The sequence below is a fragment of the Sebastes fasciatus genome, chromosome 13 (genome assembly GCF_043250625.1).
Source record: "Sebastes fasciatus isolate fSebFas1 chromosome 13, fSebFas1.pri, whole genome shotgun sequence".
Classification (NCBI taxonomy): domain Eukaryota; kingdom Metazoa; phylum Chordata; class Actinopteri; order Perciformes; family Sebastidae; genus Sebastes; species Sebastes fasciatus.
Genome location: NC_133807.1, coordinates 18,097,378 through 18,155,796, shown reverse-complemented (window position 1 = coordinate 18,155,796; position 58,419 = coordinate 18,097,378). Strand labels below are relative to the sequence as shown.

The 58,419-nt window shown below is 43.8% G+C and overlaps 2 protein-coding genes across 6 annotated transcripts in view; both read left to right on the top strand.

Annotated features, from left to right (window-relative positions):
- Positions 1 to 2,902, top strand: part of med25 (mediator complex subunit 25) — a 21,240-nt gene extending 18,338 nt beyond the window's left edge. For all 5 annotated transcript variants that reach the window (XM_074655922.1, XM_074655920.1, XM_074655919.1 and 2 more), the window contains 3 exons: positions 513 to 683; positions 804 to 924; positions 2,308 to 2,902. In XM_074655922.1, coding sequence (XP_074512023.1) covers positions 513 to 683; positions 804 to 924; positions 2,308 to 2,411 — 396 coding nt within the window. In that variant the 3' untranslated portion in view covers positions 2,412 to 2,902. The remainder of the gene's footprint in view (positions 1 to 512; positions 684 to 803; positions 925 to 2,307) is intronic.
- Positions 2,903 to 33,147: 30,245 nt separating this feature from the next.
- On the top strand, positions 33,148 to 39,059 carry lrrc4ba (leucine rich repeat containing 4Ba). Its single transcript, XM_074655923.1, has 2 exons — positions 33,148 to 33,541; positions 36,961 to 39,059. Exons 1-2 carry the CDS (start codon positions 33,296 to 33,298, stop codon positions 38,917 to 38,919), a joined length of 2,205 nt encoding a protein of 734 aa, XP_074512024.1. The 5' UTR covers positions 33,148 to 33,295; the 3' UTR covers positions 38,920 to 39,059.
- The last annotated feature ends 19,360 nt before the right edge of the window (positions 39,060 to 58,419 follow it).

Genomic DNA, 58,419 nt, shown 5'->3' with positions numbered 1-58,419 from the left:
AGCATGTGTCGACTACCCGTCCCTATTGAATGTTCCTCTTGTAGCATATCTCATTTATAACATGCATGCCTTCGTTTGTATATTTTATTGAATAGGAACTCTTGCATTGTGCATGAAGTGACGAGCACAAAACCAACAGCACAGATAGACCTGTTCCAAACATGATGGTTCACTTCCACCCTGTATAACTGTTCCTGTTTATACTCCAAGGCTGCATTGATGTCATCTAAAACATCTTAGACAATAGCTTCACTAATACCAGCCTTAAGGTGGTAAACACTCCTGTATTCCATATAAAACCAACAAAGAATTATTTTCAACATATGCAAGTCGACTTGTGACAATCACTTCTAAAAATGCCCTGACAGGACGTAACCACTTACTCAAATTTTTGACCAGTAACCAAAATCTACAGGAAATTTTAATCTTGGTATCTGTATGTTCTATTTTTCTGTTTTTTAGAAGTAGGTCATAATTGGTTTTCTTATACGACATCTTAAACTTTCCTTCAGATGACGATGAGAGCAGCCGGACCAGCCAACCAACAGCCGCCGGTCAGCGGCGCTCCACCCAATCAGGTCGCACAAAGCGGACAAGCGCAGCCCCAGGGTCCCATACTCCGCCTCTCAAACCCTGGAGCCAATCCACAGCTTCGTAGTCTTCTCCTCAGCCAACAGCAGCCAGTAAGAGTGCAACAAATGGCTGAGTGAATCAGCCTGTAGTAAATGTCTCATACAGTAACTTCTGGGAGTGTGAGATTGTGTAGAGGTTAACGTGGCTCTTCTGTCTCTGTGTCTTTGCAGCAGGGTGGAGTGTCTCACATGTCAGGCATGATGTCCCACCAGGGTTTAGGGCAGCAGTTGGTCCATCCGGCACCAGGAGGGGGGGCTCAAATGCAGGGCCAGTGGAGGCAACCCTTGGGAGGTCAGCAAGCACCCCCCACAGAGGTGGAAAGAGTTCAGAAACATGTGACTCAAGTTGACCAAACTTTTAGAATATAGGTCTGAAAATTCACTCTTTGAAGGGTGATATCCAAAAGAATAAAAAAAAAATTCAAAAACTCATGTTGATAAAAATTGAGTTTCTTAGTCAGACATCCAAAGATAAATGTAGAAAGGCCTTAAAGAGCAATTTTAGTTCTTTTTATCCCATTTACTACCAATTCATGCCAATTTTACATACATACATTACATTTTTATTTTTTACACATTTTTACAAAACAATGTTTTTTTCTTCTAATTTCACATGCAGCCATCTGTATCTAACAAAACTTGCAGACATGCTTGAGTTAGATATTCCATCCCAGTGTGCATGCTGCCCAAATTTCTTTATATATTACTTCATTTTTGTGCACATTGATTGAAAAAAATCACAAAACTTCTGGTGCATTTATATATTGATTTGAAGCTCCAACTTTGAAGATCTCCATTGTTAAAAGATCAATGTCCTTTTGGTGGCCAGACTATGGTCCTGCAGCATGGTCCTGTGCGCTGAGGATGACTTACAGCCAGTGAGAGAGGCCCCTTGTCAGTCATTGGTTGCCATTTGTGTTTTGACAGGTGATTCGCACTGCATTTCCTCAAAAGACAATTCAAATACTGTATTCTAAATCTTTTTCACCTCGCTCTTTGAACACAGACGCTTTGCAGTTCACCTCTGCCCCGACACTACCAGTGGTATCATTCGATTGTAATGCATGTTCATTTGTGTTTATTATGAGCAATATGTGTGAATAATTACTTCAAAGAAAGAAACAGCCATGTTCACACTATGCTCGTCTAGATTTGCTCTTCATTTGTTGCTCAGGTTTGATTTTCTGACAAAATAGAACAGGAATACATCATTGTTGACTTAGAAGTCCCGGGTGTCTGAGCTTTGAGGCAACACATTTATGCACGATGTAAACATTTCAAATCACTGTACGGTACACAACAGTAAAGTACCTTGGTGTTTACCTATGTCAATCAAATCTCAAGTGCCTCTAAGTTGACCTCCCTAACAAAATGAATGGAAACAGATGGCTGCATGGGAGAAAAAAAACACGCTTGAAAATGTGTGGTATGATAGTAATATAAATATAGTTTCCAGATATAGGGGCAAAGCATGACTAAACTGCAATTCAAATCCAGAATTCATCGTGCTTACTGTGTGTTTAATTAAGGATAACACTTAAACGTACTCAAAACTATAAAACATTCTCTATGGAAAGTATCAATTCTGAAAAAAATAAAGAGAATCCATAATTTAAATCTTTAAATCTCTTCCTCTCTCTTCACCCCCTCCCAAACATCCCAAACTTGTGTGCAGGTCAGATGCTGATGTCTGGAGGTCAGAGAGGTGCTGTACCCCAGCCCGGGATGACCAGTGTCTCCAGTGTCATGGAGGACGAACTTCTCATGGACCTTATCTGAGCGTTGTGGAGTCAGAAACAGGATTTTTAGTTGAATCTCATCAGCCATTTGCCAGTTTGGACACATGTATCCGCTCTGTTGCTTTATTGCTACAAATGTTCAACATAATTAAGGAACAAATCATGAGTAGTTTCGGGGGGGTTTTCTACGGGACTGAGCAGCTGAAGTTAATTAGGGGCAGACAATGCAAGCATTAGTTTTTCATGTAAATGGTCAAACCGACAGCACGCTAATCCTTCATGCTACTCACCGGATGAAGCCAAACCAGTGGAAACAGTCAATTATGTTATGCTTCTGGACTCTACTTTTCTATAAGTTTTTTTTTTTTTTTTTTTAGAATTTTATCATTGTAACCAAATAGTGTTATTTTTCCTTTTTAATTGAAATTTTTATCTTTTTTTGTTAGGTTTCTTTTTTATTATTATTATTATTATTATTGATAAAGATGTTTTATTAGGATAAAATAAAATGATGGAGTATTGAGCACTGAAGAAGTTGTCTTCATTGTGAAGAGGTTTTGCTGTTGCACTTGTGCTTGTGACGGCCAGCCAGAGTCTCCACCGTCCTGCCTCCCCCTGTGTGAATGCAGCTTGGACCCTTAAGGTGAGAGAGAGAGAGACTGAAATAGACTCAGTAATAGATAGTTCAGTGTCTTTTTCTGCCAAATAGTGTCACAGTGTTAATTTTAACTACTCCAATATGTCGTGGAACCATAGAGAGTCCCCTCGTGCCAAGTAGTCCTACCAGATGGCATCAGTTGGCCATGTTTCCCTTGGCATAACGTACAATCAGGCTGACCGCATGCGCACATGGCAAACACTCCATATATATGCCCACAGTCTGCTTTCGGAACGTGCTCTTGCATGCACACACACACACGATGCATGCGAGTTAAATCCCGCACACCAGCAAACACTATCCTGTCATGTACCTGATGATGACTGATGGGTGCTGAAGCTGTATAGCCGAGCCGGCTGAGGAGAGTGACACGGGTGAACTTTGCTCAACCTCACACGTATGTTCGTGACACGTTCACGTATCGGTTTGTGCATTTTTTTTTTTTTTACACTTTGGACACTGTGTACACACACATGCACATTCACCAACAGGAAGTGATGTCAGTCCCTGTCACCTGGGAGACAGAGACGGTTGCTAAGATACCGTGACAGTGGGTTCTTGTTTCTGAGCTTTTCCTCAGCCCCGCTTTCACATGGACTCACACAGATAGACACTAGTCCCTCAGTGGCTGGTGTTCATCCCTCCCATCCCTTAATCACTGGCCGGCCCTCGGAGCCCCGGCTTAGCTTCACTTTATCTTCCTCTCTCTCACTCTCACTCTCTCCATCTCCATCTATCTGCCTCTATCTCACTATCGAGCTATTAGCGCCTGTCTGAGCTCATAAGTTTTTCAGTATCTCTTTTAATAAAAGCAAAAATGTTCACAGGTCCATTGATGAACTGTAGTGGTAAATAAAATGGTGACTAAAGTGACCTCAAATCATGATGGTCGTTCAGCAAACATCCTCCATAATAATTTTTGGAAAATCAATACTTAGCGAATTACATTATAAGAACAGCATTGTTTTTTATGCTTTTCCCTTTAAACCTTCCTAGCCTCATAAAAGCTTCATCAATTTGATGCTTTTTATTTGCTCTAAAAAAAATTCTGGTTCCAGTTGGGTCTATTATATTTCCCCACCAAGGCTCATGATGTTAGTATGTCACCATGGTGATTCTGTAGGTGTGTGCGCAGTATGTCCACATTTTGTTTTGTTTCTTACAGAAACTTAATGAAGTAACCTTTTGTTCTTTCAGAGAACCATGACCTGATTAGGTTCGATTTTCTCAAACATAATAGAAATCCTTCATCTATTGAAATACTAAGTTCAATAAAACATGAAAAGTTAAGAAATAAACAGCAGAGGACTTAATGTGTGGTTTAAGTGTCAACCTCTGACACTGCTGCCATTTCTGATCAGCATTGGACGCATGGAGAAATATGTACGTGTGATTAATTTCACAAAAAAAGATAACTTGGAGCTGTTGCTTAAAATCATATAATTATTTATATAAATATTGTATTAATTCTGAAAAGAGAATCCTGATTTTGAGATTGAAATTGGCTCATCGGGATTTGAGTCACAGTGGCTGGTGGAAGGTTAGGGAATTGTCCACCATCTTCTCCTGGGGGATCCAGAGGAGTTCCCAGACCAGGCTGAATGTGTAGTTAGGGTGAACTGGGAATGTCTGGCTGGTCCCAGTTCAGGAGGGCCTCACCGCTCGTTTCCAGAGGGAGTTTTCCTTCATTCTTGGGGAAGCTGGAGAAATTGAAACTGAGTGGGCAATGTTCAAAGCCTCCATTGTGGAGGCAGCTGTCTACATGAGCTTTGTGGACTTGGAGATCGTGTCCCCTGGGGTGTCATGTGGGGGTTGCTGTGGGAATACGGGGATGCAGGGCTGTTGATATGAGCCATCAAAGCCATCTGGGCCTTATACACCCAGAGAGAGCTCCTAAGTATGTTCTCTGTGGGTAGGTACATGAGGTACAGTATTCTCTCACACATATCAGTCCTTTATTTCAAAGTTATAGTAGAAGAGCATCATTCTATTGTTAAGAATGAAAAAACTGTTGAGCTTTAAGTGTTTTTTTTTTCTGTGAGGAGAAAAAAAAGTTCATAATTTTGGGTCAAATGAGAAACAATAGCTAAAAGTAGCCTACTGGTAAGGGATACATGGTTGAAATTGCTGTGGAGAAACTGTTGAAACAGTTAAATAAAAGTAATGGATAAATAGTTTAAATAGCTAACGTTAAATGTATCAGATGACTGTGAGTGTGAATGGTTGTCTGTCTCTACGTGTCAGCTCTGTGATAGTCTAGCGACCTGTCCAGGGTGTACCCCGCCTTCACCCAATGTCAGCTGGGATCGGCTCCAGCGACCCTGAATAGGATAATCGGTTACAGATAATGGATGGATTGATGGATAAATGTATCGGATAAATGGTTGAAAAAGTTAGCTTTAAGTAAGAGACAGTTAAAAAAAAAAAGTAATAGTTAAATGTTAAGCAGAGATAGCTAAGGATAAACAGTTGAAGTGGTTAGCTAGAAGTCATTGAGGAAATGTCCAGCGACATCTCCCACTCCAAGTGGTAGTATTATAAATGCAATTGACCAAACAGAACTAAACATCAGTTCAACTGTATAAAAACATTATTGCCTTATGTAATTAACAGATTAACAAGTTTAAAATCAATTGAAATGAACAGATTTGGAACATGAAGGGGTACCGACAGGGCTGTGGAGGTCAGCCTACTCAGACGAAACAAAGGTTGGGAACAACTGGCGACAAAGTGTTGGTTTAAAATATGTGATTAGGACACAGAGATGGAATCAAACAGATGTAAAATAAGCAGGTATGACAAAATAACTCCTGTCATGCATTAAACATCTCAATATAAAGCTTCTGAGTATGGAAATGACTCATTGATTTATGACATTTGCATTAAAAATGTGATTAAATACTTTAAGTGCACTTAACCTTGCCCATTAGATCCATGAATCCTTACATATGACCAACGTCTAGGCTGTTTGACTGCTCTTTACTGCAGAGTGCTTTGGGTCTGAGCAACAGTGGCCTAAAATAAAAACGCTCCGGCTACGTGTTGGTCGTGTGGCATTTTGGTTATTGTCCCTTCCTGTTGTCGCCATGAGGAAAGAGGCAGTGGACCAGGTTGAGGGCCGGTTAGGGGAGGCCATGGGCTAGAGATGACGATTATACAGCCTGGTGGCAGAAGTGCTGCTCAGCATAATGGGGTTTATAGGCCTGGAGGCAGAGTTTGCTTTACGCCCTGCCGGAGGAGGTGTCGACAGGAGCGAGCGATGGAGGAGCAGGAGAGACAGTCTTATTATTAAGCCTCACCACACAGAGAGTGAATGTGTTGTGATGGTAGAGGTGCTAGATGAGTTTAGCCTGCACATGGAGAGATTAAGAGGAGGGTGCGGGTCAGAGGAGCATATAACACCTAAAATTGGATTTGTCTTCAGGGGCCGATGGTTGAGGTCCACTTGGCTTGGGTGTGGGAAGATCAATGGTACTATTGGGCCTAATGGATGCGGTTGCCAGATAGGGCTGTTTCTGATAAGGGAGGAGTATTGGCTTTAGTGGTGGAGATACAAGCTTGGTTAAGTCTGTGTTTAAAAGAGCTTCTTTCTCTGTGGGTGAAAACACAGTGTTTCAGGGTGTACACAGGCATAAGCGTTAGAGCGTTCAACCCTTGCTTGCTAGTCACGACAGCCCGAGTGTTCAATTTGGTATCACACAGGTTGGAATCTCTGCAGCCGGTGGCGTGCTGTTTCACCATCAGATACGGATCAGGGCTCAGTTAGGGCCTCGGAGGCTGTGGAGAGTTCAGTCTTGAGATATCGTGTGAGGAAGGAGGGGGGAGATGCAGAAACGGCAGGAGGAGAAAGGCAGGCGGCGTGTTCTCAACACCACCGGCGTTTCTGCCCCACTTCCTCTCGCCACGCCGTTCCAGCACAGCACGGCGATGGCAGAGGTTTCACCCCAGCGCAGCAACTGCCGCCGAGGCCCCAGGACCTGGACATAACCCAGGGCAAATAGAGCGCCTGCACGTCTCTCAACCAATATGCCAGCACAGCATAACACACAGCAACACAAGGCAGAGCACAGGAGGAGAGAGCAGCCTCATCCACCGGGCAGAGGCAGAAATACTAGATGGCAAGCTTTCTGTCTTCATATGAGGCACATTAATCCTCACAGTGGCTCCCATCTTTATTCATTCATCGGCCTGTGGTGTCCACTCAATCAGTCAGTTAAAGGCTGGCCTGGTGGAGCGAGCCCTGCACACCCACCACGGTGAGGGAGGAGGGGTGGGGAGGGGAGGTTATACTCCACACCATATAGCCTGAGCAGACACTGCAGTACAGAGATACAAACAGAGTGGGTTGGGGAGGAAGAGGAGGAAATGTGAGGGGGCTCTTTTAAATAATGAGGCAAGGGGGGAGGAGAAAGGGAGAGACAGGGCGAGATGAGACAACTGGAGGTGAAAAGAGAGCAGCCTTGTATCAAGAGTGAGCGAGATTGAGAGGTTCAAAGTAAAGGAGGGAGAGAACAGTCAATATCAAGAGCGAGCGATAGGGAGAGATCCAGGACGACGACAACACCTCCACAGACTACAGAGGTATGTATGTGTGAGAGAGGGAGGGAGGGAGGGATGTGGTGGTGGAGAGTGTGTGAGAGTTAGAGAGAGGGAGGGATATCCACTGCACTGTTGTGTGACTGGAAATTTAATAGAGAGAGAGAGGGAGGGAGGCAGGAAGGCAGCAGGGGAGGGGAGGGGAGAGGAGAGAGAGAGAGAGAGAGGGAGGAAGGAGCGACGCAATGCAAAAGCACTGAGCGAGAGCTCGTTGTTGTTGGAATTACAGAGGACTGGGACAGGCTGTGGACGCTGCTAGACCCTCACTGCAGAGCGTGGGGCTGTGGGGGGGGGGGGTCAAGTGAGCGAGAACATATTGTGCATAAAGTGGAAAAGGGCGGCCAAGGCCATGCGGAGTGTGCAGTGTGCAATGTTTAATAAGAGAGATACAGGTTGGCCACCCTGTTGCTGCATCCAGACTGAATAAGCAGGGGTCAGTCATTACCTGCTTCCACATCTAAATTGTGTGTGTGTGTGTGTGTGTGTGTGTGTGTGTGTGTGTGCGTGTGCGTGTGCGTGTGCGTGTGCGTATATGTGTGTGTGATAGAGCAGAGCTGGAAGGAAGACACGTGTGTGAGGAGTGTGTGTGAGAACACGTGCCTGTGATGGAGAGCTGGCGTTGAGGAGCAAGGATGTGAGAAAGAGCGATCCTCTGAGTCTCGATATAGAACGTTATCAATCCAGCACTAATCACCCGTCTGAACACCCCCCCCCCAACACCTCCCTCCCTCTTTCCTTCTGCTATCTGATGGACACTCAACCACCCACCCACTCTCTCACATACGTCCTCACGTTAATATCTTGCTGAGATGATTGACAACTCAACCCTGATCACACCTGTAACCTTAACCTGACCTTAAACCTCACCTCACTCCCCCTTCAATTATGCACCCCCCCACTCCTCCTCCTCTTATCCCATGCAGCCTCTATACTAAACTGCCCTCACTTGAGATCAATCACGTAATTTCTCTTTTAAAGGAGAATTTGTAAAACAAACACACAACCTGTCCTCTCTCCTTTACCTTCCTCTCTCTCCCTCCATCTCAGCATGTCAATCAATACACCTGTATAGGCACTGTACTGTATATAGCCCACCGTATATATGTGATGGGGAACTGCAATGGCAGGCAGGACTCCAGTCCAATGAGGCAGTGCTGTACAGGTGGGGCTCAGCACTGTGTGTGCTTGAGCGTTGCCAAGGGAACCGGCCAAGCAGCAAATGTTCCCTGTAACAAGCTGTAAACACCACCATCATCATATTATAGAGATTATATGACCATATGGACACACGTGTGCCTATGGGATTTGAAATACAAAATAAACTGAAGATGACAAAATGAGAAGTTAAATATTAAAATGCAAACACTGTAGAGGGGGTGAAGTGTGGGTTCATTATAGTAGCAATAACAATAATGGAAATAATTATATAAGATGTCATTTTTATTTGGGGTATTAATATTTAAGCCTTTTGCCATGGGCTGTCTGCATGGGGTCTTGTGTGCAACGTGCAAGGTGATATGTCTGCAGATTATATTCATATTTTTGAATAAGAAAATAAATATTGCATTATAAATAAAGTTGCGTATTCAATGCCCCAGCATGCAGCAGAAGCAGTGTAACGTCCCCTCGCCGTCGGCCAGTGGTTTCATCCACCTGAAGATTTCTGAGACAATTCTCATTACCAGCGGTGGCAGCGCAGCACTTGGAAAGGGTGAATCAATCTGAGAGAGAGAGAGGAGAAACAGTGAGAGAGAGAGAGAGAGAGAGAGAGAGAGGGAGAGGGAGAGAGGAGAAGAAGACAGCGTCGGCGGCGGCTCTGCAGTGGAATAACGCTGTTTATTTGAGGAGAAGGTGAGAGAGAGATCTCGGAGTAGCGAGTTGAGCGGAGACGCGTTCCAGAACTTGACCGCAGCATCCTAAAAATAAAATAAAGGTGAGTCTCTCATCACTCTCGAATGTTTCTGTTCGATGACATCCAACGCATTCGAGATGCAGATTCTAGAGCTCTGATTCTCGAATTCTGTCTGGCGCGTGTTGGAGTGTGTGCGCGCTCGCATCCAGGACAGTTTTGTGCGCATCTGCTCCAACACGCGCAACAAACGCAAACTAACGCGCTGGAATGGAAATCCGCATTCATGACCTGATATGATGTGTGAACTGTCCTCGTGTGTATTCCTGTGTACAGGCCTCCTCCTCTGCATGGCTCATATCCAGGAATTACATACATGTATGACGAAGACAGAGCGAGAGAGAGAGCGCATTGGGCAAATAAATTATCTGATTTTGATGCATAACTTTTCTTAAAGCTTCTTTTTTTTGTTTATTTTTTCATCTTTTTGTTTGTCAACACAAGTTAATCTAACCTTGGAAATAAAAAGAGGAGCATCATCCACTGTGTAGCGCATGCAAGCTGTTGACAGGGCTTAATATTTGATCCGGTTAACGCGCAGCTTTCACTCAAATATACTCCCATTAAACCGCCCTAATCGGACCCGTATGCGGTGTTAATTTGTGTGTTTGGGGGTTCAGTTACCCTTTGCTGGACCCCCCCTCTGATGACCCCAGATTTGGAGGAAAAATGCGCAGGCACCTTGCGGCTTATGCGCGGTGGGTTAAGCTCTGAGTCAGAGCCTGGGGGCCCCTCCGGCTGAGAACAAGGAGCAGATAGATTAGGACTGATGAATGAAGATCTACTGCCTCTATCTGCGACACAATGATACGGTTATGAGAGGATTTGAATGCTAATGTGCAGTGTTTGAGAGAAAGAGCCGAGCAGGCTGCATGGGACTGGCGGGAGGAGATTGCTGGCAGTGTGTGTGTGTGTGTGTGTGTGTGTGCTGTGGACCAGCTGGATGATCTCCTGAGTTTTATGATAGAGAGAATAAGTTATTAATGGGGTGTTGGAAGGTGAAGTGGGGCACTGGGGCAGGATTAGACAAGAGAGGGGTGGGAGGTAGTGTTGAGCTGTGTGTAGGAGGGATGGGTTTTTTTTGGGTGCACCGAGAGACCCCAAAGACACTGCAAGTTATTGCAGATTTGTATATGTGAGGATGGAAGAAGATGAAGAATTTAAATTCTGGAGGAGTGCTGTATAGGGCATTTTTGTTCGACACATCACTGTCAGATGGCTGGTGTCATTTAAAATATTTTGTCATCCCCACAGGCCGATTAATCACTTCTGTTTTTTGCAGCTTGCATTTTATGTCCATGTGATTTGTATTCATGCACCCGTATTACATTTAACGCTTTACCTGTAAACTTTCTACACCATCATAGCTCAACCCTGGAGTGAATGACCATGATACATACCATTTATGAGCCCTCACATCATATTCTTTCCATTAGATCCAAATGGGCCTACAGAAGTAAAACTTTAAGAGGATGGCAAGTTTTTATGTTGCCTGTAAAGAAACAGTATGTGTTTTATCCATGTGAGCTTGACGTTCAATAGTGAGGAAGTGAGGCTTCTCTCCCAGCTGATCATGGATTGTATGTAACAGCACCAGTCACTGCAAGGCCCGGGCTTCATGAGAGGCTTGTCACATGATATCACATTTAAAGGCAAGGTCTATCCAGCTCAGGGCAGCACTTCAAAATATCAAGACGTCTCGCTGCTGCAAAAGCGAGGCCAAAATGTCAGTGGAATTTGTTCGTCTTGAACTTTGTCGCTGCCCTCCTCCCACTGCCCGACCAAAGCGTTACCTAAGCCAAAATGAATTCGGGTTACTAAAAGGCAGCCATTTATGAGAATGTGGCAAAAACAAGAAAATGGTCTATTCAGCGTTTGTGATGTGTTTTTATTATGGATGGAGGGATGTAAATTCCTTCAAGCCTCATTCTCTGGAAATTCAGGGACAGGCTGTACTGAATTAGTAAAGGCCTGGAAGTAGAGGGAAAATATCGCACACCTTAGGTCAAATCTCCTTTTAAGTCCTGAAGGATCAAAGTCACGACACCCCTTGACCTAATATGCATGTTATTAAAATTGAACAATGTCATGATTCACAAGGAAAGGTTAACACAGATTAGTTAATGGGATGCTGGTGGAATGTTTTATTCAGTTTATTCCCCCTTTAAGGATTCTGGACCTGCAACAGGCTCCACCTTTAGACTGTTCCACTGGTGGCTTCAAGAGAAAGAGGAAAGACATTTTGACAGATTTTTATAAATTCTAATATGTAAGAAAGCTGAACTCATACAGCTTCCTTTCAACAATTCGTACAGCAGCAGATCCACGTTTTATTCTAGCTAGCTATTCAAGCTCCTGTAGAAAAAAGAAACAAAGAAAGGAAATCCTTTTTGCCCAATATGACGACTTAAAAAAAATAGCAAAGAAAATGTGCAACCATCTTTACTAATTTTACCTGTCAACCGTTAATTTGAACACATAGGCACGTGTCCCACAAAACCGAGAGCCGACTCCTTCCTGCGTCGCAAATTAAGCACCGGCTGAGCGATTCCAGTCATTTGAGGAATCAGGCCAGGCTGCTCTTTAATTTCCGAGGCACACCACTTATGCATGGCCGATGAGCTTGATGAAAACAAGCAAGCAGGTTAACAGGGACATGGTAAATTACACCTGCACACCTGGCCTAGAGGGAAGGTGTGACTTTGAGATAATGCTCAGGCCCCCACTGCTCCAGCGCTGTTGGAATTGTGGAGCCATTGCGGATTATTTCCAGAGGAGATGAGAAAAAGTCAAAACAAACACACACGAGGGGGGGAAAGGGCACGAGAGGAGTCCAGCATATAAACCATTACCCCCTAAAATATCGCCCAATGTCAACGTTTTGTGCATCAAATGAAGCTAAAATGCTTTCAATCTGGTTAGCGTGTAGTTTGTCTTTCCTCGTCCCCTTACTGTACCTAAAAGGACAAAGGACTGCATTAATTCTGAGGGACGTCTCTGCTGCTACATTAGAATGCAAAGAGAGTAACTGTTGCCCTAAATTTGGTGTCTGTGTGAGCGTGCGTTTGTGCGTGCTTGTGTGTTTATGCACATACACTCATTTCTGTGTATGGGAGAGAGACAGAGATTATAGATGACACTGAAACTGCTCTAATCAGGGCAAGCTGGTCGCTGATCTCTTCACAGGGCGAGGGTGTCGTTGATTGATGGCTGCACGACTTGCTGATGTACACAGGTTGAAGGGTGAAGGGAGAGTCGCTGATCAGCCATGAGAGGCTGAAAATTGTGGGAACAACCTCCGGCTGTCCCTTAATAATGCAGCACGACGAGCCCCCATCTGAGACGCTGGGATCATATCACACATGTCCCCGCCGGTCGCCACGTGCTTGCGCCATGCCTGAACCCGGGGACGGAGATCTGAGATTCTGTTTTTGCGCATGATATGGCACAATTTGAATCTCAGTAACCAGGGGGCTGGGAGTGCATTAGCACTGACCCATCCACAGCCGCAATGCTAAGCTGCCTATGATGGCGGGGTGGATATAATCAGCCGTGATTGGTTTGATTGAGTCTCCGTCGAGGCCTGGGTGCTGACCCTTTGGGGATCATGATGACTGTCCGAGCATTAATTATTGAATAATAGTTGGAAGAATGGCAATGGTTAATGACACAAATGAATGCTATAATCCATTGAAATGACATAATTAGAAATGGTGAGATTTCCCCAGAGGAATATATTCTCATCATGACCTAAAGTGGAGAGGGATGCCTGAAAAATGGCCTGAGGCGATACCTTTCCCCTCCCTCTTCATGAGTTTGTGAATGCTCCATGGGAGAGTTGTGTGGCGGTGCTCGGCCAAATATCTGATCATGCGTTTCTAAAGATGGTCAAAAGTAGCAGCTCGCTCGCGAGTCATCGCGGTAACTCGAGAGACTGAAACAGTCTTTATGCTGTTTGAGATGAGAAGGCCAGAGAGAGCAGTCAGCCCTGCGTGTCTGATATTGAGTTTGGCAAAGAGAAGAGATATTATCTTCTTCTGGTTAGATTAAGTATTAGTAAATGTGATTGGGTAATGAAGGCGGTCAGGCCTCAGTGACCACCGTGCTTTGCAGCCACTGCTGGCTTGGCTGCATCTAGGCACAGAGTCTTGAGGGAGTTTGTTTCGGGTCAGTGATGGCATAAGAGCTCAATACAGCATTGCAGAGTCAGGCTGGGGCCTTTCCTCTGTCTGCCTCACTGACTGGCTGCGCTGGCTGGAGGCACAACAGTAGTGGCATACTGATGCTGATGATGATGACACTATAAATATTGATGATGTAGATGGCAAGAAACAGATAGTGCATGAGAGCAGTAAACATGAAATTATAACCCTGATGACCAAAGTGTGATGCTTAACAGTTTTTTTTTTTAAATCTCTCTGTTGTTGTTGTTTGTTTTTTTTCACTCCTTGTGATTCAGTCCTGACACAGAACGGTTTGGTTTCCACGGCGCTCTGAGAGATCACGATGAGACGCCTGGAGAGAAGCGTGGGTGCGCTGTCGCACAAGATGACACGTAATCAAACGTCCTTTTTGGATCTGGTTGGAGGTTGTCGTATTTTTAGGGGCAGCTACGGTGGTGGGGGGGGGGCACTGATGTCACGGTGAGATGGTGGCTCCAGAAGAGGGCGATGAGACATGCCAGCAGTCGTCCCCGGAGGCCGCTAAGAGCCACAGAGGAGGTAGTTAGTGAAGCTAGGCGCCATCGCTGTGATAAATCACAGATTGGGCTGTATGGTTAGGACGATTACTCTCAGTGCCGTCACGTGAACTCGAACATGCCTTCACTGTTTGTTTTCCCATTCCCTGGACTCTGCGCGGTATATCTAGAGTGTTGACTCAGTTGTACTAGTTTATTTATATATTTTGCCCCTCTTGCACTTTTCTCTTGTGGTAGCTTTGGATAGGGCGGTGCAGCGGGTGAGGCGTTCAGTCTCAAATTTCCCTGTGTGGACTCTTGATACAACGGCTGTTAATTGGTATGGTATGGTATGGTCCACTATTTGCCATATCTAAAGTCCAAGTGAGTCCTAATTTCATCTTTTTATTGAAATGGAGAAAGTTGGAGGCCATAAAAAACTTATTTGAAGCATTCAGAGACAGTTTTCCTCTCAGCTGTGTGCCTGTGGTGACCTATGTCTAATAATACATCAGAGTGACCTGCAGATCACAATTGTTTTGTCAGTTATCAGTCATTGCTTCCCTCAGAAATGTTGTCATTTGGAAGTTTCATGAGACGAAAGCAGATACTATCCGCGAACTTTCCCATCACACTGCAGGGTTTACTGAACTGACGCCCCGCTTTGGGAGCTGCAGAGCAGGGCCGCGGACGCCCCGAGCCCCCGCCGACGTGACGGAGACACGCAAGATGGTGAGTGGTTACTATGGCAGGTTACTATGGCAACCTCAGGTCTCTGTGAGAGCTTCCATTTCGCACAGCGTGGGAGAGAGGGAGAGAGAGAGAGAGAGAGGGAGAGAGGGGTGGAGAGAAGAACCCGCAGAGAGAGGAGAAGGGTGGAGAAATCAGCAGAGGAGGTGAGGTGTGGAAATAAACAAGCCTTAGGTGTAGGAAAGGAAAGGGGGCGAAGAGAGGAGCAGATGCGGGGGGGAAAGGAGGGGAGTGTAAAGGAGAAAAAGTGATGGAGGTGTGTGAGTGATGGGGTGAGAGGAGTGAGGTGTGAGAGGAGCAGATCGAAGGGCAGGGGAGACGATCACGTGGCCCGTTAGACCAGATCTGCACCGCATCCACGCAGACGCTGGAATATTTCAGCGCTGCTTTGTAATCATTCTGGTGCTGCACAGTGTGTTTCCACTCTTTATCTCTCGCTTTCTTTTCTTTCCTCTCCCTCACCTCTCTGATTTAGTTGGCACGGCGCTCGGCTGCGAGAGACTTGTGTCAGTCTTGGTGACTGGTCTCCATGGAGACGTCCATCAGTCAGTCCGTGTCAGTGTTTCGTGGGCAAAGCCTTATCGTGTTTGTCAGTGTGAGTGTTTATCTGTCTGTGTATTAGTCAGTGTGTCACTCATAGGGAAAGCTGGGGCGAGGCCTGAACGGATGGGGGCCAAGAGAGTGTTGCTTATCACGCATGCATGCACATGCCGTTTGTTTGTTTGTAAAACGACAGCCATTTATACACAAAAACTGTAAGGTGCCGTGTACAGTCATGGAGCTGGAGATGCACAGACAGATGGACACATAATTAAAGCCTATCCACCTCTGCTCCACATGTTGCACCACACTGTCTGAATGTTTTTCTCCCTTTTTTTCACCTCTGAAATCCTAATTAAACACTGAGCTCTGTTACAGTGTAAGATCTGCTGCAGAGGGCTGCTGATGTTGCACAACTCCTTTTTCTTCTGCACATCTTTAATGTTATTTTGTCCATTCAGTGCAAAATGCCACAATGTGTCAGCAACATGAAACTGTCACAACATTATGTAACTGACTCATTACAATGCCATTAATATTCTCATATTGTGGTCTTTGCACTACCAGTTTTACGCTAAATATATACAGATGTGTAGTGTGTTCATACAGACTACAACTTGACAATTGTTAGTCAGCTGCATTATTGTCATATTTGTATTCAATATATAATATAGCCTCCCCATTACTTATTTTACAGAACTGCTCACTTGTCCCTTTATTATATTTCAGTTTTTAATTTTTTTAAATATTTTTTTTATTTCTAATTGTTGCTGTTCTCAACATTTCATGCCTTTATTCCCATGTCTTTTTCTAAAATGTGTAGCATGAGAGGAGGCCAGAGCTCCATTTGTTCAATCCTATATTGATGACCTTGACCTTGACCTTGAGTAGTGAACTAATACTTGTAATGATATTACTTATTCTGATCACAAACAAGTGTGTCTGCACTGTAACAGTGCTCAGGTGGTGCAGTTTGGTTGAGTGTGTGTTCATGGTGGAAGTGAGATGGACTTGACTTATTGTTAAAGAGGATATATCATGAAAAACTCACTTTTTCAGTGTTTGTGCTCATACATTTGGGTATCTGGAGTACCTACCAACCCACAAACTGTGAGATAAGACAACCCAGTCAGTTCTTTGTGGGCTGTCTAGATCAGGAAACATGTGATTCAACAAGTCATTGAGATTTGGCTCCCCTTCCTATGTCACATGCAGGCTCATTAGAATATATCGCCCACAGCTTGAGAACTACCTTTGCAAAGATGCGCCATATTTTTCTCTCAAGCCCATCAGAGCAGACTGGGCTTTTTCAGGAGGGGGTCTTAAAGAGACAGGTGCTAGAACGGAGCGTTTCAGACAGAGGGTGAATACAGGTATCATCACACACAGTATGAGAAAAATAGTCTTTTTTGAACATTAAAGCATGTCAACATATTATGTCTCCTTTAACTTTAAAAACGGCAGCTGTTAACTCCAACGTGTTGCTGTTGCACAGCGTTGTTGAGAATAAGCAAGTTCCCCGCTCCAATTAGAAAATCAGCGAGCTGTGTCCTGGTATGTGGATGTGCAGCACACCAGCCTCCAACTGTTAGATTTATACTTAATAATAAGAGTGCACACTCTGGGGCTCTGCACCACCTAAATAGTGCAAACTATAAATCCCCTCAGCATTACACACAAATAAATGAACATAAAGGCAGAAGTTGACTCTTATAAAGAATCTTTGAATGCTCCTCCAGAGAGTCTCAAAAATGTAACTGTAGTCTAAAATGGTGCTGAATATTAAATTCGGCGTAGCACAAACAATGTGTTTTAGTCAAATATTTGCATTTGTGTAGGAGTATTTGTAATTGCTGTAATTGCCCATAGCCTCATATTATTTGTGTGGCTGCAAAACATTCTCCACGCATTAGTTTGCTTTGATTTCAGTATGATGTAAAAAGATTTCCCTGATGTACCGAAAGTAATCCATCACAGTGAATATATCATTTTTATGTTTTATGAATACCTCCTTATTGTTTTATGGTAATGCAGTTTTAAGTGTAGACTCCTTTGGAACATATATCGTTGACTTGATGATGCTTTCACGTGCTGATGAGATGCTGCGAAATGTGACATCCGAGAGTTAGCTGCAGCATTTTGACAGACAATCCAACCCAGAAGAAGCAAGTATATATTTAGTTAAAAGTAGAATGTGAACTTGACAGCCAACTATTGTTATGCTGCTGTTATACTTCAATATTATCATAAGCGATTGTAGAACAATCACTTTAATGCATCAATAATCCAAGGAGTGTCAGTGAAAGAAAAACACATCTCCAGTTTTATCCAAATGAAAATTGTTTTTCTGTCTCAACAAATGGATCCTGTTGCCAGAAAAGCAAAAGGATACATGAGGAAAAATCAATGGATTATTTCAGAAAATGACTCTTAAAATGAGAATGAGGATTTAACAAGTTAATTTAATTGATGACAGATTTGTGTTCGTAAGCAAACCCGATATACTTACCTTTATCTTTGCACCTGAATGTAATCTGGAAGGAGGGGAAAGTTGTCATTCTTTTGATGATTGTCTCCTGATAAGGGAACACATTGTTAAAGCAACCTACCCATCTCTGCTCATAGACGTGGTACGTAAACTTAAACACAACGTCCTGTAGCTTGTACTCTCAGACATGTAACTTTTTGTCATGAAATACACACACTGAATGCAGCATAGACTGACCCCATCACAGAAATGTCACCAAACACGCACACAAACAATCACATTCAGAGTTGACATGCCACAGTTTGACCTCCCGAAAGAAATCACACACACACACGCACGCACGCACGCACACACAAACACACGCACACACACACACACACACACACACACTCACACTCACACTCACACTCACACACACACTCACACGTGCTTTCTCCTGAGCGAAAAAAAAAAGCGAAGCAAGGGCAGCATGAAACACAGAAATGCTGAACCAAGTCCTCCTCTCCAAAACAGCTGGGAGCAACAAACGCTCAGCTCAGAAACACTGGGAAAAGGTTTTAGAGCAACCCAAAAATTGTGCAGTTTACATTGCTCTGTAAATGGCTGAGAGACATTTTGATTAGCTGCTGGCTTTGGCTTCCCCCTCAGCGCACAGGAATTGAGTGTATCAACACACTTAACAACCTTAAATACGGATTAATTGTTCACCAAATCGGCGTCCCGACCAGGCAGCGCCACAGAACGGACAGTAATAAGTGGATTTTATTTGAAGTTGAGAGCTGGCGTAGTGAATGTGAAGATGTTAACATTAAAAAGACTTTTATCCCAGCATGTAGTGACAAGTGGTATGAAGCCCCCAGTTAGGGATTTGAACATGTGGGGTAGGTAATGTAATGTCTGTTAATGGGAGTGCTTTAGCAGGGTGATGAACACAGTGACTTTTAATCTGCAGCTCTTGGCCCCCTCTGAAGGGGAGGAGGTCCCCGCTCCTGTCGGAGCAATTCTGAATAGATCAGGGCTCCTCTCTGCATCCTGCATCCTAATGAGAGCAACGGCGCGTCTTTGGACATTGTGAGTGGGAGGACGAAGTAGGAGACAGATACAGTGCAGAGGGGGCTGCAGTATATCCTATTTGACAAGGATGAGTGGTGATTAAAATGTGGAACGCTGAACGCTCCGGTTTAAGAAACCTCATCAGGCTGTTGTGCTGTTTTCTAAAAATAAGCGCTTATTGTAATATTGCTCCAATAAACCAAACTGAACAGTTTGTTGTAGCAAAACACACATGGAATGCGTGAGAGTGTAACGGCATCTGAGGCTGCATGTCCTGTCATGAGATGACATTAAGAAGCTTAATAAGTAAACAGGGAGGAAATGAGGAGGAGTTTCTGTCTAATTAATAGTTTATCACACAATCATAAGCTCAATTGACCTTCTGTACATTCAGTACAGTGAGGAGTACAAAATGAGAGATTAGCTCGACTTGTAACAAGGCATTATAAGACATCACAAGTGCATTTACTACATTATGGATATGTTATATTTATTACAACAGGGACATGATAATTAAACCAATGTGAGGAGAAATAACTTGCAGTGTTCTATGTGGCGTTATACAGGAAGTCAGAGTAGTCTTCTGAAGTTTGTGATAATGATGATTTTGTTTTAAGGAAACATTGATGAGTGTATAATTTTCTTATAATCCACTAAAATGCAATTTAATGCAGGCATTTTCAAGTAATTGGGACTTTTAGAGCATCTTGTGTCTATGATTTCACACATTTTCATCCAAAGCTGAATGTTAATAAAGGTATGTGATCAAAAGTGGGTGATGAAAAAGATGAGAGTATTGGTAGGAAAGTCTAGTACACGTCATCAACTAACCTCTCTACAAAGAGTGCACACTTTCGCCAAGGCTGTACAATCTGTATTTGTATAAAATGTTTTACAAATGTTCAATCTGCACGTAGCTCCACATGTATCGAAATACACAGAGTGATAGACAATTGTGCGATAGTGATTTTTTTTTCATTAAAATAAGTCCATTCATTCATGAGGAATAAACTGAAATGTTCAAAAACGTCCTTAGAAAAATTAAAGATTAAAGAAGTTAAAGATTTCTTGCATTTGCACCAAAACCCAATCACTTGTTCCTTGCTCTTTGAACCTAATCTGATTTGTATAGATTCAAATTTATCCTCCTGAAAAAAATATGGAGAGAAAAATCTCCAGTTTCCAGGTTCAGGTTGAAACAAAATAATAGTTATGAGTAGTTTGGGCTTTTATTGTTATCAATCCCCCGTTTCGTCCACAGCTTGAAAAATTACATACTGTACCCAAAATGAAATGGCTCCTTTTCTTGAACGGTTTGGATTACAGTTCTGGGGCCTCATTACAGAAACTTAAATCTGAAATCATATCTTATCTCAGTTTAGGATGACATTTAGGATTTTTGGTATTACCATCCTAACTTAGGGATTTCCCAAGTTAGGAATCCTTTGACGGAACAGTTTGTAACATTCAGGGGTATCTACTGGCAGGAATTTAATATAATATGTTTTCTCTAATGCATAATCCCCTGAAAATGAGAATCGTTGTGTTTTCGTTATCTTAGAATGAGACGTTTATGTCTACATAGGGAGCAAACCCTTCACGGAGCCGGCCGCTGTGTTTCTACAGTAGCCCAGAACAGACAAACTACTGTGTTAACTTTTCCTGCTTCGGCCGGAGTCGATGACGTTACTCGCTCCCGTCACTCCACTGAGCCGCCGGGAAACACAGGAAACCTTTGTTGGTGTTGAGGAGCTGCTGCATTTATTTCTGCACAAACTGCAACTTCCACTAAACATTCACTTGATATTCTCAGAGCTCTCTCTCCCTTGCTTCACCAGTCACTTCCCACATAGAAACACACTCTACGCATTGACTCTGCTATTCTCCAAATGACCTACGCTGCTCTTACAACAGCTCTAGAGAGGGACATTTGAGTTTTCACGTCGGCCACCGTAGTTCTTCTACATGTTTGGCACACAAGAGAGGTTTTTATCTGCAACCTCACTGCTAGACGCCGCCAGATGTTACACAGTGTACCTTTTAAAAAATGGGATGGCATAGAGCTTTTCTAAATTCACTGTTATGTCTGTATAGCAATGACAATGAAGATGGGGAGGAACACATTCAGACACTCTTTCCTCTTTTTTCCCAAATTGAACAGCCGTCTTTTTTTGTCCATGATAGCTAGCTAGTGACAAGTGAGAGCTGTTGTTATTATGGTTTGTCCATCTCAAGTAGCTTACCAGTAGATTATAAACCTAGATACTGTACAGGACAGGACAAGACGAGTGCCGGCTGAAGAATCTAAACAGTTATAGTTTCTTTGATAGGAGGTCTGAGATAGGAAACAGCCATGAGTTTAGGAATTGCTTCTGTAATAGGAAGGTAGTATTTTTCCTGTCTTTGAAGCTTACAGTAAGTTAAGAAATAACAACAGTTAGGATATGTTTCTGTAATGAGGCCCCAGATCCTGGTTTATTCTAAAAGTAAAAACACTTTGGAGTTTATTATCAAAAACTCACAATTAGTCTAAGTGATACTGAACCAAATTTACAGAAACCCCATCATGGTAGAAACGTTGGCGTTTTTCACACCTCTTTTTGTGTTTCTTTTAATTACTGTATTACTATTATTATACTGTTTTGTTTTGGGTTAGACAATTGGCAACTGTGCTTTCAGACAATGTAGCCCAAATAAGGTAACAGACTCATAAAGCGTCTGCAGCTAGTTAAAGGGTTAAGTTGGAATATACAGTATTAGGTGAAATATGATTTGAATGTGACTTTAAATTGTTCCAGATATACTTCAGAGGGATTCATAAGATTGTATATCTATACACAGGACTCTGCCTTACAGTAAAACATATCTCAGGATGCCGATAAATGCAGTGTTTGACATTGTAGCATTACATCCTTGCAGATACATATCTCTCCTTCAAAGCGCTTCAGGTTACAACGTAGCAGCCACTTAATGATATCAGCTATCAAACACAGATTGAGTCAATAGGTAGGCAGACTCAAATATGTTTCTCCATAAACCTATACTTGAGGGGAAATCACTGCTTGCAATAGGAGAAAAAAAATCAATATCAAGTACAATAGTGGTGTTTTCACCTGAATCTGGTAGCGTGCTGGCATTACACACCCCTGTCCTTAAATCCCTGTCGAGGGGGGAGTTATTGACTGGCATCATTGATTCACCTGTACTAACATCTAACGTCTGAATATTTCAATAACCTGGGGGGCTCCTTCCCCTGGGAGCCACACATGAATCAGGTATAACTGAGGCAACACAAAGGACGTTAGTACGCTATTAGTCACACTGCTTACAGTGTGTGTGTGTATGTGTGTGTGTGTGCGTGCGTGCGTGGGCAAGTGACGTCAGGGCTTCATTCACCAGCAAGGCCAGCGCTCGTCCAGCTTTCTTTCAGTGCCATGGGGTGGGAGGGTAAACACAGCGGAGGAGGCCAGCAGAGGAGACAGAGGGAAGGAAGTGTGGGGCTTCCTCTCTCTCATCCAGCACAATACCACACAGCGGCATCCCCCCCCCCACCGCCTCACCCCTCCATCACCACCACCCCCACTTAAAAACTATTCACAAGCACCTTCTGTCATAGCCCCATATTCCCACCCCCATCCCCCCCTCGCGATCATTAAAAAGAGAAAACCCTCTGCGTGACTCGGCTACTTCTGCAGAATAAAACTGCTTTTTTTTTCTCCATTAAATCAGGGCTTCTGTGTCCTGATGCAGAATTTCCCTTTTCATTTTTTAAAAGCCCCCTGGTCTTTCATCCCAAAGTCAATTTTGCCTGGCGGTTAGTCAAATGCTTTAAATGTTTATAAGTGCCTGTGAAGAGTGTAAGCTTTAAGTGTGATAGACTACCCTGGGACCAGGATGGGGCTGAGTGTGAAGGAAAAATGAGGCTAGATGAGCAGACTGGGCTAGAAATTAATGCCTGTTGGTGGCAGACTGTGGAAGGTCTGGATGGGATTATAATGGGCTGATTATGGTGAAACTGTCTCTATGGTAGGATTACTATCTGACATGACTATAGAAAGATGCTGTAACAAATGAAATTAGTTTCATTGTATTATTTAAATTATTTAATATGTATTTAGGTTAGGTGGCACAGTTTATATTTAGTCTGGCCTCTGTACTGTATGTTATTCTGCATGAGCTGCTTTATTTCCTGGTTGGGACAAATCCGATATTGCAGGCTGAGTAAAGGGGGCGCCTGCCAAATGAAAATTTAGTGGTTGTTTTATGTTAACTAGCAGACACTGAGGGTATCATATTATCATATATCATATTATTATCATATTAGCGCTGATTTATCATGTCCTAAATTTGTCTGCGTCTTATGAGCTGTGCAGCATGGAGATCACACTTGTGATAGAGCAGCTCCGCCTCGGCCCAGGAAAGCCTGGAGAAATTAACGCCTGGGAAAGTGAAAGACCTCTCTGCAGCCTCTTACTTGATTGTATTGTGGTCAGTCATATTCCCTTCTAATAAGAAGCACTGAGATGAGACTGATTTGGTTTGGCGCTTTGTGTTCAAATGTAGTTCACTGGAGGGGCCAGCCTCTTTGGAAATCTGAATCACTTGAAGAAGTTGTGATTGAGCTGATGTGGTATTTAGAGGACGTTTGTCTGCTGGTCAAAGGACTTTTAAACGATGAGAAATCTGAAAACGTCTACGTCTCCCTGGTACTGTTGGATGTTGCATGCTAACACTTTAGCATTCACTAACCTAGTATATATTGAGAGAGATTTAAGCTTTTGGCGCTATGAAAAATGCTAAAACTGAGATTTGAGCACTTCCAGTGCTAATAAACAAATGAAAGCAGCTATGATCAATATTTTATATTAACAATGGATCACATGACTACTTGTTTATGAAAGGGGTCACTCGTAATGACCGACCCTGACTCCTACAACATTATGTTCCCACACAACTAAACGTCATCCTTAATTATGTTTTGAGGGAAATTTATTTTCTCCTGGATTATGGTTGCAGTTTTAAACAGCATTAAACACGTGATTATCGTTGTGAATTGAAACAAAACAAAACAAAAATGCTACAAAACTACTTTGTTATGTTTAGGGATCAAATTGGTTAGGTTTAGAACATCATAGTTTGGCTTAAAATAAGAATGTTTGTTACGTTATTTACATTACAGATGTAAATAAGTCAATGTTGACTTTCACACGAGACACAAACAGGCCCGTTTGTCACTCTTGACAGTGTGGTTTTCGCTGCAGGAGGCAGCTGTTTTCAGTAAAAAAAAAAAAATAATGTACCTGCTCAGTAGCAAACAGCAGACAGACACAGTTAGAGACTAGCTGGTAAACATAGTGGAGCATTTAGCAGCTAAACACACAGATATTTTTCTCAGGAGCTGGTGGAGTCCAAAACAAAGCTACAAAGAAGAGTAAATCTTGGACTTGCCAGAAACACGACTCCAAATGAATGCTAATGTTGCTCCACATCTAATGGATGTGTAGATAAGCAACTGTTTGCTCACAAGTTCACCATATAAACTTAAATGTTGATAATGCAGCACAATCTCATCCCAACTTGTCACATATGGTCGCTTTGTCACGCCCCTCGGCGTCACAAAACCAACATAATTACCCTTGCCGCCACTTTAGGTTTAGGCGACAAAACCACTATAGTTGGGTTTAGGAAAGAACTACACGGTTTGGCTTTAAACTACTACGCTTGTAAAGTAAAAATGAAACTGAATGTTGTGAACACGGGACACAAACGAACAGCTGATTGTAACGTGAAAGTGAAACATAATGCACGGGACATGAATGGTTACCGGTCTCCTAGATTAAAGTCTTTCGCTCTTTAAAACACATCACCACAGTCACTCCTGGCACTTTTTCTGAGCATTCACATTGTGATTAATGGAAAGCTTGGTGCGTCTCATACTGAAGCTAATATGTGCAGTGGTATCAAACGCCGATGGCCGTGACAAAGCCTCAGTATTTGACGCCCTGCTCAGAACGGGCTGGATAATAAGTGTGTTGTTTCCACTGCCCCCAAATAGTGAAAAAGTCAGTTTATTGCATTTAAACATTCACTGGGCTGCATATGTTTAGTAAAGTAAAAAGACTGAGCTTCCATTATTTTCAGTGCAAATCCACACTGACCATCCCTTCTATCACTCACATTGTGTATAAAACTGGATTGGCCAGGCACACAGTGAGTTGACCATTGAGATAGGCACCCAAAAATGTGTTGTAGTCCTAAAAATGGAGTTCAAAAAGAATCTCCACAAAGATAGGAGAGAGGGGATGATCCTCTGTTCGACACAGAGAACCACTTTTCCCGTGAGACTTCGCCCCCTAGTGATGCCTCAGGTGTCAAGACTGTGTCAGTTTGTGAGGAGACATCCTCTCGTCGCTGTTGGCGTTCATACTGAAGTGGGAAACAGAAGGGTTGGAGGGAACCAGGCAGAAGGTGGATCTGGGTTCTTACTCCTGCCCTCTTCATCACCCTCGCTACACCAACTCGCTGCCAGTTGTAACCAATTAGACCACAAGCATTGTTCCTCTTTACAGACATCTTGTGTGCTGCAAATTCTGCCAGATTGTTTCTGAATCGTTTTTTATTGGTATCTGTTATGTGGGCTGTTAAGGCCGATATTGATGCTGTTTAGATCGAAGGAGCCAATTTCCCTCCGAATTTTATTTTTCTCAGGGTGGTAAAGTCTCGGAAACAGCAGTTACAGTAGAACATGGCGGGGCACTAAAAGAAACACAAGATAATAACAAAAATCTAACGGCTTTCTGTGGAATCTGATCATTAAATTCAGCCCAGATTAAGAGCTTCAGATGGTGTCGTTGAATCAATATTGATATTGTCCATCATATCAGACATGGATCAACGCCAGCTGAATTTTAATATATAAGTTAATTGATTAAACTGATTCAGTAAATCGAGTGAACCAGCAGCTGCCATGAAGCATAACATGTATCGCACATTGACAGAAGTATCAGCAGCTGTGGTACAGTAGGTAAACTAAAATCTGTCTTTGGTTATTATTTTAAATGACTTCCTGGTCTCAGAAATTGGTGTGTGTGAGAGCAGCATTGCCTTAAAGCCTCGCAGGCACAACCCTGATTGGCGAGATGTCACCGCGATCAGGAAAGGTCATGGCTCTATTCCCACCGCACACAACCGGACATGATGAGCTTTTCTCTTTTTATTTTTTTCTCGTTGGCTGCATGAGCTGCCATCTTGGTGTGTGCAGAGTCATTATTGATGTGCAGACAGGACGCTGGAGAGACGGAACGCACTCCTGTCTGTTCGACTCGCCGCTTGTTCGACTGTCAGCACATCTTTCTGGTTCCCTCTCCGCCTGTTTCTCACTCTTTGTATCCGTTAGAGGAGTTTCCGTCTAACCATCTGCTGCACAGTCCATTCATGGTCAATACACTCAACTGGTGATCACTCGATTCTATTGGAGAAAGAAGCAAAATCCTCCTTATTCTGCTTCTTTTCCCACCCTCCACTCTTACAATGTGGTTCTGTGGTCACAGGTAGAGATGTACTTGAGGGTTAAATTATCCAAACTCAATTACCCAACCTTTAGAGGCTGACATAAATCTTTATGAAGTAAAAATTCACAGGAGGATACATCATTGCAGCTAGGATCAAAAACACAAAGAGGGTCTTTTAACCTCTTCAACCCTACGGAGCCTTTGGCGAGCCAAGCATACTGGGAAACCAAGCACGGATGCACAAAACCTGATTTGGAATTCCTGTCAAGATCCCAAAGATATCAAATATGTCAGACTGAATTACACTGAAGTACTGTATGTGTAAAATGATGCACGGGGCATCGAGAATTTTTCATCTGATAGAATCATACAGCTTTAAAAAATGGTCTTGAATTTTAATATTTTATAGAACAGAGAATATACTGTATATGTAATGCCGTCCAGTGGTGTGGGAAAAATGTTTTATTCAACTTTGAAGCTACTCTTTGAAGCTCAAGGGAAAATTTAAGAGGAATACTGGGAACAATCTGGGTCGACGATTAAAGGGGGTAAAAAGCATGAATTCTGTTTTTTTCTGTCATTACATTTAAAGGACTATAACAGTAGTTTTGCATGTTTTATCCCATCCACTACCAACTTTTCATACTTTACATCCCAACCAACCATTCTGCAAGCCGTGTACCATTTTTGAAATTTGATTGTTCCAAGAATCCACTGGTTTCCATTTATTTCCGTAGGAAAATCTTAGCTATTAGCAATACGCTCTTCAAACTTGTTTGAGTTAAAGTACGGTATGTAGTCCATCAATGCTACATTAAATTTCACATGAATGTTGTGAGGTAATGCAGTGCAGACTTTTCAAAACAATCTGAGCTTAGATTGCATTACAAATCAGTGATGATGTAACAGACAAGAATGAATGCAGACATGATGTTCACTGTGATGGAAAACACAACATACTTTTGCATACAATAATTTATTTTCAATCTGAACAGAAATTAATGACAAATAATGGCTGTCTGGAGCTGTAGGAGAAAAAATTATTTCTCATACTTAAATTCTACATCTACACGATTCATCTTCCTCAATGAAAAATTCAGAATCAATGATTTATATATATTTTTTATACAACTCCTGCTGGGCACAAGTTGTCTTCTACTTCACTGAAAAGTTCGTTCTGAGTGTATGTTCACCAGAGTTTCCACATCAGTAGGTTATATTGATGTTCCAGTTGTTTGTACGCACATGTCTTAAACTGAGATTAAATGTGAGCACAGAGAAACTTTCCTCCTTCAGCAGATGAATGAGAGAACAGCCTTCTGAGGGAAGCTCAAATATCCAAATGTTAATGAAGTGGACCAATTTAACTCAAACAGCGTTTCCCTAACCTAGTTAGTATACTAGTAAGTATATACTGTATATACATGCACTTATTTTTAACCCAAACCGTGATCATTCCCTGAAACCTAACCAAGTCGTTTTTGTGTCTAAATCTAACCAATCCTTAGAGGGCGGGTCCATTAGTTTTGGTTTTTATATCACTCTGTAGCTTCCCAGTGGTGTTCCTTATGTATTCATATTCAAACATTCAAATTTTGGTCGAGGTATGTTCTAAAACGTTTTACCTCCTGACGTAGGATACAGCATGATGACGTTGCTACATATACCCTTATCCATCGTTAGTGTGTTACCTACAGTAGATGGCGGTTGGCATGCTCCCTGTTTGGAGAAGCAGACAGGAGTATGAACTGCTGTTAGTTTAGATCCAAAAGTCACACAATAACAAGTAAACAAACTAACCGATCGAGGCAGCGGTGGACCGGCAAGTTCTATGTTCTGTGGGGTAAAATGACTGTTTTTGTCAAAGGAGTCTGGTGGCTTTGAAGAGAGCATAGATGTATATAATGTCTTTAGTTCCCTGTTGGAAAGGGCTGTCTGATGGTAAGTTAAAGTGGTCAAAATATTCTAAATATAGCGTAAACTTAAACTGATATCGATCGGTTTTGCTGCTGCCCTCGTCCACAGCAGTACATTTTTGTTTTGCTCCCATGCTGGTACTCCTGTCTGTTTCTCCAAACTGGGGGCGTACCGACCGTCATCTACTGTAGATACCACACTGACTATAAGTACCTCATACAACCCCACTTCAAAACACCTGAACTATCCCTTTAATGCTACCTTACTTTGGTAACCTACGTCTCTGCTTTTTGCTAACGGCTGAGGGTGCGTTTCCATTTGAAAAACCCGGAAAAGAACGCAGATGGAGTCGACCTTTAACCATAGTGTTGTCACATCATGCAACTTTGAAGGCACAGACAAACAATTTTGTCCTGCCGATAGAATCAGAAAATGCTTCTATGTGTCCCTCAAGGGAGCATGGACAAACAGCATATTTTGTTGTTTAATATGGAGGACTTGTTGCGTAGTAAGAAACTGATTGAGAAAATAAGTTGTCAGGGTCTTTAAGGAGCTAAAACACACTGGTATAGTCCTTTAATTTTCTTTTATTTCTTTTTTTACTTACCAGAATGTCAGTTTACTTACCTTACATGTTGCCACTGGATTATCACTCATAGGAGAGATGACCCTGACCTTTGCTCTGGTGATTTGTGGTTGCTTGTCATTTCTGGCGACACACAGGACAAATTAAAGTGCATTCACCTTCACTGTAAATCACAGCAGCATCGTCGTCATCAGTGCTCAAAGCAGTGATGCGGCCCGCTGTAATGCAGCCTCATGGTTGCTGGAGTGTTGATGTCACTCACACTCATGTCTGGTTCGTGCCATTTTGTATACGGGTGTGTATAGGGTGCTAATGAGGGCGGAGGAGGCGGAGGAGAGGGGTGCATGTGGAATTGGTGGGATACAGCTGGACGGAGTGGGAGACTGTGGTGAATAGGTAACCATGGTAACTCTGTTGGCTAAGATTTGAATGCAGAGAGAGAGCAAAAAGGGGGAAAGGAAGCTGCAGTGTGTTTGTGTGCAATGGAAGGAGAATGAGGTGGGGGTTAAGGGTTAATATGCATCATTGTAGCAGGTTAATCTTTCATCAAACTGCGAGGTCAATGCAGCGTTTACCCCCGCCACTGGACACTACAGTGTGCAGGGGGGTAAATGGAGGTCCAGGAAATTAGTAGTAGTAGGGAGGAAGGAGGTGTAAGGCAGCTAAGAGAGGAGGAGGGAGGAGGAGGCGGGGGTTTGAATGAGTTCTCAAAAGAGTTCGCAGAGAGGAAGAGAGTGTTCCTACTTTTATAGAAGGAGATGGGAGATAGGGGGGAGGAAGATATCAAGGGAGATGGAGAATGGAAGAAGAGCGAGAGGATGAGGAGGGAGAGTTACAGGTAGAGACTATTGTAACATGTGGATAGTGACAGCAGTGAGGTAGGATACAAGCAACCAGCCTCCAACCAGCTGTCAGCTCCAACTAGTCTCAGTCTCCTCTATGGACTCTCGCTCACCACCTCAACCCAACATCTGAGCTACCATCTTAACCTCAGCCTCAGCCTCCACCGGCTCGCCTTTTTTTTTTTTTCTTCTTTTTTTTTTGCACCTTTCGACTCTGCTCAGATGCTGTCTACCTGAAATAGCTCTGGCACTTAGTTCTCGCTGGCAAGAAAAAAAAAAGGTGGCTGGAAATTAAAATACATAAAAAGGTGAGAGTCGATCCAAAAATAACACTTGAGTGCCTCTTTATCCGTCGCTGCCGCCATCTGTGTCGGGATACAGATGAGGAGCAGTTGCAGGGCAGCACCATCCGCTGTCCCTGATCACTGTTGCATCGTTGCCTGGTGTTGCAGTTGCTGTTGATGTTGCAGTTGTTGCTGTTGCAATTGTTGCTGTTGTTGCAGTTGCCGTCCTACTACACTGGTGTCCTGTTCTGTCTGATCAGAAATGCTGCTGCCGATATAATTTATCATAGTGTCCTTGTGTGTGTTTTAATGTCATTGAACTACTGCGTACGCATTATTGATCAATCTCGCCCCCACCCATCCAGCCCTACCTCTCCTCCTTCACTCTCTCTCTTCGTCTACATCTCCACCTGTTTCATATTCTTCCCTCTGTATTGTCTTTTGCCTCCATCTCTCCGTCGCGCTCTGTTTTATATGCGTCTCTGTGTTGTCATTCCCCTCCCTCCATCTCTGTCTGTTTTATATTCATCTCTCTATCCAGCCCCTCTCCCTTCCTCCCCTCTCTCTCTCTCTCTCTCTCTCACTGAGCGAGAGATTATTAATATTAATGTGTCTCTTCTTCTCTCTCTCTCTCTCTCCCTATTTTCCCTCTTTCACTTTTCTTTGTCTTTCTTTTACTACTGATCTCTTTTCTGCTCTTCCCACTATTTATACCTCTCTCTGGGTCTTTATCCCTCATCATCTCTTTCACTCAACCTCCCCATCTCCATCTCTCTCTCTTTCTCTCTCTCTCTCTCTCTCTCTCTCTCTCTCTCTCTCTCTCTCTCTCTCTCTCCGGCCCGCTCTCTGCAGCTGTTCAGTATTCATCTATTACTGTAGTGTTGATAATTCCCTTCTCTGCCTGCAGCCATACAGTCATCTATCAGATTAATAATCCTTCTCCCCTTCTCATTCTCTGTCTCTCTTTCTTCCCCCCTGTCTCCTTTCTTACTGTGCCAAGTGAGGATGCTCAGCGTGTCAAATGAGTTTGCGTGTCAGAGTCCCATCATTACAACCATCATCATTAATAACCGTATCTAGATTGCTGGATGCCCTTATTAAGGTTATTCAGGTCTAAATAACCTGCAGAGGCAAAGAGGCTCTGTGCCTCTCCAGGCTGGTGGAGCCTGACTTGAGCTGGCCATCTATTAGTGTTAATGTAGACTGCACCATTCACTACCATTCTCCAGCCCCTAGAGCATGCAATGCTGTGCTCGTACAGGAATGGAATTACCATTTTAGTCCCACCACCGCGTCTATGCTGCTTACTGGATTCAGTCTCTTATTGTGTCCAAGGTTTGGGACTTGATTCGATGAGTATGAGTTTAGTTAAAGGTGCTGAGAATAGCATGTTCAAACATCAATATATCATAGTTGTATTAATTGTTATACCTTGGTATAATTAGCGTTAACAAATGAGAGTATTGCTGAGATGATTGGAAGTCTCTATCTCACACTAGGGGTGTTATTAATGCTTCTCAAAATCAAGACCACATGTCCCATAAACCCTGTTGCTTCCTGTCACTGAGCTTTTTTTTGTACTGAAGAGGAAGTTCTTTTTTCTTTCACCCCTTTCCACCATCTGCCATTGCAAGAAAGCATTCATTTGCACTGGGAGAACGGTCGATTCCCCATAAAATCCAACATTGTTTCACACTTTGTAAACAGGGAATTGTAGTTTTAATTGATTGTATGATTGAATTTGACTGTATTTTGTTCAGCAGATCACACCCATGACTTTTAATGGTTATCTTTCTATTTATATTTATTGCATGTGGAGATTATTGTGTTGAACATATGCGCATCACATACGTCTTACTTCCTTTATCTTTTAAAAACCTAGTTAGTGCTGAAACTATTAGCTGATAATGAATTAATCATTTAAATACAAATTATACGTGTTCTAGTCAAAGCTTTACAAATGTTGTGCTTATTTCTTTCATATTGTGTAAATTTACTTCTACTGGGCAAATGTCATTATTTTTAGACATTGTATTGTATCCAGGTAACAAAAATCAGCTCCTGCTCACTGTCAACACTTATAGCCTAGTTCATTTGTTGAATAGCTACATTATTTAATAAAGTCAGTGTCTGGTTGAGCTCATTTTTTTGTTAATTGGACTCTTGGATCACTTATTCCCCTATATGTACATGTCTGAGTACAGGACTGCAAAAATAATTTGATTGACTATATGATTAATCGATCAATTACATTTTTTTTGGATGATTAAAATAATTCCTAATTTCTAAACCAAGTGCAATGTTCCATTGAAAATCTGCCTTACACGGGAACCTAGAGTGGAACTAACCGTGACTGTTTCAGCGTGTGTGATGGTGCTCATTTGTTAACAACAGTTATACCATGTTTAAAAAATTAATGTCTCTGATTTATTCATGTTTGCATGTTAAATGCAGTCATGTAAAGAAGGAAATACCATGTTGTCCTACTTTTGATTCCATGTTTCCACATTTCTGCACCACCTCCTTGAACCATTAATTACAGAAATCGGCTTCCACCTGCCCTGGGTGTAAGGATTTGATTTCTGACAAAATGTCTGCTCAGGGATTATGTGGGATTTGATATGAGCAGTGACACAGAAGTTCTAATGCTTCTCAAAGACAACCCCTCCCATGATAAGCTATGTACTGTAGATGTCTACCTATTATTTGTTCTATTCATTCTCTGTTGGTGGAAACACGAAGCGCAGTCTGTGTTCTATCTTTAATATCTGCTCTCTCCCTCTCCCTCTCTTTGTCTCTCTCTCTTTTGTTCTTCCACAGTAACTCCTGGATTCTTCTCACTTCACAAAAAGCCTCACTCAAATCCCCAGACAACACGAGAAAAAAAGGGAATAACATCTGTTTATCTGCATATTTCTATGTTCAAAAAACAAGAGGAGAAAACACAGAGATCGACAGAGGACAAAAGACATCTCAGAGGATGCGGAATTAGAAAGAACAAATTGCCACTGGAGGACCAAAGGGAAAATAAACCTCTTCTCGCAAATCCACCAGCGTGGAGTCACCTCACCTGTACCTTCGGATTAAAGAGCAGGGTCATGTCCCAGTTGCCATGCGCATCGCCACGCTGACCTGCCTTCCCGGCCCTTCCCCCTTCCTCTTTCTATTGGCCCAGCTGCTACTGCGGCTCCTCCTCCCTGGGCCGGAGTTGGTGGGAGCCGCCTCCTCCTGCCCCTCCCTCTGCACCTGCTCCAACCAGGCCAGCCGAGTCATCTGCACCAGGCAAAACCTGGAGGAGGTGCCCGAAAGCATATCAGTCAACACACGATACCTCAACCTGCAGGAGAACTCGATACAGGTAAATATTGGCTAGAGGGAACTCACTCATCAGGTCAAATCATGTCATGTCAATGTTGATTTGTGTCGTGCATTTTACTTTGCATGAAAATGCATGACAAAAGTTTTGTATATAAATATCATAGAGGCACATAATATACAGCATATAACCCATCTTTTAGTCCCCCAAAATAAATACATTTGTATTATTAATCACTGTAATTTGCAACAGGTGATTTAATTTAATGGTTATATGTATATATATATATATATTTTATCTGCTGGTTGTTCCTCATATAATGAAGACTGACTGGAGGTCATGGCTCGTTTTTAATTACAACTACATCACAGCATAAATGACACAAACAAAAACAAACATTTTCAGCACCTGCTCTAGACATCTTAATACATGTTATTTATTTTCATCTATTATCATTGTTCCTATTTATATAGTTATTGATGAAAAAGACAAATTGACAGGTGGAAATGAAGATACAAAGAGCACAAAAACTGATGGTTATGTGTATGCATTATTTTTTTTGCCCATAATAAGACGGAACATTTGCTTTTGCATGCCAGTTGTGGATGTCAGGATTGACTTGTTGATGCAGGTTGTCTCTTGGAAACTTTAGCTTTGAGAAAAGACAGAAACGTAAACGGCAATAATGGTAGAAAAAGGCACTTAAGCCTCCGCTGAACTGAGGGAATATTTTATGAATTGAAAGCAAGGCATATTTCCATGACACCGTGCTGCCTTTTGTATGCATTACCAATTTATCTTGAGTCCCTAGACAGCGTTATGTGGCTTTACAGCTGCAAGGGAAGATCATTTAACCACAGACCATCGATACAAAGCACATGAATCTCTACAGTTATAAACAGAGTGGGTAGGTTTTACTCTTTGCAGCAGCATCTGAAGTAATTGGATCCATCGTCATGTTGCTGACAGTGCTTTGTTCTTTTGTGATTTTAAATTCATTTCCACTACATTTTATCTCATCTAATGAAAAGCAACGAGTATCCTAAACATTGTTAAAATAGTCCGGTGCATCTCTCATCATGTCTGTTTGTTGGACAGAGATGCCCTTTTTCTCCTAGAGAAAACATCTTATTAAACATTATGTGACGTTAACGGATTTTGCCACATGGTTTGGTATATGGGGTTTTAAGAGATGCTGTTCACATGAAAGACAAATTTAAGAAATAATAACGATATTCGTTGCATTTCGTTTTTAGCCTACAAATTCCGATTCGGTTTGTTGTATCCTGCAGCCCCACTTGAAATGATTAAAAATCTAAAAATGTTTTAACACCTGAAGGCATCCTAGATTCTCTGGCTTATTTTTTCCTTCACTGAGTACCCTGAGAGTAAAGCCTTGACAGCTCCCACCCCCTCTTAACATCTCCTCCCCTCCCTCTCTCTCCCCCCTCTTTGCCTATCGCCCCCTCCCGCTCCTGCTCCACATACAGAAGAGGCAGTGGCCTGACTCCAGGAGTCTCCGTGTGTCTCACAGAGGGCTTTGGCCACACATATCTCAAACAATCAGAGACTTAAGGGGCTTTTAGTCGTGCTCACTTGCTGTGTGTCTTTGCCTTCTCGCCAACTGAGCTCCAGTTGGGCCGCATCGATGCTAGTGTGTGCCATCCAGGGCCTGTGGCGCCCATGTTTTTCAGAATCATGTCTTCCACAACAGAGAAAACATATCTATTGGTTGTTCATTTGTAAAATCGATTAAAGAAACATGTCACACAGAACGTTTAGACAGTTTTAAAAATGTATTAATATATCTAATTGTTTTGTCTACCGTGGTGATTTGTGGTGACGGTAGTCCAACACTGATAAACAGCTAATTATCAAGGGATTATAATGTGTCAGAAGAAAGTCCCCTGAGTCTCACTGAGACAACAGTGTGAAAAGCACTTCAGTGTCTGGAGCAGGCACTGAAATAAGGGCAGGGTAAGGAATAGGACAGGGTTTACAGTAAGTTCACCATAGTGCTTAAAGATGAAGTCCAGTGTTAAACCCTGCTTTTGCTTGTTGAATATAAGCATTGAACTACAAATTAAAGGTGCAATGTGTAAGATTTGGCCAGAATTTTAGTTTAAAGCATTCAAAACATGAACTAACCTTATCAACAGAATGCGAAGAGGTTACAGTGTTGATGTTATGTCAGAGACATCTATGTACTGAGTTGCAGAGGTATCTACTGAAATGAGCATGCTAACCAGCTAGCCCTAGCCCGTCCTTTCTTGTAATACCACTTGTTTCATTTCCCGCTCTTGGCAAAGCAGTCCCCTGTCGGCGGGGAGGACGAAACAAAAACACGACTCGTTTCCTTGTCTCTGCCACCCCGGACCCAAGCCAATAAACAAACTATCAAAACGTAACTTTACACGGACTGTATGGCCCCCGGTTAGTGTCACAGTAAACACACAGATGGCTAACGTAAACTATAGGCCGACGCCTCATGTGCAGATTATAATATAGCAGTGTTATTTTGACCGGCTCTTGCCCTGCTGTTAGTTAGTAGTTGGCTTCTGTCTGTAAATTTAGATTGTATGGACCCAGCAGTAGAAGTGAAATATTAACCCTTATTTGTTTGGAGCAGGTGACATGGCACCTTTAAGTTTGAGAATTATTCAGCATCAGTACCCCACAAATTGTGCTGCGCCATGGTACCACGGTTATACAGCAGGTTGTGAAATGGAGTGATGCGTATTGTTTTATCTATAACATGGAAGCTCCAATATGGAGGTCAGGGTGGCCCTTGGAGCCAAAACAGAGGCTGTTTAACTGTCTGGTGTCGCTGTCAGCAGTCAGTGGGAGTCTGTCTGAGAAGCCCACCTTCCCCTGCAGACAGCAGCAGTAGTCACTGGGGTGGAAAGATCATCTGTTACCGTTATGAGCAGAGAAATTCATTATTTATATTTGTATGGTTTGTTTATTTAAACATGCGTTTAGACATATTTGTGCCTGTGAATCATTAATTGGCAATATTTGTTTTTCTTTACATGGTTTTGTAAGGCTTTACTCATCTCTAAAATGAATAAATAATATGTTAGTATTAGAACTTATTGTCTGCTAAAGATTATATGGCATGATAAGGCTAAGACAAGTCAAGAATCAACAGCTTATACTGCATGTGATCCTTAATTAATAAGAAGTGACAGACAAATTAAAGTCATTAAAACAGAAAAGAGCCAACTTCAGAATGTACATAGTTGATTCCACATAGTGAAGGTTAAGTCCCCCTGAGTTTGTCTCAAATGGCTCTTGTAAAACACAATTGATCATCCACTTTTTCATTTTATTCCATAACCTTCCATTGTCAAATGTAACCACACAAATCTCAGTTGCAAACACTTATACAAATATATTTGTAATCTACATGAATCATTCTGCATGTTGTACAGTAATTTCATCATTATATGTCCCTGCAGGTTATCAAGTCAGACACTTTCAAGCACTTGAGGCACCTTGAGATCCTCCAGCTCTCCAAGAATCAGATCCGTCAAATTGAAGTCGGAGCATTCAATGGCCTCCCCAACCTCAACACACTGGAGCTCTTCGACAACCGCCTCACACTGGTGCCATCACATGCCTTTGAGTACCTCAGCAAGCTGCGGGAGCTGTGGCTGCGCAACAACCCCATTGAGACTCTGCCGGGCTATGCCTTCCACCGTGTGCCCTCGCTACGTCGCCTGGACCTCGGTGAGCTCAAGAAGTTGGATTTCATCTCTGACGCAGCCTTTGTGGGCCTCATCAATCTACGCTACCTGAACCTGGGCATGTGTGGGCTGAAGGACATTCCCAAACTGACAGCCCTTGTGCGTTTGGAGGAGTTGGAGCTGTCAGGAAACCGACTGGAGATCATCCGACCCGGTTCCTTCCAGGGCCTAGTTTCCCTCCGCAAGCTGTGGCTAATGCACTCACAGGTGTCCGTTATTGAGCGTAACGCCTTCGATGACCTGAAAAGCCTGGAAGAGCTCAACTTGTCCCATAACTCCCTGCACTCCTTGCCCCATGACCTTTTCACGCCCCTTCACCAGCTGGAGAGAGTACACCTTAACCACAACCCCTGGATCTGCAACTGTGATGTGCTTTGGCTTAGTTGGTGGTTGAAAGAGACGGTGCCCAGCAACACCACCTGCTGTGCCCGCTGCCATGCTCCCCCATTCTTAAAGGGCAAGTACATTGGAGAGCTTGACCAGAGCCACTTCACCTGCTATGCGCCGGTCATTGTGGAGCCACCCACAGACCTCAATGTCACTGAGGGTATGGCAGCTGAGCTCAAGTGTCGCACAAGCACCTCCACAACATCTGTCAACTGGATCACCCCTAACGGCACACTAATGACCCATGGCTCTTACCGGGTGCGGATATCCGTCCTGCATGATGGCACACTCAACTTCACGAATGTCACCCTCCGTGACACGGGCCAGTATACCTGCATGGTCACCAATGCTGCTGGCAATACCACGGCGACAGCTGTCCTCAATGTCACTGCTGCTGATGCCAGTGTCAACTACACCTACTTTACAACAGTCACAGTGGAAACAGTGGAGACCCTAGTTGATGGAGATTCTGCATTCAATGCCATCAATGAGACATTCTTCGGTGTTCACCACGGCCCCACGCCCTCGGGCCACATGGGGCCAGAGGGTGTTCCTACCACACCCTCCTCTCTGTCAGCAGGCTGGTCCTCCCCGTCTCCTCGGGCCACCCGACCCACGTTCACTGTGCCCATCACTGAGCCAGGCTTCTCAGGCCTGGATGATGTGATGAAGACCACCAAGATCATCATAGGCTGCTTCGTAGCCATTACCTTCATGGCAGCGGTGATGTTGGTGGTGTTCTACAAGCTGAGGAAGCAGCATCAGCTGCATAAACACCACGGCCCTGCTCGTGCCATCGAGATCATCAATGTGGAGGATGAGCTGGGGGCCGGGGCCAGTGGTCGGGGCAGCGGCATCTCAGGAGGTTCCACGGTGACGCAGAGCGGAAGCAGTGGAATAGGAGGGGGCCAGAGCCTCAGGCTGCACCACCCAGAAATAGTCAACCTGCCGAACCTGGCCCGATCGGAGCACCTCAACCACTACTACAAAACCCATCACTTCAACAACAACATGATGGGCCTGGGTATGGGCACGGGCTCTGGTATGGGCCTCAACAACAACAACAACCCCTCGCCTTGCTCCCTGTCTCAGAACACGTCAATATCCTGTTCCCAGGTTCCAACCAGTGGAGGAACAAACACAGGTGGCACCCTGCCCTCCCCTGTGCCCCTGCCCCAGTTGGGTCTCCACAGTTCTCTGAAAGGCCTTATGGGGAAAAGCCAGAATGAGCCCCTGCTTTTTAAGAGCGGCTCCAAGGAAAATGTGCAAGAGACTCAAATTTGAGTAAAAGTGAGAGTGGAAGTAAGCGGTAAGACAAAAGAGATGCTGGTAGAGACAGTGAGACAGAAATAGCCTGTGAGACCGAGTATATGAGACTGATTGTAGCTTACTGTCCTCATGGACAGATTCCAGAGAAGATTATATTTCACGTAGTCACTGCTTGGTGTTGTCAATCTGTTGACAGAGAGAAGCAGATAGGAAGACTGAAGGGGACAGAGTACGATATCTGATCAGCACTGGTCCCACCACTAGCATCCGCACATACTTTTCAACTAAACCTGACACAAAGATATACGATGTAAACCACAAACATCAGAATCATTCAGTTTCCTGTGCAGCCTGCTATAGTCTTTGCCAAAGTCCGAGATCAAGCCAACTCTTTTCATTTGCATCCACAATCACAGTGGAAAGCTATGAATAATACACATGTGCAATGAGCCTCTCTAGGTTTTTCTACAGATTGCTTCGTATATTTCCAGACACATTCAGTGTATATATTTGGAGGGAGACATAATATTGGCCATTGAACATGTTGTCAGATTAGTGTTTGGCAGAGACTCTGAATAACAAACAATGGTTTGGGTGAGCGGTACGGTCCCAGGTTTCCAGGAAGCACTAAAACAAAACAGAGAAAGCAAAATTAGAGCAGTACAGCGATTCTGTCCAGGACACATGTATCAGAGTAGTACTTTGCAGGGAGACAGAACAACAGCTATTGTTTTTCAAGAGCGGTTTCACTCTCACTTTCTCACTTTTTCCCCTTTTACACCTTACTGGCTACAGGCTTCGTTGAAGGAGGAGAGAAACAGAGTGCGTTATCATGGGAGAATAAAAATCCCATGGCATATAAAGGACAATGAGAGATATAAAAAGGACCGAAAGTACATATTATATATACCGTAAATATATTTTCATTCAAAGAAATAAATTATAAAGAATCTTTATCAAGCTTCTGACTGAAAACAACAACGTCTGAAGAATATATAAAAAAGAAAAAAAAGAAATACACACAGCCGTTGTAGTGGCTCTCCCTGACAACTTGTCCGAACTTGGAGCAAGATGGCCGCTCTGACTGTGCTGCATAAGGACACGTCTAGGAGAGTGGCATCCGTTGAGAGGGAGCTAAAACAAAAACCTGGCAAAGTGTTTGAGTGAATTTATTTTGGTCTCGACTTTTTTGTAGCCACACAAAGTGTTTTCCCTCTCCTGTCGCATTCACATAAACAGGGTCATTGGAGAAGGGAAGTCTTTACGCTCTACTGCGAAAATATGAAATACGACTACAGCTCCTCATCACTTGGTATACAGTGTAGCTATGGCATTAATAATAATGATCATACTGGTAATAATGATAACAAGCTTTAGCTTTATTTGTCATAATGAAGAACACATTAAATGATCAACACTATGTTACACTATTTTACTGTAGAGCATGCTCTCTAAAAAAAAAATACATTTGCTCAACATCTGGTTTCAACATATATCACAATGATGATATGACATTGTTATTATGTTATCATTATTATCATTCATGTGACTATTATTATTACTCCTTGTGCCTACAAATAGATGAGAAGTACTTTTTTTTCATTTGTATATGACACTGAAGTTGTTTTGTGACTGATCCTGTTGGACTTCGGCTAATGAACGGCAGCGGGACGGACTCAGCGTGCCACTAAGTGAACTCCACATGCATCAGCAGGAAATAACCTGGCCCTCAAAATGGCTTCCTCTGTCCAGCCCTCACTGACTCGTCTGCTCTGATGTCTCAAGCAGTCAGGACCCCTCATGTTATCACGCATTAAAGACAGGACATGAACCTTTGATGAAGACTGCTCCTTTGCAGGGGATTATTTCACAACTGTATCTCAGTGTTATCGTGTATGAGTGGATTTCATGGCAGCAGGGAGCTAAATGGACGCCAGGCATTGCCAAGCATTTTTAAAGGTAAGCGAAGCTCGTTCAGTGAAGGAGAAGGTGACATACAGTACAGTATATAGTGGTGGGTGGATTTTTTTCTAAAGAAAAAGGACAATTAAATGAAAAAATATAGAACCTTATAGATCTCTTTTAAAAAAACAAAATTATTATGATAAGTGTTTTTCATTTTGGGTTTTTATCTAGTTTGATTATTTTCTGTTTTTTTAAATCAAGTGATATCTTTATTGTAATATTGTTATTGTTATTATAATTAGCTAATTACACTGGTTATAATTATGAGAGATGTTCTGTTAGCAGAGGTCACTTTGAAAATTAAAAAAACCTGGCACATAAAATGGCAGTTGAAGTCTGAAATTTGGTGGCTATTTTATTTTATTTTTCCTTTTTTGTTCTAATCAACTTTAATTGTAGTATCACTGTTTGTATCCCTTTGGCTCTGCTTGAGATGAGACATAGCGAATGTGAAATGGTCAGCACTGGGTCCTTTTTTTCTGCACAGGGGGACAGGAAAGGCCCTGCTCTGGTTTACAAGCTCACTCACACTCGCTCTGTGCTTTCCTGAATGTCATCGCCATCACAGTGTTCAGAGTGCGATTGCGCTATGTCAACACCTCGTTGCCATGACTACACACTCAGACAAATGCGCCAAACGGCGTCACCATCAGCGCCTCGTAAGGCACCCCGTTGCCCCTTGTCAGTCACGTTCCTTTTAGGTGCCATATCTCGACGAGCCGGCCAGTGTTCCTTCAATGGTAGCAAATCACCCTGAGCATTGTGCCCATGTCCTCACATAAAACTACCCCCCCAGCTCCCGCCCAACCCTCAGCATCCTGCCATCAGGTTTCCCTGGCAACTGTTGCTGCTGCGACAGCCCTTATCACAGCGTCTTGATTTTGGTTTCGAATGCTAAACAGACGGGAGCAGACAGTATAGAATTTCATCCGTGTGTACACGAGCATCCATCGCAAAGATCTTTTCCTTGTTTCCTCGTTAATGTATTTGATTTGTTTACACCAGCAACTGTATTTCTTACACCACTGACTTTCTGTCAGTGAATCGTGCAATTAACATGCCACCATCCCCTATGCATTTAATTTGCATAGGCTCCACACCATTGCTAAACACTTTATGCACCCTACACTTGTGATTAACACTCATACCCTGCATCAGTCATTAACATATTCCTTTCCCAGCACAAGGGATCCATATTCCCCTCACAAGTTATTTACATATTCATCTGCCTCTGTGTGTGCAAATAACGGAGAAATTATCATGTGGGCATGCTGGTGGGTATGACAGCGGTGTGTGTGTGTGTGTGTTGGTTTTGTGTACATCAGTGGCTGAAAGCAAGGACTGTTACAAAAAGCTATTTCCCCCTAATTCCTCAGATACTGTGTGCCCTGCCTATCGCCTGTAGTAGCTCATCACTTTGGAAAAGCATTGTGTAGCCCCTATAGCTCCTGTGAAGTGGCACAAACCAGAGGCCATGTTATTGAGGCTCGGTGGTAGAGGGAGCAGCGGTTGAGCCGGAGACACACAGTCACAGTGCTGCAGTGTCTGAGTCACAGAGCACTGAACACACTCCCAACACTCTAATGGAAATGCTGTGTTTACTGTGCAGGAAGGGACCCGTTCATTCACCCATTCAGGGAATAGGTGAAAAACACCAGAATATGTGTGTGTGTGTGTTTGTGTGTGTGTGTGTGTGTGTGTGTGCAGCTCTGGATTATGAAATGCCTGTTGTACTGTTGTATAAGGCAAAGAAATCAGGACATTTGAAGCGCTACGCTGTTTATGGCAAAAGATGTTACACCATTGTTGATGCAATACTGCTCAGTGTGTGTGTGTGTGTGTGTGTGCGTGCACATGTGTGTGCGTGTTCAGGTGGGCTTACGCTAGCTAGGTTGTGTAAGGAGGGGAAGAGGGAGGAGGGGCGGTCAGACCTCCATTTTAAATCCCCAGTTTAAACCAGCTCTGTCTGTCTCCCTCTGCTTCAGGCTACTTTTATGATCCTCTCACTGACACTTAAAGTAAAAACAGGATTTTTTTTCTTCACTTAAGCAGCTCCCTCCTCTCTCTCTCTATCTCTCTCTCTCTCTCTCTCTCTCTCTCTCTCTCTCTCTCTCTCTCTCTCTCTCTCTCCGTCTTTCTCTCTCTGCATATTGGGATAAACCCAACTGATGAAAGGTCTGTTCAATCAGGCCAACCTCTCCTTTCAAGAGAACACCCCCAGCCTCTTAGCTCTTTGTCAATCTGCCACAACAAATAAAGGGTCAAGGGTCAAGTCTAGTGGCAGCTTCTGTTTGTACATCCTCAGCTAATCAAGGTTAGCGTTCCCATTTCGAATTGTGCCATTTGTTTTTATTGTTTTGCCCTGGCTCAGTTATATACGACAGTAACACCTGTTGGTGAAGCTTAAGTGATTTTTAATGTGCATTTTCAGTGGCTGTATTTATGGTTAATCACCTTGACAGTGATGTGACTTTTAGTCATAATCATAACGATGCACATGAAATGATTTTCTGCTGCTGCTCTCTTATGGCGCGTGAGGTTTGTGTTAGCACAGATATGAGGGCCATCCAGGTTCAGTCTGCTGCTCATCGTGGCCACACTTGCGCCGGTCCCTGGGGGCGGTGTCGCACACATGTTAACCTCGGCGCTACGGGCCCTTTGTGAGCTCCACGCGGCTTAATTTCTTTTCTGTCACCCCCCCTTTTAAAAATAGCAGTGAAGCGACAGCAGAGCTCAATGCATTATTGATACACATGGTGTCAATGATGCATGTGCTTAGGCACCAGTGCTAATTTTCTCCCCATTGCAGGGGCCAAGAGCATCAAACCGCTGTAATTTATATGCGTCGTTATTGCTATTATTTTTCACACGGCCATCAAGACGGTCCGTGAGAGCGGAGCCAAACGTTGCAGCTTGTCTCCTCACATGATGGCTGCTGTGATTCTGTTAAGTGCAGCAGTGTTTTGTGTGCCACTGTGTCACCGAGCCCCCACCACCACCCAGCAGCAGCCCTGTCTTACTATTCACTGTGCCTCTGCTGTCAGGGGCTGGTTTCATCACCATCACGCTGGTCTAAAGGCCGATTTGATGGCACCAGTTTTCAGATGCCCGGGTCATTCTGTTATGGGAGGAAGAAGAGCTTTTTTGTGTTTTTGTCACTGTAATGTTGCTTCTGCTGGGACTTGAGATGTGCACAGACATTTTTCTGTGTCATCACTGTGAAAACCTTGCCCTGAAGCCACTTATCAAAGCTTACTACACACACAAGCACGTGCACATGTAAGAACCACACACACTCCGACACTGACTGACTGAGTGATTTATTGATTGAGGTGGGGCTTTCTTAAACAATTTGCAGCTGAGTGCAGTGGAGGTTAACACAAACCTCTCAACCGCACTGCCATTGTGCTTCAGTTTTACGCGTGTGTGCTTTATATCCTGTGAAGGTGTCCTTAATTTGAGAATGGCCGGGACATTAGCACATGGCTTATTTCCTTGTTGCCTTGGTAACCGTGTCGTTGGTCACAAGATGTCCGTTTTGGTCGTCTTGCGAGCTTTGAGCTATACGTGGTGTCGGAGGGGGCTTGTCAGTGTGTGTGGGCCGTGACGTGAGAGTGATGAGTGGTGTCTCATCCCAGATGACTATCTCCTCTGTGTCACTCAGCTGTGGGTCAGCAGCCTGTGAGCTGCTGCTCAGAAGAAAACTGAGAAAAATCCACACAGTCATTGAAATAGTAAAATGGGACACGCTCACAGCCCATGTAATTGTAAAGTACCGATTAATGGGAATAGTAAAGCCGGAGCGCAGCTTAACACAGAGCTTCTCATGAATGCTTTATAAAGGAGGATATCAGTGTCGTCATGTGAAAACCTTGTAACTGATTACATTTTTATGTTTGCACTGAGAAAACTCTGCAGCCCGTGGTGCCGTTGAATCCCTCTCAGAACTCTGTGGGGTAAACTGAACAAAATGGCGCGGCAGGTTCAAAAGAAGGCTGTTGTTCTTAGGTCCTGAAAAGCTGGCATTTGGGGGCGATGCAAGGTTTTCATCCGACAGCGACCACATTGCGCTTTCAAACACAGATTCGTGTTTTGAGAACAATCTGGGATGTCGCGGCTCGTGTTGGGAGTTGGAAACATTCTTCTGGAGCAACTTCATGCCCTGAAGCGCTGTGGAAAACTCCCCTTCAGTTGTGTGATGTGTGCGGACCCGGGGACTTGTGTTGGAATGTCCTGAACCATTCGTAACTATTAAAGGATGTGCTGACCCAGCAGCTGCGCTCCTCTCAGAGGACAAGCTCACTGTAAAGTTTCCAAACGCTCATTCCACCCTATCCACAGAAGCCCGGCTCCCAGATTAACTGTTTATGGGCACCTTGGCTCGGCATCATAATCACACTCTGCTGTGTCTGATGTTTGTTTGAAGCTGGGCGGGGGCCATAGAGTACATTTCAGTGCTTTGAAGTGTAAATTCAGGTCTGGTTGGAGCATCGTATGGAGGGCAGCGAGGAGATAGCGACAGCCATATGGATATAAGCTGGTGGTTTGATAATAGAGCTGTTTACTGAGGTGGCAGTGGCCCGGGAGGACGTGAGGTCAAACCCTGACTGGACGTCAGCAGCGAGGGTCAGAAGTTGTCTGGGCTCAGAGAGGTGAAATTAGTCCTGACCTAGATAGGCCTCCCTTGCTGAGCTTTGAATCAGACCTTCAACATCCTCCCAGTAAAGGAAGTTTTAAAAAAGCAGGAAACAGTTGTAAACAGTCATCAATATGAAATAAACTTTTACTGGGAGATATTGATTTTTCTTTACCCTTTTTTGTCTCCACCCCCACATGTCAGCTAGTGAGGCATGCTGCTTTTTCTCATCGGTGCTGATTTATTTATCCCGTCTGGCCCTTAGTACCCTCATTTCATGTCTGCTCTCATTTCTGCTCCCAGTCTATGTGACACCGACCTCACAAGTTATATTTTTACCCCTGATGCTCATGAACGGCTATGAGCGACGTTCAGCAGGCGTGACAACAGCCTCCGTGTTTCTGTACATCCCGTCATGGCTGTGCCACGTTTACCAGGCTCGGCCGGCAGTAGACGCCCGCTTACCACGCAACAGCTTCAGTCGCCTCGGGCCTCCCCACCCTCTGAGCCCAAAGGAAATAGAGTGACAAGGGAGGACAGGGCAGACAGAAATAGAGAAAGAGAAAGGAGAGATAGATTGAAAAGAGACGAGGATGACAGGAGGAATGAAAGATGACACATTCTGTCACTCCATATCTATGTAGGTTTTAGAGTGTGTTTGCATGTGTGTGCATGAATGCAATATGTCACACACATACACACAGAGGCCCCAGCTCTGCGTGCTCAGTGTGTGTTTGTGTAATGTCTGCATGAGTGGTATAAAGATGCATATTTATGCATACGTCCGAGTGGGTTGCGTGCGTACTTGTGTGCACTCGAGTGTGCATGGTGTCCGTGTTTGTGTATCTGTGTGCGGCAGAGATAAAGACATGAAGGAGGAAGGGCCGCCGTGGTGCTTATATGTCACCCAGCGCTGGAGGGGAAATGACTCCTCTCTGTCCCCGACCCATGGGAGGCAGAGGAGGAGCACAGCTGACTTCTCCTGCTTCTCTGCCTTTTTCTCACCCTCTCTTTCAGAAATGTAGCTAAAGCCTCAGTCACGGCCTCTCCCTCTCTCTCTGACTAACACACACACACACACTCGCTCGCTCACGGGAGTACGTCTCGCATTATCCCCCTTTCCTCCTCTTGTGCTTCTCATCCCCTTAACCCTCCTGTTCCCCTCCTCCGCTCTTCTCTATCTACCTCATGCTTCCTGTTTCACCCCTCCCACCTTCTTCTTCTGCCATTTTTCAACCCCCTGCAGCTAGATGTCAACTTGTGATTCTGTATTAACCCCTTGATCCACACAAACACACGCACACACTCTCCCACGCTCCCGTTAGCCCCCTGCACCACTCCGATCCCCTCTCAGGAAAATGGAAAACAAACCCAGCAACAAACCAAGGCTTCTGATATTTCCTTCCCTCTGTTCAATTAAACATGGCCTCCATCTGCTTCTTTGTTTCGCTTCGGCTTTTCTTCTGCAATATTGACTATGGTTGTTCTTGTGATTGTTTCTTAAGACTGTGTTTTAACCTGTTATAACCACAGATGTACGTATTAACACTGGAGGAACATGTCACGGGTGTGTGTATGTATGTGTGTGTGTGTGTGTGTGTGTGTATGCGTGGAGGAGGGTGGATTTGTTCTGCTTCAAGGTTCTGTGCCAAATCTTTTTCAGAACATTCAATCTCTGTTCATGTGCCATACTGAGAAATTTATGAAATAAAAATAACGTTTTTTCACAAAATTCAAAGTGCGATTGGGGTGCTTATTTTTTGACTGTAGGTCTGTTAACTTTATACCATGTGTGCTAAATAACTTGAGCACAACAGCAACAAACCTGCAGGTCATTGTGCCTGCGTGTGTGTGAATGAATGTATGTGTAATCTTAATGTGTGTGTTCTTCCACGTCGCTGTTATTCTCCCAGAGAGCCTCCTCTTCCTTCAGTCAGCATCAGTTTCTTCTCAGTGTGCCGCAGCAGCGTGTTCAGAGTGTGTGTGAGTGTTTGGAAGGCATTGTGTCAGTGTGTTAAAGCTGATTTGACACTGAGGCTGTGGACCGGCTGGCTGCAGGGTGTGTATCGTGACCCAAGCGGCTGACCTACGCCTGCGCCCCACGTCTGCCCGTATGCGTGTGTGTCTTTGTGTTCATGTGGGTGCAAGTCTGTGTGTGTGTGCTGTTCGTGGGATGTTGTTTAGCCTGCGGTGAACACTTAGCTCGTGCTGGCTGGGGGTTTGCCAAGAGGTCAGCTTCTGAATGCTACTGACTCAGGGTTACAATTATTGGCTTACCGTGTGTGTGTGTATTTATTATGTGTGTGTGTGGGTGCAGGTTGGGGTTGTTAGGGTGGGTTAACATTGATCCACTCGGTCTTAACAGTGATTCTTCTGTAACGTTTGAGGAATAAATTGTTTTATTCAACTATTTTAATATCACAGCTCTGGCGGTTAACTGCCTGTCGATCGGCAACAAAGGCATTGATCTCTGAACGTGTTAGATGTTATTTCAATGAAGTGCCTCTCTAAACCTATCACTAAACTTTGCTGCAAACCTGCTGACAGCTGAGCACAACGGATGATAGAAAGATTTAATGTGTGTGTGCGTGTGCGTGTGCGTGTGCGTGTGCGTGTGTGTGTGTGTGTGTGTGTGTGTGTGTGTGTGTGTGTGCGCGTGTGTGTGTGCGTGAGTGCGTGTGTGTGTGTGTGTGTGTGCGTGTGTGAGTGTTTGTGCGCCCTCAAGCAGAGCTCAGTGTCCTTATTGGGACAATGTACAATATAAAAAATGGCCAGGTTTAAACTGTTCAATAATGTAATTTGGAATGAAACATAATCAATGACTCTCAGCAGAGCTGCAGACATGAGTCTTGATTTGGCCCTGAATGCTGTGAGACTTGACTTACTTAAGAGTTGAAGACTGAAGAATTCACTGGACTTGAAAACCACAATGGACTTGAATTAATGAATCGTGTTTTGAATATTAAATTGTTAGGCCTACACAGTGAAAGGACAAGGTCTCATGTGTGTAACAAGACTCAAAGGATCCAAACCCGAATGGGTTGCAATAAAGGGATAGTTCGGGTGTTTTGAAGTGGGGTTGTATAAGGTACTCAACCATAGTCAGTGTGTTACCTACAGTAGATGACGGTCGACACGCCCCTAGTTTGGAGAAGCAGACAGGAGTACTAGCATGGGAGCAAAGCAATGTACTGCTGTGGACGGGGGCAGCAGCAAAACATACTTAGACACCTAAAAAAATCAATATCAGTTTAGGTGTAGTAGTGTACGCTATATTTAGAGTATTTTTACCGCTTCATCTTGCCGTCAGACAGCTACGACGGGTAACTGAAGCTGTTACTGTATATCCATCTCTGCTTTCGCCAAAGCCACAACTGTTTTTGCCAAAGGAGTCTTGTGGCTTTGGTGAGAGCAGAGATGGATATAGCAGCTTCAGTTCCCCATCAGAAACAGCTGTGTGACAGTAAGGTAAAGATGTGAAAATATTCTAAATATAGCATATACTTAAGCTGATATTGATTTTTTTAGTTGTCTAAAATCCGTTTTTCTGCTGCCCCCGTTCACAGCAGTACATTGCTTTGCTCCCGTGCTGGTACTCCTGTCTGCTTCTCCAAACTGGGGGTGTACTGACTGTCATCTACTGTAGGAAATACACTGACTATAGTTGAGTACCTCATACAACCCCACTTCAAAACTCCCGAACTATCCCTTTAAGACATAAGAGACTTGCAATGTGAAGACTTGATTTCTTTAGCGTTTGACACTTGGCTCGAGATTTATATTTGCCCCAAAAGACTTAAAAAACTGCTCTGCTTTTACATTACATTTTCAGTAGAAGTCACAGCTCTCTAAAACTAAAAAGAAATAAATCAAAGATGTGAGGTTTCATCCTTACAGTCTATACTATATAGACGCTATCCTACATTTATAAACTGTACTGAATTGTATTACCTGCAACTATTTTAAATCATACATGCAATTGTTTGAGTCTACTACATAAATGCTCCAGTTTCCCTTCTAACAGCTTTTACATGTAAACCAGGAAGCATTTATTCTTTTCTTTTTTTTCCCAAAGCTGGTAATCTAGCAATTTAGCTTTTCTTTTTTTTTCTCTCCAAAAATTCAGTAAATTCTGTAATCAGATTATTGTAATCCAGTTACACATTATGTATTACTCCTCCAGCCTTTGTGTGGGTGTGCGCATGAGAAGCAGCAAAAAAAAAGGAAAATGCAAACAAGCACTGTCCTGTTTTGCATGATTTCTGCGCGCAATCCATGTTAAAGCATACAGGTTTAAATTGCATGAGCATCATGTCATTTGTATTGCAACGTTTTAAAAAGTGTGACATGTTCTCTGCATAGCTGCATGGTGGGAAATACAAGCGCTCTTTCTACAGGAGTCATGTGTTGGAACTTCAAAACTCCGATGCGACACCACCTCCCTTCGCATAGCATACCTGCTATCCAGGGTGCAGTTTACGGTCGCGCTGAATAGATTATGCAAAACCAGCTAACAATTCTAATTTTCACCTCAGCGACACCAGTATCTACATGACTCAAGGGTAGAGCAGCAAGTATGTATTTAAGATGGGAACAGACTGCATGAAATCCAGGGCAATTTATATGTGACAAAACAGTGAGGATAAAGCATGCAACTCAATCACAAGGCTCTATTTCTCTCTCAGCTCTAGTTAGGTTAAAATAGTTGTGATTGAAGGTGGTGGTGGGGGGCTGTCAGGGAAAAATAAAAGCTAGTGGAAGGACAGGGATTGGGATTTGAGGAGGAGAAGGGGGAGGGGAGTCCTAATGATGAGCGGCAAACAAGTTTCCGTTTTCTGCCTCCCCTTCTCATGAAAAGGCCAATTCTTTCAGTTGGCTGAAATCTAAGTGATTTCTCCCCCTGCTTCTCCCCTTCTGGGGCCTGTCACATGTCACTCTCCTCTTCGCTGCCATTTGTCTCTGGTTTTCTGCTCTGGTGCTCAAGCCGCGTTGGCGTCGTGGTTACTGTGGGAGGTGAGCTTCGTCTGGAGGTCAAGGCTGGCATTAGTCCTGGATGTGAAGGTCGGAGCCAGAAAAAGGTGCCTCTGTCTTCTTTAATTCAGTCTCGTGTGATGAACGGTCCATGTCACCCTTCCACAGCCCCCACCCGCTCTTCGTCTCACCACTCTCCCGTTCTGCAGTGATACAGTTGTAAAGTGTAACCTTGGAGACAGGGGCTAATCATCCATCCCATAGCTACCCTTTCAATCCTTCTCCCTCCACCTCACCACCTCGCTGTCTCTTTACACCTCTCCTCCTCGCTCTCGCCTTCCACCTCCTCTCCACCTTTCCCCTCCTCTTCACCGCAACAGGCTATTTAGGTATTTCATTGGGTTTACAGTATTTTCTCAATTATCTTCCTACCTCTTTACCGCCCCTCCCTCCCTCTCCCCCCTCATCCTCCCCTCTCTTTGTTTGTCCTGTGGAAGGACGTTTGTTTTCCTGTGGGGGTAGAGGGGAATCGACATCGAGAGATGAGTTATTGATTAGAAAGCAGGTTGCAGGGGAGAGGTAATGCGACTCAGAGAGAGAGAGAGAGAGTGAAGACAGGATGACACGTACAACCTATGACACATCCTGCATACTGTATCAAGGCAGCATACCCACGCATGCCAGTGTAACATATGTGCAATGTGGTGTGTACACGCTGTTACATGCACACATGATTAAAGGTGACACAAATTGTCACTGTTGTGTGAAAATCTTTGCAATTCATTAATTTTTTAACAGATTAAGGGAGACGTGGTTATCTGTGGGTGGAAATCAACATCCCATCAGGCTCTTGAAAAACAGATTTTGCTTCACTTATAATAATCATGAATCCTTAATTTCGATTAGCTTGTTTATGGGGTGTCATCTCCAGTGGGAGGACCAAAATTAATTTGCAGTTGATTGGATCACCCTCTCAACAAACCAACAGATGATTGACATTCATTGAGACTAGATGAACCAACACATTCTCACTCCCAACTCCTCAAATACCGACGCTTGGTCAGTGGCCCTACGCATCAAACTATGACGCTCTAGGTTCCCCTCTAGCGTCAGTTTTACACATGTCGGGGACGGCGTGTCAGTTTGTGTTCGTTACATGCATAGTGTCTTTTAAAAATAGACTTCCAATGTGGGTTTACTTAGTTTTTAGGTTTACTTACGTAACTACTTGGTTAGATTTAGGAAAAGATCATGGATTGGATTTAATAAGTATGTTTGTTACGTAACTGCAAAATAAGTCAACGTTGACTTGGTTTCACACGGGACACCAACAGCGGTCTCATGAGTGAAAGCCCTGAGTTTGTTTGACTCATCCAACCTAAACCCCTAACCGCCCTACGCGGACTTTCTCACTTTTTATACTACGTCAGTTGCTCTGACGGATGGCTTTAAAAGACAGATTAGCGGTGCCTTGGTCTGTCTTAGACAGAGAGGGGCACTGACCAAGCGTCTGTATTTGATGAGTTGGGAGTTAAAACGGGTTGGATGGAATGAATGGATTTGAGATAACAAACAGGATGGACAGTTGATAAATCTTGCTTTATTTTATTCTATCTGCAATGCCAGGGTTTAAGATGCATGTTCATGTGCTCAGGAGCTGAGATGCAGTGAGTTGGCGCTCAGTTCAAACTCAAACAAACAGTGCTGCTGGTTGTTGTCATATAAACAATGATTTGCTGATTTGTCCGACTCGTAGCTGCCTGAAATCGATTCTCAGTAGATGTTTTCCGGACTAAAATCACAAGATTCAGGGTGGCTTTGTAAGGCGATGCATGTTGGTCAAGCTCAAAACAAGGCTGTTTATTTCAATTCCCCGAAAGGCAACACACAGGAGATATCATTTTCCACCTGACTGTGACACATTTTAACTGCACTGTTAAGCACACCATAGCATAATGAAATACCTACACACTTTGGGCCACATGTGGCTCTCATACAAGGGCAGGTATGACACCAGCAGATTTGCAGTTAGACAGAGCAGAGAATATGTCATCCCAGGAGAAGGTCAAAAAAATCCAGCAAACAACGCAAGATGTAATTTATAACAAGGATTTACCCAGGGACACTATTTCATGCACAGCTATCCATGAAGAGATGTCTTTTTTTTCCCTGAGAGCAAGCATATGTTCTGTCAGACACCGGTGGAGGCATCGACGTAACACCAGTCCACCAGCCAACGTGTGTGAATGTGTGTTCAGTAGAAACAGCTCTTTAAGGCGATGCCAGAGTCTTCTCTGTGGTGCTCAGTGTTTGCAGAATGTTGACTTGTGATATGACGCTATCACAGGCTCCAGTCTGGACCCAGCGATGGGCTCACGTCCACGCATCCGTTTCCATAGAGCTCCTCAAACCCTGACATCCGACAGGGCTCTGACAGAGGAGATGAGAACGTTTCAGCCGGCCGGATTGCAGCCTGATATCTCGGATAATTATCTCTGATATTCAGCATTCCAGACTAGAGCAGAACAACAATCAAACAAACACGACGCGATTATGAATGCATTACCATCCAGCAGACAGGCAATCAACACGCAATGTCTTGTCGCGCAACCCTGCAGAATCCTGAGTCCTCTCGGGTTCCTAACACATTGGAGGTGATTGACATGCAAACAGAAGCTGCTTGTATAGAATAGTCAGCTCGCCATCCCCTCCCTCCCACCCTCCCCCCCAACTTGCTTTTACTCTTCGCTGTGTGTCTCCTGCTAACATAAAGGTGCTGTGTATGTTTCCCCAAGGTGAATTGGCTGGCTTGATGGTGCACGCTGAGACGTGATTGTGCACTTGTAGTACATTTTAACATCCGTGTACTGTGTGGCGTGCAACCTTCACTCGTGCACATGGTCACTGCTGCCACCACTCCCTTCCATCCCTGTGCTGCAGCGCTAAACGATTCAAGTAGTTGCGGTAATGACTTGAGGCAAGGAGGCAATGGTTGAGGTGAATCTCTCTCTCTCTCTCTCTCTCTTTCTCTCTCAGTCTCATCAGCGTCTTCAATCCATCGATTAGCTACAGAGGAGTACTGACAGGCAGCAGCCACTGCGGTCCTGCAGGGTTGCCTGTATGTGTGTGTTTGTGTGTGTGTGTGTGCGTTGGCCTGCAAGTGTGAACAACAGATAGGGATACAGACAGCAGACACGGGGGCAGAGCCTGCAGTCGTGCACACCTATGCGAGGGAGTGCGGGAGCCTTATTTACTCCACTACCTGGTTTATTGAGTCAACCCCCTCAGTCAGGCTCTGATGCAGCTGCCTGCCTGCCTGCCCCCTCGGCTCGGATGCCTCCGCCACCGCTGCGTGCTAAGTCACCAGGCTTTAGCAGCGTTCGTGCCCCCTACAGTGGAGCGCAGCCACAAAAGCACTTTCTTGTGCACATGCAAGCGTCGTTGACCATGCAGGGGCACGCCACATCTGCGCCCGCCCCGCACACGCCGGACCTTCTTACGCATGGCGGCAGCACTGGTGCCTAATGAGACGACATTATTTATAGTCCGGCGTGACAGCAACGGCCTCGCCATTAGACTGATAATGAGTCACTGGGATATTGATGGATGCTTGTCTATATTGGTATTCACCAAGGAACCGGTGCCACTTCTCCGGGTTGCCGTGGATACCAACGTTGCCTGCTAAATGACCCAATAATAATAATGATAACAATGACAGCACTATGTGGAGATTGAGTTTTAAAACCACAGGGAGAAGGACGCCGGCCGGAGCGAGAGTAATGAGGATGGAAAGAGAGCGATACAAATGAAAAGGAGGAAATAAATGTGTGTGGGGGGGGTGGGGGGGGGGGGGGGGGTGGTGGTGAGGGGGTGTTGTGTCAGGAGTTTGGGTTGGTTGGGGGTGAGTGGGGGAAGGGGGGGGAGGGCATAGAGGGGAAAAACACACAATCGATGATCAGTGAAGTAGCATTAGCATTGTTCACACATCCCCAGCCTCACCCCCCCCCCACCACCCCTCCACCCAACCACCCCCAGCTCCCCACCACCCCCTTCCTCTTGCGGCCTCTCTGTCTTTCTTGCTGCAGCGTTGCCATGGCGACCGAGAAATGTGGGAATACCTCTGTCCTTCAGAGAGAGAGAGAGTACAAGAGAGAAGGAAGAGATGGAATGAGACAAAGGGTGCAAGGAAAGAAAGAAGGAAGGAAAGAAGAGGGGGGGACAGAGGATGCAGGGGAGCTCGAAGATGGGGTAGCGGCAGACATCGCTCACTGGCTGCTGAGCGCACATTAAAAGCTTTGTTTAGCCCTTGAAGGAGCAGCCAAAGTATGAAACATTGTGATCTTAAACACTCGTGTACACACATAAACAAATGTGCGTCAGAGTCGGCGCCCCGCTAATGCATTCAGCTCCCTTCGCTGGCTCCGCTTCCATGAAAGAGAGTTAGTGGAAAGTGTTTTGAGTGAGTTTTTGTGCGCAAACACACACACACACACACACACACACACACACACACACACACACACACACACACACACACACACACACACACACACACACACACACACACATGCTCTCTGACACACTCTTCTCCTGTCTCATTCTATCGAACACACACACAGACGTGATTGTGATCACACACATGTTAATCAGTGGCCAGCCAGGCTCCTATGTATTTACCTGGTCTCTGTGTTGTGAAGCCATGGTTACTATGACAACCCATTTAGACTGAAATAGTCTCAGTGCCTTTTGCTTTCTATTGCGTGGCATGTTTCCCTCACCTTGTTTACCCTAAATTCTTCCCCTGACCCCCCCCCCCCCCCCCCCCCACACCTGTCCATCCATGCAAGTGACTGGTGCATTAGCAAAGTGAGGTGTCCTCCCCCTTCCCTCCTCACCCAAACTCTGTTGCCGCTCCTGTTGTCCCCATCTCCCTTCTCCCGCATCGCTCTCACCTTCCTGCCAACCTGCTGCAAAGATCCTCCTCAAATTCATTTTATTGGCAGCTAGCATTTCCATGGAAACATCTCGAAACCATGGCAACTATTTGAACGGAGTCAAACGCTTTCAAAACTGCTGCACTCGTCCCCTCGCTCTACCTCTTTTCTCCCTCTCCCTCATGCTATCTTTACTCACTCCTTTTCAGTATGGACAATATTGTTGTCGCAGTCAAGCTGCATGAGTGTGTATAAATGTATATACAGTATGTGTGTGTGTGAGGTACAGTACAGAGTCAACTTTTTATGCAACCCAGCATGCCATTACTGCATTTGCGTCCACATGCATGGATTTGAACTTTTATGGGTTTTGGCCGTGTGGCTGTGTGAGCCGATTGTCTTTAACACACACGTGTGCGCGTCCATGCATGTTGCATCCTCTCCTTGTGCACTCTCTGCAGGAACCAAACATGATTATGGCCGAGTGCCTAGTGCCTAAGCCTCCTCCCCTCCTCCACTACTTACCTTGAGCTTGTCCTTTCAAGTGTTTCAGCAGCATGCCTGTCTGTCAAACTTGTGACTCCTCCCCCGGGATGCGGCCTGATGATGTGAACCGGAGTAAGACTGAGCTGACTGGCTGCCTGGGAGTCAAGTCACAGCAGCCCTCCCCTGACTCGGCCTGCCACTACTGCAGCTACTGTGGTGGTGGACTCCACAAACATCCAGCAGACCGAGGTGTGATCTTAAAGCTTCAGTAGGTCAGGTTAGTGCCTAAATCAAGTGAGACACCATGTGCCATATTTGAAGTGAAGTGTTATTATTGCATTTTTAACACTCTTCTGTCATTAAATTATGACAGCCAATATAATCTAAGTTGCCAGTTTATTAGGTACACCTAGCTAAAACTAATGCAGTATAATACAGTAAAACAGTCCTGCTGTAAATCCTCCCTTTATGAAGGTTATAAACAAACTTTTTTCAAGTTTTGGATGAAACAGTTTTGAAGAGGTGTTGAGTGTATGATCATTTTGGAGGATGTAACTTGTGGTGATGTTGAACTGTACTGCATTACACAGAGAAGTTTCTATTATTTAGAGTACGCTCACTGATATAAATGGGGTGGACAAAAGTATATACTACTAATACATAACTGAACATTATAACTTTCTTGAAGGACTTGTTTTAGACAGGTGTACCGAATAAACTGGCAACTAAGTGTATGTTATACTATTCAATTATACATAACACCAGAAAGCTTTGTGTAGCATTTAGGGCGGGATCTATTGGCAGAAATGGAATATAATATTAACAAGAATGTTTTTATTAGTATAAACACCTTAAAATAAGACTTGTTGTGTTTTCGTTACCTTAGAATGAGCCGTTTATATCTAAATAGGGAGCGGGTCCTCTTTACGGAGCCGGCCCCCATGTTTCTACAGTAGCCCAGAATGGACAAACCAAACACTGGCTCTAGAGAGGGACATTTGCGTTTTCTTGCTTTCGCGTCAGCCACCGTAGTTCTCCTACGCGCTTCTTGAATTTCCCCCGTGATCAATAAAGTTACTATCTATCTATCTATCTATCTATCTATCTATCTATCTATCTATCTATCTATCTATCTATCTATCTATCTATCTATCTATCTATCTATCTATCTATCTTGGCACACGGGAGAAGTTTCAGTTAGTTGCAATCTGCAACCTCACCACTAGATGCCGCCAGATCCTACACAATGCACCTTTAAACCTATACCAACAAAGAAAAAGGAAATACGTATATATAATTAAGTAAATATCTTTAATTTAAAGAAAGAAGGCAAAAGAAAAAGATAAAAAAAAGTTGGATGTCAATGTTCCTGGTATTTAGCATGTTGGTCTGCCTCTAGATTGTCCCAAGTGACGTTTTGATGTCAGCTATATGCACATTCTGCCCAAGGAAAGTGGACCAATTCGGTAAACATGACAGTGCTATGTGCACTTATAGACATCATGCAGCATGATTTTTGGGTAGCTGAAACAGATCAAAAATTGCGTGTGAGAACCTGAATATGTTGTTCCAGTGAAAGGCAATACTCACTTTATGACAGCGGAGCACATAAAGCGTTTACCAACTCTGATAGATCCCTCTTCAGATGAGTCCGGGATGTATAGTAGAGGATGGCCAGCATGAAGCTTCCTATAGCTTGAGGTTCAGTGTGTGTGATAATAGACTGGAGCTTTTCCAAAAGTAAAAGTTTAACCAAAAGAAGTCACAGCTTGACTGGACTCGCATGACTACAGTGAGCTTGATCTGACTTATCATCTAAGAGCTATTAAAAGTTGTTTATTTTTATTTTTTTTGAGGCTCATATCAGAGTAGCTTCTTTAACACAGGGGGCTTTGAATGTGACAGCGCTGACTGAGACAAGAGATGTGAGGAAAACATTTACACAGAAATGCAACCAACAATGCTTTGTGTGACTTCTCTTGTGTGCCAAAAAGGGAAGGGGGAAAAAAAGTGCCATAACTGTGAAATTTAATCTGTCCTATTTTAGATCCGTCTGTAATAATTGATATCTCACCACGGCTCTGATGCGACAGAAGGCTTTGATTTTATCTGAAAGATCTAATTGTAAGGCTGTGGTCATACAAGCACGGGGAAACTAATAACATCACTCTCAACACGAAACCGGGCAGATAAAATAATTCCCGTTCTTAATGATAAAGGAGGAAGTGCAGATATGTGGAGAGAAATCTCTGTCGAGCTGCACTTATTGTCTTAAAAGGAAGCCATGCAACATATATAAAGCATTAATCACTATTCTGCTTGAATCATGACAATCTAAGAGTTGTGCAGCTCGTCTGCTTTCTCACCTCCCCTTTGAGTTTTTTATGTACTTTTTTCTTTGCTTGCAGTTTTTCCAACCCCGGATTCCTTAAAATAAAACATTTCCATTTTTTCTTTTGCAAGTAAAGTGAAATTAGCGTAATTGTTTTAATGAAAAGACCTCAAGGCATTTTTTTTCTCCAC

Bases quoted from the DNA above. Each gene is read 5' to 3' on its own strand.
- lrrc4ba (XM_074655923.1), top strand. From the start codon at position 33,296: ATGCGCATCGCCACGCTGACCTGCCTTCCCGGCCCTTCCCCCTTCCTC. The intron at 33,542-36,960 runs GTAAATATTGGC...ATGTCCCTGCAG, and splicing joins TGCAGGAGAACTCGATACAG to GTTATCAAGTCAGACACTTT.